We start from the raw sequence: 72,089 nt of genomic DNA on the forward strand, positions 1-72,089 counted from the left end.
AGTACGGCCGGCGGAGGAGAAATGCGACACGGCGGGCAGGGGAGGGGGCGGAGCGGGGAGAGCGGCATGAGGGTGTGAAGCAGCAGGGGCCTGAGACGAGGCCGCCTTGCCTTTGATGTGGTAATGCGAGGCAAGCGGCTGGTGGCATTGTGCACGCGCTTTCACGTGCACTGGAAGAAATCGCCTGGGAATCGCCTGATCTCGGTAAGCTCTGTTTAAGCTGCAATAGATCGAGCTCCCGCTCTCAATGCGCACATGCGCATTGAGATAGGTCGCTCGACCTAAAAAAGAGAGTATAACATTAACAAAGAAGAGTTTCTTGGAGAATGTGAGTGAATGTTCAAAATAAGATTAAAACATGGGGAATAACAGAGAGAAAAAATAGAAAACAGAAAACAAAAAATAACAGAAAAAGATTAATTGAAACAGCAAAGAAATGTAAGTAACATAGAGCCATATCATCAACATAGGCAATAAAAGTTTTGCAGCTTTTATTGGCAGAAATGTGTCGCTAAAGCTGCTTTTGCGGCAGAAAACTGCCACTAAAACTACTTTTGCACCAGTTTTCTGCCAATAAAAACAGCAATAATTTTATTGGCTGTGTTCATAATATGCCCCTTAGTGTGCTTCAACTACACAGAGAAAGCATTATGAACAAATAGTGATACAGTGATCAGTCAAAGACACTAAGAGTAATAGAGACGGAGTGAGTGAACAAGAGTGAGGAACTATGAGAAGAGAGGGACTGAGAAAAAGAGTGGAAGGAGTTGAGTAAGTAGGTAATAGAGAAAGGAATGAGGGAAGTAGCAAAGGCAGGAAACTGAGGATTAAAGAAATGAAGCAGTGGAACTAATAGTAGTTCAATGTGATAGAAATGTAACGAAAAGAGTACAAAATATTTACCTTATAATTGTCGTTAAATTACTCACTTTTTGTTTTTATACTTTCAATCTGTGAAAGAGAGAACAAACATTTGAAAAATATTAAAACATGTATTTAAAAATTACAAAAGACAAGGGCAAAGATTGAAGGACAAACAGTTTTTCAACAACTTTGACACTTACAGAAGCTTCTGCTTCTCCAGGCCCCCTACACAGTCCTAAAGATATACATTTTAAACTAACAGTATCTTGATGCAGATGAAGTGAGGCCTATCTTAAAACATGGTGCATATTTTGCATTGCTGTTGTTTCAGAAAAGTGTTGCAAGACACTCAAATTTTAAATAATTGCTTCAGGATGCCAATAAGATGTCTACTATCCAGAGTTTTGTTTCAGGTGAGGCCTACTCAGGGTTGCAGATGAAATTTCGAGTTGTTGAAGAGAATAGAGGACATAATACATGTGAAGGTCTACCAATGAAGTGAGTCATGTCCACTGCACTCTTCAACAAAGTCCAAACCTCCTATGTTTCCCTGGACAGACCTAAACTTGATCTGCACAATGTGATTCGTAATGATAGGAAACACAGGTGATGTAATTGAAATACATGCAATTTATTTTGCTCATTTCACAATCACATCACTTGTGTTTCCTTTGCTTAGGTATCTCATTGTGCAGATGTAGTCTAGCATATGAAAGAATACGCAGAAGTGCAGCACTGCATGCAACAACTTTGACACTTACAGAAGCCTCACCTTCTCCATGCCTCCTACACAGTTCTACATATACATCATAAATGCAAACAGTACAGAATTAATTATACATGTTAAATGGTTTATTTTTGCTGTTCTCAGAATGTATCAAAATTCACTAAAAACAGTGACTTGAAGGTATTCATCATGTAACAGCGGGGAAAAAAAAACACAATCAAAATGATTGTGTTTAAAAAACCCATACAACATCAGAAATCAAAATTCAGAACTCCTTAAAGTTAACTTACTTTCCATGACGTCCAAGGATGTCCTATGAACAGCTTACACTCTTTTGTGCTGTTATTACTTTCAGCCCGCCACTTTCTGAAAGAAAATCTCCATCGTTTTTAAAAACACGTTACATGCAATAAATGACTTCTTGCTCTCTACCACAATTTTCCACAAGGCCAAATCTGGTCAGAGCCATTTATAACTCTTGGATTTCTTGTAAGCCAATCCCGTCATTTGGCATTTCCGCAACTTTCAGAATTAAAATGTTGAAGATCATTTTCACAATCCTGGAATAGTAATATCTTCCCCTTCTTGCTCAGTCATGTTCTACTTTTCCTATGACACTGATACAAGCAGACTTACACTACCTCTATGACTACTACAATTATTTAATTCTCTACATCACTTTTAATCACAAAGCAATGTAAAACAGTAGACAGCATTGCAGACTTACATTCCCTCTACTCCATGTTTTGATTGGCTGCTTCAATTAGCTTATAAAAAGAAACAGTTTTTCTGAACTCATTCAAAGTGCACGTATTTCTCCATAATGTCCAGTCCTATGGTTAGAAGTTATGTCTCTGAACTACACTTATCCTCAAGGCCAAATTGTGTAGGAGCCATTAGAACTTCTTGAAATTCCACAGAGCACATCCCGAGATTATTTCCCTAAAATTTTGGTTTTAAAAACACCAGGTAAGAGTTTTTAAGGTCATACGGCAAAGTTAAATATATAAATCTTTCTGAGTCTACACTAGTAGTACTTGATACCATACAGTTCTCGCAGTCATGCTGCCATTGATAAGAAAGCCCAAACAGCTGATCTACATCTACACCTTCAGCATGTAATACATCAAGCATATACATTAAAAACTCCTGACAATCTTGCTGAATATTTTGAGAGAATTGTGTTTGGCCTGAACATCTGTCTAACAGATTTCGAATTTCAGACACACTTTCTATGTTTCTTCTATCAGTGGTACATTTCTCTAACACAGAATTTAACAAACTGCAAAATCTTTGATCAGAATTGACCACAATCTCTTCTTTTACATTTTTTAGAGAAAACAAAACATTAACCACTACATTAGCATAGCAGTTGACACCAGAACTGTTTTCAAACTGAAAACCAACAACATCTTCAACAGAATCCTTTTTGTTTCTGCTTGTAATTTTAGGTTCATTGACTTTTTGTCTTTTTGCTACAACCTCCCCAGTATTGTTCTCATTTCTTCGTTTTCGGCCTACCACACGTTTCTCAAACAAAGGATACTGAGGCAAATGTGGCGCATACTCTCTTCTTAACCTATTGTATTCCTTAACACAATCTAGATCCGCACAAATGTTTGTGACATCACACTCAATCAAGTACAATCCCGATAAAGTTCTAACTCGTGACAATGCCACATATGCCATACCCTCCTTGAACACAGAACTGCCAATATTCACCAATGCACTGTCTACACTTAAACCTTGCGATTTATGAATTGTCACCGCATATGCCAAGCAAACAGGAAACTGCTTACGGCGAACATATAAGTCTTTTACAAGCAAAAATCTAGCAGAACAACGAGCAATTAGCTGTACTTCCTCAATGCCATCAAATTTAATTTTTAAAAATTCAATTCCATCTCTATTTCTGTATTTCACAAAATCAACAACATTACCCATTGATCCATTTACCAGACCTCTTTCAACATGTAAATTCCTTCTTAAAATTATACGGCAGTTCAAGCACACATTCAGAGTCTTTTCAAAACCTGCAGTTTTAGATATACTCTTCTCTAATGAATCCAATTTTGTTTTCAGATTCTCAGACAAAATAATTGTTGATCCCATATGCTCTACTCTATCAATAGCTTCCAGTTTCACAATCTCTTGCTTTTCTAAATGCAACATTTTGTTGTTAAATTTGGCACATTCTGCAAGAGTTGGCATCAAACATATTCCAGATTTCTTCTCAGTAATTTTCTGAAAAATATTCTCAGGCACAACATCTTGTTCTGGATATAAATTTGACAGTAATCGTGCATGTAAAGCTTCTTTCCCATGCTCGGTCACTTTTCCAATTCTAACATCTTGTAGAATAGTCTTGTAAACTTCATCCTTCGCCTGACGCATATTTTCATGCAGTTCAGCATAATTGAAGTTTAACCATATATTGACGTTGCCAATGCTGCCTAGGCACTTCCTGGTATCTTCATGCGTGAGCATTTTGAACACAGGTTGCCCTTTCACTGGTGCCAGCTGCAGAAGATCTCCGAAAACAATGATGTGTTTGCCACCAAATAACACATCATACTCTGTTTTGAGAACTTCTTGCATCCTCAAATGCACAAAGGCAAGCATGACATTGGAAACCATGCTTACTTCGTCAATGATAAGAAGTTTCATTTTCCTCAAGATTCTTGAAACTTCAAAACAAGCATCTCCAGATAGCTTGTGATATTGTAATTTGTTGTCATGCTCCACTGGCAGCATCAGTAAACGATGTAAAGTAATCCCTTTAATATTATGTGCTGCCAGTCCAGTTGGAGCAGTGACAACACAAGACAGCGATGACTCTGTCCTTTCCTGCAAATAGCATGAAATTGCTTTAATGAGGAAACTTTTTCCAGTTCCCGCTTCTCCACTCACGTACAGTCGGACAGGCTTCAACGACGTACATGAGCACTCTTTCTTATCATGACTTAATCCATGATCAATTTGCATGGTACCTTCGTCATATATTTTCCTCTGCTCAACGTTGAGTTGTCTTTCCAACTCTTCTAAGTTAACCGCATCCTCTTGAGCATGTGCCATGGCTCTTTCCACTTCATTCATAGCAGTGGCAGCTTCATTTTCGATAACAGGTCCTCCTAGTGGATCCTGACTCAATGGAGCAGAACTCTGACTGCCCTGAGAACTGTCTCTGGCAATCTCGGCTGCAATCGTTGCTTCCTGCTCAATTTCCGCATTCAACATTTCTACATATTTGGGAAAAGCAGGACATTCTATGGTCTCCTTGGCGGCATTGAAAGAGTCTTCGTAACAGAGGAAATCTCCAAGCAGTTCCTCTTCTGCACGCCAAGGCTTGAAAAGTTGCAAAAGTGCTAAATAGAAAAACTCCTTTTTTTCAGGAGATTCACCACTCAATTTTCGATGGTTTACCAAGTGGCATTTTCTTTGCTTGACCAGACATCCCTCACTTCCTATTACAGCATACACTCCTTTCTCAGTATCTTCTTTGATGTTCCTCTTGAATATGTAATTTTGCAGAACCTCATACAGACAAACATTCTCGAGGTGACTGCTTCGATTTGGATAATATGTATCCAACATGTTTGTCTTCAAAATGTCGGTACTGTTTGGCTCCTTTTCCGCCAAATACTCAATTTCCCGCACAGGTTTGAGAACTCGATTACGCGTTGCTGCAAGACCAAGACTCGCCCAAACGATACTCCTGGACTTGGCATAGAGACTTGCTGAAGACAACCGGTCAGAACATTCGTACGCTCCGATTTCTCGATGCGACAACATCTTCAGACTGAAACTGTACAACTTCTTGCTGAGGCTCTTTTCATGGGAAATGTCCTCCCACATATCCTTCAATTCTGTCTTCTCTTTTTTGGTGATGTAAGACGTCACATACCGAGCCACAGCCATACAGTTATCAGCCACAAACTGTATATCCATGTTAGCATTCCACATGGACAAAATCACCGGGTTGTAGTCGTTGATGTACTTGGACTCTTGGTTCCTCTTCAAATTGTAAGTGTTTTTAGGTGATTTCTTCATGACATTGTGTCGCAGCGAAGACATCAAACTGTTTACTCTTCCTTTAGAAATCACCGGTCATGGAAAGCCGAAACGACATTTAGTGTAGAACTTGTCCTTGTTTCGGAATTTACGACGGCAGTACTTTCCACATCGATGGCTTTGGAAACGCAGAACTTTTTCTCTTAGGCTTTTCTTCTCCTTTGCGTTTGGAACAGCACACGTAGAATACTGTTGGATGAAACTCATCACTGAGTCTTCTGGATCCGTTCCAAATTTAGGTGCATCCTTGATCCACAGCAACATATGTATATGAGGAGCACCTCTTGCTTGGTACTCCTTTCTCCAGAAGAAATCCAACACCTCTCCAAGAGGTGGATTCTTCTTATTCATGATGAAAGACATCATAGCTTCAAATCTATGATTGAAGTACCTACATACATTGACTGGATCCAAAGAGCACAGTTCTCCAGGTGTCTTGAATTCGATGTTATCTACGTTAGCATTTGCCTCTCGTAGAAATTCAAGTAAGTCTTCCCAGCCATACTCGGCACAGCTCAGAGTGAGGAACCATGTGGGAGTACCTAAGTTCCTCAGCAACATTTTAAATCACCATGACGACGGTGCCAGTACTCATTAGTACCACGCTGACACGCCATGAGATTAATCAGGTGAGAATCCAAAATACTGTCTTGGACATTGACTTTATCCATAAAGTCACTTGCCGAGATGTTTTGCATGTGTATACCACTTTTCAAGATGTGGTTCACTGCATATGACAGTCCAGACAGATCGCTTTCAAACAGGAGATGAAACAAATAAGGAATGCATTGTCGAAACCTAGCATCTCCTGCATACAATCGCAAAGTCCGGTATTCAGAAGCAGGAATTTGATGAGGTCGCTCATCATATCTTCCTCCCTGACCTGTTGGAAAAAGCTGTGGGAAACACCGAGCTTCCAAACTTTCCTCCCTAACACTAATGGGACTCCCTTTGGCTTGTTTCATTTGAAACAACTCAATAGCATTCCCCATGACTTCCTTGGAATGCAAAGGATGAACACTATAATGTTCATATATTTCTTCACTTGTAGAGGGTTCTACTTTCTCAATTTGACCAGCACACAAATCGCTATCCTCTTCCTCACTTACTTCCTCTTCTGCAACATATACATTCTTATAGTATTTATTATTTTTTTTCAAATACAATGTTGCCTTTTTAACTTTCCTAACATCTACTAAATCTTGCCATATTTTCTTATTCTTTGTCGGAACCCCATTAACTAAGATAACCAGAGGTTCCTCTTCCACTTTGTGTTAATGTTTTTCTTCAAATCTAGAGGCAAATAAACAACTCTTCCCTTTAATCCTCTCTGTAAATCTGATGGAGGCAATTTCCCTGTCTTTGGCTCCATTCTTACAATAGCCTGAAAGGGATGGATACTTTGAATCAAAATAGATTCATAAGTATTTAAATCCTTCAATTCAGAAGGAATCTCAACCAATTCCAGATTATTATGAACTGCTCTAGCAGGCATCTGGTTTTGATTTAATTTGCAACAACAATAAGTACACACACGTTGATCCAATCCCAAATCAAAACAATTTTCTACCATCAAGTATGTTGCAAAATCCTTCCATTCACTATTATTTTCCCTTTCACTTTTTGCATATAAATCCACTAACTTAGTCTGATTCTTATAATAAGTGCGTCGACAACACACACAAGTGAAATTAGGCCTCTCACTTGATTTCACCTCAAACGTCGCAATTTCCCTCTGGAAATTATCTGTACTGGAAACCTGTACACTATCTTCCACATGACCCTCTTCTTCTTGCTCAATTTCAACATTCTCCTCTTTACTTCCAAAGTAACAAAACTCAATTTCTTCACATATATTCTTCACATCTATTTCAGAACCATGCAAAAGAGCAGCGCATAATTGTTTAAGCATAATTGCTGGACTCTTAGCATAATACAACATTCTAACTAATTTCCTCACTTTGTTATGATGCACTGCTAGCATCCTGAAATGATGAAAAACACTCTGGCATACTCTCCTGGAAAGACAAGCCAGTGAATGTCCATGCAAACCTGTCACTTCTCTTACTCTGCAAGGATCTAATTCTTGCAACAACATCATTTTCTGCTTCAAACTTTTCTTATTAAATGACCGTACAAAATCACAAAGCAAATTGATGGAATCCTGTCGCACACTGCAAATACTACTACACTTCCAGGTGTACACAGGACCCTTAGCACGTCTTCCTAAAACCTCATTACCTAACACCTCTTCTGCCTCTGTTGTCACAAGTTTTTCTTTTTCAACTGGACAACCATCTTTCACTTCATAAGCACGACCACTGGTGTCAACTGCATGCACCAAATCATTATCCTGGAAATAACTCTCCTCATTAAAAAATGCCTCACAGCTTGAACTATGCATCCATTCTCCAGAAAAAACTTCACAAAAATTACTACGATTAACTATTCTCTTCCATCTACTATTTCTTTTGAAATCAAAAATTGCCTTGTTTAGCTTCCTAATTCTATTGATTATCAAAATAAATAACTTACGTTTAATTTCAAATGCCTGATCAATAACTTTCTCAACTTTTTTTTTGTCTTATAAAAAACCAGTTTCTGTTGACCTTTCTTAATATTTTTTAACAAATTGCCAATTATCCTGTTCCGGAACATTCGTTTACGAATCTCCCTAAACTGTTGTTTCCTTCTACTATCATGCACAGAGTTATCTCTTGCTCTAGCAGTAACATTTTTCATTGGCCTTTCCTTTCCATTTGATTTCCTTCTCGTTTTATGGACTGAAACATTTTCTGTAGTAATATTTTTTTTACTACACATATTTCTTATAAATTGTTCTGTGCTCTTACCCGGTGCTTTCTTCGTGACTTGACAAATCTTTTTGTTAGAGGACTGCTGCGTATTTTTTTTCACCTGCTGTCTTTGACGTTTTGCAGCCTTTCTCTGTCTTTCTATTGTAGGCATGGTGAAATCTTGAAATGATCTGCAGTTGAATCTGTGGAAAAATATAATAAATAATGTTATTAACCATTATTACCAAACAGTAAATCAGTAACAGTGATCAAAAACTTAACACACTACTTGACATTTTAATTAGAAGATTTTTTAGTCGTTGGCAAATTTACAATACAGAAATACCAGAAAAGAAATGACATTTATATTTATGTTACCTATGCTATTTTATATGTGAATCTAATTTTATGAGCATATTTTAATATTTTATTGAAGACACTACACATAACCTGCTTTTGAAGGTGTCTTTATTTTTAAATTAAACGGTTTACCTTTTTACTTTTTATTAATTATAAATTTAAAAAATAAATGTTTATATTTCCAAAGGCTCAAGCAGGTCAGCTTCCCATCCTATATCATATAATTCGGACAAATCTGCATCCTCATCACGCTCTTCTTCATCCTCAGGATTTAAATCATCCAAGGGATCAACATCCACTGATGTTTCAATTACAAGTTCAATGATGAGGTCAAAATCAACTGATTGCAGATTGTCGCTCATGTTGAGGTTGTCTTTATCTTTAAAGAAAGATAACAACAATGAGATGTTGCAGAGTAAGAGACAAATCTCACAGATTATAATAGTAAAATTGTTTAACAAGAGTAACATTTTGCAGCTATTATTTAGCCATGTCCAGCGATGCTGAGCAGGTGAAGCCTATGTCTAATCTTTCACTGAACAGGACTCATCTCTTCTTAACCTTGGATAAGCCTCACCGACTCTGTGTCCCCTGCACATACTTAAATGTAAAGGGGCAGATTTATGTTAAATGGCACATCCCCAGGCATGCACCAGTTAACGTGCACCACTGCTCTGCCACCCATGGTGTGCCGCATTTACAATCAGATAGGAGAAACCTGCGTCAAAACCCTGCGCCTGCTTGAAGCAGGCATAGGTCTTGACGCAACATTGTGGAGATGGTGCACCCCTGAGCCTTGCTGGAGCTGCATCGCACTTGCGATACAACTCCAGCAATGCGCCACCTTAACGGCACAGATGCGTCAAGCATCTGTGCCGTTTTTGCCCCATGCTGTGCCGCATTGTAAATGCAGCACACCATGGGTGGCGGAACAGCGGCGCAAGATGACTGGCACATCCCTGGTGATGCGCCAGTCATCATAAATCTATCCCTAAGCTTCTTATCTTGTTAGAGATGAACTGCCATATGTATCATCAAAATATTTTGCATTTCCTAAATAGCGAATTTTAAGGAATAAATAGCGATTCTTTACCATTCCTAATTTGCGATGAGCAAATTGCTAATTGCAAGTTACCCATTCATTTCCATGGGCTAGGAGGCTCATAGGAATGAAGGTTTAATTTGCGATTAGCAATTTGCTCATCACAAATTAGGAATTTTTCCAAGGGTGCAGGGGTGTCTCAAGAACACCCTGCTGCACCCCTGAAAAAGAAATTTGGGGGCATATGGCACACATACATGCCCTAAGGGCATGTGTTGGCATCATATGGGACCTTTTGTTTTTTTTAAAAAAAAGCTTTTTGAAAAGAATTCACAAATTACCACCAATTTACCACAATAGTTTCCAAATCCTTAATGTCATTTTTTACATATTTTTTGTTTGATACATTGCATTTAAGTAGTCACAAAATTTGCAAATCCTTCAGTGCAATTGCAAAATAAGGAATAGCAAATTTTGCTACTCCTTATTTTGCATCAAACTTGTTTGATACATACCATTTGTCTAATTAACATTCGCAAAGGCCAAAATTCGTAGAATTTTGATCTTTGCGAATGCTAATTAGCTTGATACATATGGCCCCAAGTGAGGCCTGTCTTACGACATGGTGCATCTTTTGCATCACTGCTGCATCGGTTTCATGTGGTACGTTTTTTTTACACCATGACATATCTGCCTAAATGCATCAATTTGTAATGTTGTCGCCTCATAGCAAATCTTTTGCACCGCCGCTGCATCATAAAAGTGACGCACAGTGGCACAAAAGAGGCATACACCTATCATAAATCTGTCCCTAGCATTTTAAATGATTAATCCAGGATGACAATAAGGTGTGGCCTATCCAGAGGTTTGTTTAAGGTGAGGCCTACTCAGGATTGCAGATTAAAGTTACGCTTGATGAAGAATACAGAGGAGATAATACATGTAAAGGCCTACCAATGAAGTAAGTAATGTGCACTTTATTGCGCCAGTCATCATAAATGTATCCCTAAGCTTCTTATCTTGTTACAGATGAACCACCATATGTACCATCAAACTATTTTGCATTTCCTAAATAGCAAATTTTAAGGAATAAATAGCAATTCTTTACTATTCCTAATTTGCAATGAGCAAATTGCTAATTGCAAATTACCCATTCATTTCCATGGGCTAGGAGGCTCATAGGAATGAAGGTTGCAATTTGCGATTAGCAATTAGCTCATCACAAAATAGGAATTTTTTCAAGCGTGCAGGGGTATCTCAAGAACACCCTGCTGCACCCCTGAAAAATAAATTTGGGGGCATATGGCACACCTACATGCCCTAAGGGCATGTATGGGCGTCATATGGGACCTTTTGTTTTTTGGAAAAAAATGCTTTTTGAAAAGAATTCGCAATTTACCACAAACTAGAAGTTGGTGGTAGTTTCCAAATCCTTAATATCATTTTTTACATATTTTTTGTTTGATACATTGCATTTAAGGAATCGCAAATTTTGAATTAAGGACATTTTAAGTCATTTCCACATGTGCAGTGTTTTCAAATTATGATTTGAAAATCGTTTTTGGGGAAAAGTAATGGTTTGCAAATTTATGACAAGGACATAATGGTGTATGCTTCTCTATAAGGCATTTCAGTGTCTCTGATGTCATTTTTCCCATATTACATTATAAGACCTTTCCCCATGGAGCACATTCCTTGTAAATATGCTCCCACCTGTGCATGGGGAATTTAGATTTTGACTGTTTGAGTCACATAGCCATGTTAAAAGTGACCCAAAAAAATTGCAAACGTTTTAAAAAAACACATTCATGTGTCTTAAGGACATTTTAAGTCATTTCCCCATGGACAATGTTTTCTAAGTGGCGCAAAAGAGGCATACACCTATCATAAATCTGTCCCTAGCATTTTAAATGATTAATTCAGGATAACAATAAGATGTGGCCTATCCAGAGGTTTGTTTAAAGTGAGGCCTACTCAGGATTGCAGATTAAAGTTACGCTTGATGAAGAACACAGAGGAGATAATACATGTAAAGCTCTACCAATGAAGTAAGTGATTTCTACTTCATTGCGCCAGTCATCATAAATGTATCCCTAAGCTTCTTATCTTGTTAGACATCAACCGCCATATGTATCATATAACTATTTTGCATTTCCAAAAAAGCGAATTTTAAGGAATAAATAGCGATTCTTTACCATTCCAAATTTGCGATGAGAAAATTGCTAATTGCAAATTACTCATTCATTTCCATGGGCTAGGAGGCTCATATAAATGAAGGTGCAATTTGCGATTAACAATTTGCTCATCACAAATTAGGAATTTTTTCCAAAGGTGCAGGGGTGTCTCAAGAACACCCTGCTGCACCCCTGAAAAAGAAATTTGGGGGCATATGGCGTACATAAATTTTAACAACATTCCTTTACCTCAAAAACGATTTTCAAATCATAATTTCAAAACACTACACATGGGAAAATTACTTAAAATGTCCTTAAGACGCATAAAAGCGTTTTTTGATTGCCTTTCCTGCATGGTTGGGTCACTTTTAACATGGCTATGTAACACAAACATTCAAAATCTAAATTTTCCATGCACATGTGGGAGCATATTTACAAGCAATTTGCGCCACAGAGAAAGGTCTTACACTAAAATGAGAAAAATAACATCAGGGACAGTCAATTGCCTTATAAAGAAGCATACACCATTATGTCCTTGTCATGAATTTAAAAACAATTCCTTTTCCCCAAAAACGATTTTCAAATCATAATTTCAAAACACTGCACATGGGAAAATGACTTAAAATGTCATTAAGACACATGAAAGCGTTTTTTGATTGCCTTTCCAGCATGGTTGGGTCACTTTTAACATGGCTATGTAACACAAACATTTAAAATCTAAATTTCCCATGCACAGGTCGGAGCATATTTACAAGCAACTTGCGCCACAGAGAAAGGTCTTACATTAAAATGGGAAAAATAACATCAGGGACAGTCAATTGCCGTATAAAGAAGCATACACCATTATGTCCTTGTCATAAATTTAAATCAATTCCTTTTCCCCAAAAACGATTTTCAAATCATAATTTCAAAACACTGCACATGGCAAAATTACTTAAAATGTCCTTAAGACACATAAAAGCATTTTTTCATTGCCTTTCCTGCATGTTTGTATCACTTTTAACATGGCTATGTAACACAAACATTCAAAATCAAAATTTTCCATGCACATGTGGGAGCATATTTACAAGCAATTTGCGCCACATAATTCATAATTTTCTCCTTAAAGCACACTATTCTCTATCTAAATTAAAGAAATATTTTCTCACCTTAGCAAATACTTTGAGTTTGAAAACAGTCTCAGAAACACACCAATTTGTCTTCAGCAGAGCAAAAGGTATGCACTCCAGAGTCTGCAGCTATCAAAAGCACAGAAATGCTGTAATTCTTCACACATATTTCTCATGTCACCCAATCAAAACTCTTCCCTCACTTTTTTTCAAATGAAAACCCTTCCCCCCTCTGCCCTTTCTGTCTTTTCTGCATGGCAACCACCTCTTGGAAGACTTCTGGTGTTTGCAAGTTCACACAACTTTGTTGCAATTGAACTCTGAACTCTCAGTGCACCTGCATATCCAGTGCATTCTTTCATTTAATGATTTTTTATTGACCACTCAAAATACATCTTTCAAATAACTCATCCGTGCACCCTAACTTTCTGTTTTCAGCAATCAAAATCCACCAATCACTGTTACTGCTTCATGAACACAGAAACTCCACAGTTTTTTTCATTTTAAACTCTCATTTTTTCAACTGCCATTTCATTGCCACACTTCATCTGACTGCAGGAGAACCTTCTCTCACCATGTTTTCTGTCTGGATTGTTGGACATAGTTATATTCACTGGGCTCAAAGGTACGTTGAAAACAGGAAATTACCTAACCTCAATTTACAAGATGTGGAAATTAAGTGGTTTGGCCACAGAGGATTAAAATGTCACCAATTGATACCATTGGTGAAAACCTTTATGCATTTGCCCAAACCTGACCTGTTAATTGTGCACTGTGGAGGTAATGACTTGGGCACTTTGACTGGTGTAGGTCTGGAAATGCTTTTAAAGGACACCTTTGAGCAATTAATGGCACTTTTTCCTCAGACTGCCTTGGTATATTCAAATATATGCCAAAGACAGAAATGGAGGTGGTCAAACCAATTTTGTCCACAAATTGAGAAGTCGAGGAAGCATGTAAACAAATCTGTTTCAGCTTACATGAGAGACCATGGAATGGGCTCCCTGTACAACAATAACTTGCGTTACTACATGCAAGATATCTACAGAGGAGATGGAGTTCACTTCTCAGATGAGGGCAACAGAATTTTCACTCTGAATTTAAGAATGTGCATTGGTACCTACTTATAAGTACCTAAATGTACCATAAACCCAAAAGCTCTTCTCAGAGCTACCCTACATCTGATCACTCACAATTATTATTGTACTCTAACATTTTTCACTAATTTTCAACAAAGTAAGCTCCCTGGGGCGCTACCCGGTACGCGAACCGGGAGCTAACCTCGCGAAATTTTTTAAAAAAATGTTTTTTTTTCGCACATATGGGCCTCCTCAGCCACCCTCACAAAACCTAGGGGGTCAAGATAAGTCTACCGTGCCCCCTTCTACCCATTCTGAACATTATTTGCCCTCCATCTTGTATCTTAATTCGACCGAAACACAAAATGGTGGACTCCCGGAACGCTTAAGGTCCGCGAACCGAGGCGCTCAACGGTTCACGTACCGGGTAGCTCCCTGGGAAGCGCACCATCAAAAAAGGTGGGAAAGTAGTTCACAGAAAAGCCACTGGAGACAATTTCACCAAATATAGATTAGCTCATACTACATACCAATCCCTACCATTTCCACAAATTTGATTGGAATTCCATTTAGTCATTTAGCCTGTAGACCTCTCTAAATACCCTGAGGTAAATTACTTCACAAAACACATCTGAAGTGTTGGAATTGACAACCAATGAAAATGTTACTTTCATTTTCTACTTTTTTTACCTGACATTTGATTGGTTATGTACCTGAATATATATAAAGGAAGAGAGAGAAACACAGCCATTTTGACTACTACTTCCTGAACTACATTGCAAGATCATTTTCACTCACAACTTAAACTTGTTTTTAGAAGGTGAGATATTATTTTATAAATTTGAAAACATTTTCAGATAGTTATATACTATCCCTCTGTAAGAGTTAGACATTGAGAAAGGCTTCTTTATTATAATTATGGATTGATTCAGGTTTCTGTGGTATTATTATGAATTTACTTAGGCTTCTTCACAGGCACTTTTTAATAGTACTACTTCACGCCTGAAACCATACAGTGCCCATAGATTACTTCTCTGTTATAAACTCACAAGTACCTGTCTGAACTTAAACCCAACAGTGCCCTATCTCTACTGATATATTTATTTTTTATGCAAATTACAGCAAGAAAATGGAAGGTGAGCAGAATGTTTCCTTTGAAATTGTTCTGGAGAACAACACAGAAAAAGATATTGAGGACAATGATGACTCAGATTTCATGGATGAATCACGGGACCATGAATTAGTTCAATGTGTAGAATCTGTGGATCATTTACTTCATTATGATGACGGTCAAATGTGGGAACTTATGTTCACTCAACAAGAGGACATATCGGACAGTCAAATGCTAGACGTTCTATTAAATTTTGAAAAACAATCCGAAAAATAAAATTGTATGTAATATTAAAAAATTGTTTGAGTCTTTAATCATTTTTATATGTAATTAATAAACTAGTTAAATGTTAGAAATGTTATTAAATTTTCAACCACAATCACAATAATAAATAATTGCTTAAAAAAATAAAAAAATAAAAAAATAATCAACAAAACCAACAATCAATTAACATACTGCATTTGAAAAGTCTCTCATTCATTTTTCATTGCAGTACGCTGCCCAGAACGCTTCCCGGTTCGCGGACCGGGCGCTACCCACGAAAAAAAACAAATTTTTTTTTTTATTTTTTTTGCCCCGCGGGGCCCTTTTAAAGCCTCCACATTAAACCTAGGGGGTCAGGGAGGATCTACTATGCCCCCTTATGGTTATTTCCCCCTTTGTTTTGGCCTCCTCTTGTCTCTCAATCCTACCGAGAGACAAGATGGCGGCCGCTCCGGACTGTTTAGAATGTTGACAGACACCGGAGAGCCAATCAGCTTCGCTACGCGAAGTTCTGGTACGCGCCCCGGTCCGCGAACCGGGGAGCTGCCCGGTCCGCTGTTACAGATATATATCTTTTTTTAAACGTTAATTTCTCAAAATCCACTGGAGCACATATATTGAGACCTACAAAAGGCACATCGGGCTACCAGTCCCTACAATTTTGCCAAGTTTCGTGCAAATCCATTCAGCCGTTCGGGCTAAAAGTGAGGCCAACCGCCCTATGGAAAACTCAATGTTAAAAACACGTTTTGGGACCCCCCTTTTTTCTCGGCCCCCCCTGGACGAACCCCCCCCAAATTTTCAGGGGCTGCTCAGAAACAAAATGTTCCATTTTCCAGAAAATTTCATCCAATTCCGTCCACAAACGCCAAAGTTATTAGACATAGAATTTTCAAAAATCCCATAGGGAAAAAATCCTAACTATATATACCTACTGGCGACCGCCAGTAGGTAATATATATATATATATATATATATATATATATATATATATATATATATATATATATATATATATATATATATATATATATATATATTATGTATAAATGGCATCCTATAATTATATCATATTTCACAGCAAAGTCTTAAAGCTTAGGATTAGCACAGTGCTATTCTTGCCGAGCTATAAAATGGCCCAAGCTTTTTACCACTCCAGGCACAGTATTACAGCTTTGGATTGGTAAAATACCATCCAAGCTAACCTGAAATTAATAAAAGCAACCCCCAACACAGCTTTTGTTCTCATTTGAGCTCTACAGAGAGGTATAGCTTTGTTCAGACACAAGTGAGCACCCAGTATAAGTCAAAAAAATTCCCTTTCAGGCATAGAGAGACACATAAATTATGTAAAAAAAAGAAGCAGAGAACTCCGGGTAGTTCTCAAGTATATATATATATATATATATGATATAAATATAGGTTGACATTTCATCCTTACAACCCTATCTCAACTTTTTTATAGAGCATTCTGGCACCATCAAGTTGTCAATATGCTGAGCTCCTTTGTTCAGTGGGCTAGGACTATCAAAACCCAGATGCAATCTAACAGCTTATTACCAGATGCAGATGTTTCTCCCTACCCCTTTCCTTCTCATGAACTGAGTCAAGCACTGGTAATTGCTCCATTTCATGGGGGAATATTTGTTCACTCTGCTGGAGAGTAATTAACTTGGCCCATCAGGGGATGAAAAGGCCTAGAATCAGATTCCAAGCTGAGCCAGAGATGTGACAATTCTGGACAGTCCATAAGACGTATAAGGATGTTATTGAGAACTGCATAGTTGAACTCGGCATGCATGTTTCATCCAGATTTGACACCTCGCTGGACTGTGTAGGCCTAAGTGAAGCAAAACAGCACTTTAACACAGATTTCACCTATGGATATAATACAGAGATACTACTAATAACCCAGTAAACCGTAGTGATTTATCTATTAATGTCCACTAATATTGTAAGGCCACCTTCAGGTCAGCACCTACCCTGGCAAGGTCCCTCCTGCACCAACTGCCGGCACACAATTAGTCTCACTCACACAGCCTGTACACTTGTACACACACATGTACACCATATGTGCACAAGCGTTCACATGTAGCCAGCCCTATGCCCCTTACCCTAGCTGCACCTCAGCGACCTTACCTTAAAAGACAGTGTAAGAAATTGGGTAACTGGTTGAGGGGGGTATAACCCTACTCAAGTAGCAACCCCAAACCTTGTAAATGTGAAGTCACAAGCAAATAACAAAGTAACCTATGATCAAACCTCTGGTAGCATGGCAGGAGAGGTCAGGCTTAACTTAAAGGCAATGTGTAAAGTATTAATGCAGTACTTCAAACAGTTAATAAATGAACACAAGAAAAAATGTCCCACTAATATAGAAAAATAGAGTAAACTTTACTAAATAATATAAACCCAATTGAATATAATCCAATTAGTACAACCAGAGACACCAAAAAGCACAAATCACCAAGTGTGTATATACAAGTCCAGGACAACCGTGGTGGAGTTATGGCCACTGAATAACAGTGCCTTAAATCCTGTTGCAGGGTGTTGCAGAGTATTTCAGAGCCCTTGAAGCGGAACATTGTGCGACAGAAGGATATCCTATTTGTGGGAACTATCTAATGCTGCTATGCCCTGAAGAAGCCCAAAGTGTGGGCAAAACGCTTTGGCTGTACTGAATTGTTTGTGCATTGATTCAAGAAATTAATAAAAGAAGTAAAAGAATGCTAAAAGAATGAAGGCCACAGTCATCAAGATTAAGTTGCGGATTGGATTATCCCGAAAAATGTATTGAATATCTCCTTTCATGTGGCTCTCCTATCCGTGTATATATGTTACAATAGTAAGGGTCATTAATGGTGGCTGGCCCTTAAAGGTGAGCACTATATGGAGAGTCCATTTACTCCGTTTTTTCCTTACACTCATAAACATAGTGGTGCGGCACATAGCATCCCTTGCCACGAATACCTATATATTTCAAATCCCTGTGTCGAAGATGCATCTCACAGCGGCCATTACTAGGAGCAAAGGAACTTTGATGTGAGGGGCTGCATCATAATCTAGGAAGCCATTGACAGGGGGATTTTGATTCTAAGTCCTGCATTCGACTTCTGGTTCTGAAGAGGTTGTAGGGCTTGCGATGTGGAGTCCTATATTTTCATTGAGGATGCTGTTGATGAGGAAGATGCAAAGGCCTATATAAAGAATGTGTCATGCAGTAGCAGTGCTTAGAAGGCTGTGGGTGGCAATGCAAATTCCTGAACTGGAGATACACCACGCAGCAATCCCAAAGAAGAGTCTGCAGTGACAATGCATGGTTTGTAGTTGGTTCTGCAGGGACCACTGTTCATCTGGCTGAGGATCTTAATGTTCACTTCCAAGGGTTCAAGACTGGGGTGACACCACTTGAAAGGGCAGGGCTTACTGCAGACAGAGTCCAGGAGCTGAATTCAAGGTGGTTGAATCATTCTGCAATTGACAATATGGTCAGGAGGCCGGCCAACTCACCATTGGAGTCACTATGGTGATCCTGGGTAAAAAAAGCAGGTGCAGTCCTTCACTAAGGCAGCAGGCAGCAGAGCGATAGAGTAGCAGTCCTTCTTACAGAGCAGCACAGCAGTCCTTCTTCTGCGATTCCTCACCAGTCCATGTTTTTACTGAAGAGTTGGGACAAAGTGTGCCCACTTTGAAGTAGGAGAGGGCTCTGAAGGTTTTCATGACCCCTAAGGTGTCTGGATTTTCTTGCCTCTGTGCTCTGGCCCTAGCTTGTCGGGGGGTCCCAAAATACCAGTGTTAAACTCTTTGTATCTGTAAAAGTGCTCATGCATAGCCTTTGTAATGTGCATTTGTAGCAGGTGACTTCTCCTTGTAGTATAATAACTAATATGTAATTATGGGGTTTGATTCTATGTAAAATGTTGTAGGTCATAGTCCTGTATTCAAGGCTCTAGGTATAACTATGAACAGCTGAATTGTTGGGGACATTCTTGTGTTGCGAGCTGATGCTGTTGTCTGGATGTGAGGGTATTGATAATAAAGAAGACTTATACCTTGGATATTCTTTGTCCTGGAATATTGATGGAGATACTACACAAATGTGTTACTGCAATCCATTTAGATCCTGTTTGTTTTCAAATGAGGAGGAGAGTCGGCTCATGCACCTGGTTTACATTTAAAAGTGCTGCAAGCAGGCAAACGTACTGCGCTCAATCAAAGAAGCTGGCTTGTCTACCTGGTGTACATTCAAATGCACCAGTAGAGCCAGAGCTCAGCATGGTCTTTGTGCGCTTATCAGAGCCTATTCCTTGCATTCCTATGTGTCTCTTTTAGAAATTCTGCAGATTGAATTCTGGGTCTGCACATTGAATTCTGAAAGTATACTGCAATAAAAACCTTACAGTCAAAAAGGTCATGCTGCGTGACCTTTAAATGTCTCCATTTTCTTTGGGGTCGATGTGTGATCTTAATATTACATAGAATGTCATTTATCTCCCGATGTAGCAGTCACACAGATCACTCTGTTTCCCAGATCAATATTGAAGTAAGCCTGTTTATGCATGTGACTGTTGCAGGGATTCTGTACATACACAGAACTATGCGCAGGAATACGGGATCTATGCCTTCCTTTCGCCTCAGTACCCACAATTCCCAGGACCGACTAGCTATAGTGTCTTACTTGCTCTCCTCCACAATCATGAAGATGCAAATGATTAGACACCCCAGAACACAACATTCTTGGATCTGTCAGGAATCGTGGTAACACAAAACTACCACTGCCTTGTCCACCTTGTCCACGCTGGGCGTAGTTTGCGGAGCTCCACTACGCACACTACACAGAATTTTGGGAAAAATGTGTGGAAAACTAGGGCCCGTCCTGAGGGTCCATGTACCCGGGACAGGGGTCCCTCGTGAATGGGCAGACTCCCTGATCTCCCTGTGCTGGTTGGGTTGGAATGCAAGGACCGGCCCCGGGGCCTGGGTTTGAGAGCACCCTGACCGGGACAAGGGTCCCTGGTACAGAGTCCCGGCGTCCTGAATGGCTCCCGGGCAGTCCTCTCCCTGGCGGTTGGGCCCCAGGAGCGCTTGCAGGTCTACCAATGCCTGAGACTCAGCTTGGGGTTTCGGAGCCCCCTTGAGCCCTGCAGCCCCGGAGCCCTGCAGCCCCGGAGCCATGCAGCCCCGGAGCCCTGCAGCCCCCGAGACCTGCAGCCCCCGAGACCTGCAGCCCGGGAGCCCTACAAGGGCAAGCGGGGTGGGAGCCCTCGAATGAAGGCTCGGTTGGGCAGCTGGGAGTTCTTTCTGTCCCGACCATCTGGTCGCACCTTCCCCCTCGGCCATCTGGTCGCACGCAATGCTTTCCAATGGGGTGACCAGATGGCCGGTCTTCCCTGAAAGTCCCGATGAGGTGCCAATTGCCTCCTCGATCCCAGCGAGGGCTCCAGGAGGTCGGGCGCCTTCACGCCCTGGGTCCCCTCCATCACTCTGTGCGGCGGGTTCCAAGGAAGAGGGGTAGCCTTCCTCCGGATTACTAGGGGCAGGGTATGCCCGGACACCTCTCCTGGGCTGGCGGTTAACTGCCGGTGACCAGATGGGCTATGCTCAGACAACACCTCTCCTACATCCGGTGGGGCTCTGGGCCACAGCATGGCAAAGTACCCCGGATGGGCTCCATGGGTCCCGGGCAGTCCTCCCCAATGCGTCTGGGCCCAAGAGCTCTGGTGGTCCTTCCGGTGCCTGAGGCCCAGCCGGGGTCCCCGGGCCCCCGGGAAACAGAGCCCCCGAGCCCTGCCCTGTGCAGGCAGGCAGGAGCACCTTGGAGTCCTTTTGGTCCAGGCCATCTGGTCTTGCTTTCCAATGGGGTGACCAGATGGCCGGTCTTCCCTGGAAGTCCCGATGAGGTGCCGTTTGCCTCCCTGATCCCAGGGAGGGCTCCAGGAGGTCGGGCACCTCCGCGGCCTGGGTCCCCTCCGTGACTCTGTGCGCTCAGGTTCCCAGAAAGCGGGTAGCCTTCCTCCGGATTACTAGGGTCAGAGTGTGCCTGGACGCTCCTTCCGGGCTGGCGGTTCTCTGCCGGGGACCAGATGACTTATGCCTGGGAAACACCTCCCTAGACATCCGGGGCTCCCTCCTCTGGCGTCCGGCCCACGGCAGAGCAAAGTACCCGGGACAGGCTGCATGGTTCCCGGGCAGTCCTCCCCTTGGCATTCGGGGCTCCCTCCTCCAGGCCAACGGCGTGGCAAAGTGCCCGGGATGGGCTCCATGGGTCCTGTGCAGTCCTCCCCCGGGAGTCCGGGGATCTCTCCTCCAGGCCAACAGCGTGGCAAAGTGTCCAGGACGGGCTCCATGGGTCCTGGGCAGTCCTCCCCCGGGCATCCGGGGCTCCCACTTCTGGGCCAATGGCGTGGCAAAGTCTCCGGGATGGGCTCCATGGGTCCCCGGCAGTCCTCCCCCCTGCATCTGGACCCCAGAACTCGGGTGGTCTTCCCCGTGCCTGAGGCGCAGCTGTGGTCCCAAACCCCAGGGAAGCGGAGCCACCGAGCTATGCCCTGCATTGGCAGGCAGGAGCAGCTGGGAATCCTTTCGGTCCCGGCCATCTGGTCGCACCTTTCCCCTCAGCCATCTGGTCACACGCAATGCTTTCCAATTGGGCGACCAGATGGCTGGTTATTTCCTGGTTGTCCCGATGAGGTGTCATTTGCCTCCCCGATCCCAGGGAGGGCTCCAGGAGATCGGGTGCCTCCAGGGCCTCGGTCCCATACATCACTCTGTGCACGCGGGTTCCCAGAAAGTGAGTTAGCCTTCCTATGGCTACTAGGGGCAGGGTATGCCCGGACACCCCTCCTGGGCTGACGGTTCTCTGCCAGGGATAAGATGGGCTATGCCCGGGCAACACCTCCCTAGACATCCGGGACTCCTTCTTGCGGCCCACGGCATGGCAAAGAGCACGGGACAGGCTACATGGTTCCCGGGAAGTCCTCCCCCGGGCATCTGGGGCTCCCTCCTCCAGGCCAACGGCGTGGTAAAGTGCCCGGGACAGGCTCCATGGGTCCCGGGCAGGCCTTTCCCGGGAGTCCGGGGCTCCGTCCTCCAGGCCAACGGCGCGGCAAAGTGCTTTGGACAGGCTCCATGGGTCCCTGGCATTCCTCTCCTGGGCATCTGGGGCTCCCTCCTCCGGGCCAACGGTGGGAGAAAGTGCCTGGGACGGGCTCCATGGGTCTCGAGCAGTTGTCCCCCAGGCATCTGGGCCCGAGAGCTCCGGTGGACCTCCCCATGCCTGAGGCCCAGCCGGGGTCCCAGAGCCCCCGGGAAGCAGAGCCCCTGAGCCCTGCCCTGAGTAGGCAGGCGGGAGAAGCTGGGAGTCCTTTGGTCCTGGCAATCTGGTCACACCTTTCCCATCGGCCATCTGGTCGCACGCAATGCTTTCCAATGGGTCGACCAGATGCCCGGTCTTCCCTGGAAGTGACAATGAGGTAACGTTTGCCTCCCTGATCCCAGAGAGGGCTCCAGGAGGCCTTGCACATTCACGCCTAGAGTCCCCTCTGTCACTCTGTGTGTGCGGGTTCCCAGAAAGAGGGGTAGCCTTCCTCCAGATTACTAGGGAAAAATTACTCTGGGACCCATCTCAGTCTAGCAGTCCTCAGCCAGCAGCTGGACGAGCCAGGATGCTACCCCAGCCCTGGGTCCTTCCCTGAACCTGCCACATGGGGATTCAGCGGGCCTGGGAGACTCCCTCTGATGGGCTGGGTAGAGGGGCCCCGGGGAGGGTGGCCTCCCCACCCCGGGCTCTGTCCTTAGTCCAGCTGCGTGGCAGGGAGCCCGGGACGAGGTCCTGAGGGCCCGCAAGGCTTCCCTTGTGTCTCTGGGCTTGGGAGCCCTGGCTTGGTCCAGAGGCCCCGGCCAGGTGCTCCGACCCTGGGCCCAGTCGCCTGGCCTGCTGCACTAGCAAAGGCCCAGGATGGGGTTCCGTTGTGCCCGGGAGCCTCCCCTTGCTTGGCTAGGTTCAGGAGCTCCATCCGGGGCCCCTGAGGGCCCCATGGAATGTAGCCAACCCCACCACGGGCTCCCTACTTGGTCCTGCTGCATGGCAGGGTGCCCAGGATCATGTCCATTAGGCCCAGGGAGGCTCTTCCGGCCCCTCTGGGCTTGGGAGCCCCGGCTGAGTCCAAGGGACCGGTGTTAGGTGCTGCGGCCCTGGGCCCTGTGCCCAGCCTGCTGCACTGCCAAAGGCACAGGATGGGGTTCCATTGTGCTTAGGGAGCCTCCCCTTACTTGGCTGGGTTACGGAGCTCCATCTGGGTTGCCTCCCCACCCCGGGCTCCGTCCTCGGTCCTGCCATGTGGCAGGGTGCCCAGGATGGTGTCCGGCAGGCCCGTGGAGGCTTCCCCTGCGCCTCTGTGCCTATGATCCCCAGCTAGGTCCAGGGGCCTGGCCGGTCACCGTGTCGGGTGCTCTGGGCCCAGTTCCCCAGGCTGCTGCTATACCAAGGGCCCAGAACAGGGGTCTGTCTGTCCCGTGCAGGCCTTACCTGCTTGTCAAGGTATCCGTGGGCTCCGGGTCGGAGGGCCTGTCGGGTCCCCCATTCAGCCTCCATGGTTGGGGCCCAGCCGGGGCCCTGGGCCTCCTGTCCATCCATCACCACCCCCTTTTGTACCGCTTTTGGACGCCATAAGTGTGGCAGGGTATGCTCAGACGTGAGTCCCTTGCTCACTTTGCCACTGGATTCAAGCAAGCTGGGCTGAAGACGGCTGGAATGCCAGAAACCGGTCCTCAGAAGCTTGTTTCCGGTCCGGGGAAGACATGGCTTGGCAGTTCGGGCTGGACTGTTCCCATGAGGCACAGGGTCAGACTGATTTGCATATAGCCATGTCTGAACTGGGGTGGCAGAGTGGGCTAAAGAACGGTGATGGATTAAACCCAGATCTTTTGACTGGGTGTGAGTGATTGATTGATTCAGATGCTCCGTCCATCACCACCCCCTTTTGTACCGCTTTTGGCAGCCATAAGTGTGGCAGGGTATGCTCAGACGTGAGTCCCTTGCTCACTTTGCCACTGGATTCAAGCAAGCCAGGCGGAAGACGGCTGGAATGCCAGAAACCGGTCCTCGGAAGCTTGTTTCCGGTCCAGGAATGACATGGCTTGGCAGTTCGGGCTGGAATGTTCCCATGAGGCACAGGGTCAGACTGATTTGCATATAGCCATGTCTGAACTGGGGTGGCAGAGTGGGCTAAAGAACGGTGATGGATTAAACCCAGATCTTTTGACTGGGTGTGAGTGTTTGATTGATTCAGATGCTCCGTCCATCACCACCCCCTTTTGTACCACTTTTGGCCGCCATAAGTGTGGCAGGGTATGCTCAGACGTGAGTCCCTTGCTCACTTTGCCACTGGATTCAAGCAAGCCGGGCTGAAGACGGCTGGAATGCCGGAAACCGGTCCTCAGAAGCTTGTTTCTGGTCCAGGGAAGACATGGCTTGGCAGTTCGGGCTGGACTGTTCCCATGAGGCACAGGGTCAGACTGATTTGCACATAGCCATGTCTGAACTGGGGTGGCAGAGTGGGCTAAAGAACGGTGATGGATTAAACCCAGATGTTTTGACTGGGTGTGAGTGTTTGATTGATTCAGATGCTCCGTCCATCACCACCCCCTTTTGTACCGCTTTTGGCTGCCATAAGTGTGGCAGGGTATGCTCAGACGTGAGTCCCTTGCTCACTTTGCCACTGGATTCAAGCAAGCCGGGCTGAAGACGGCTGGAATGCCAGAAACCGGTCCTCGGAAGCTTGTTTCCGGTCCAGGGAAGACATGGCTTGGCAGTTCGGGCTGGACTGTTCCCATGAGGCACAGTGTCAGACTGATTTGCATATAGCCATGTCTGAACTGGGGTGGCAGAGTGGGCTAAAGAACGGTGATGGATTAAACCCAGATCTTTTGACTGGATGTGAGTGTTTGATTGATTCAGATGCTCCGTCCATCACCACCCCCTTTTGTACCCCTCCTGTCCCCCATGCCCCGGCCCCCGCTCACTCTTTCGTTGGGGCACAGGGTGAACAGATGGCTTCCCTTTCATGCCCGGCCATCTGATCGCCTGGATCCCCTCGGCCATCTGGTCGCACCTATCCATTCGGCCATCTGGTCGCACCCAATGCTTTCCTATGGGGTGATCAGATGGCCGTGCTTCCCTGGAAGTTCCAATGAGGTGCCATTTGCCAACCTGATCGAAGCGAGGACTCCAGGAGGTCTCTTACGTTCGCGCCTTGGGTCCCCTCTGTCACCTCGAGTGCACAGATTACAAGAAAGGGTGGTAATTTTCCTCCGGAATACGAGGGAGAGGGCCAGTCATACCTCCGTGAGGTCCGGCGATTCTGAGACGGGGGAAGGCAGCACCTGGGCCCGCCCACCGGGGCCCCCAGGGACCCGGGTACGCTCCTGCCTCTCAACCCCTTGCCGATGGTCTTTTTTCTCTGAGTTTTGCTCAGGCAGACCTCCGTGAGGTCCGAGGAAGCTGAGATGGGGAAGGTGGCACCTGGACCAGCCCGCTGGGGCCCCCAGGGGCCGGGTTTGCACCTGCCTCTCAGCCCCTTCCTGATGGTCTTTTTTCTCTGAGTTTGTTCAGGCAGACCTCTTTGAGGTCGGACGAAGCTGAGACGGGTGAAGGTGGTACCCGGGCCTGCCCGCCCCGGTACGCACCTGCCTATCAGCCCCTTCCCGATGGTCCTTTTTCTCCGAGTTTGCTCAGGCATACCTACGTGCGGTCCGGCGATGCCGAGATGGGGGAAGGCCTGGATACGCACCAGCCTCTCAGTCCCCTTTCATATGGTCCTTTTTCTCCAATTCTGCTTGCCCCGGCAGGTAGGCAGGGGATGCTAAGCCAGCATACCCCCTGTGCAGGGTGGCCTGCCGGTGGACGCCCCGGCTGTAGTCTGATTGATTGGGCACTCTCAGTCTGTTTAGGGATGGAATGCTTGGCCAGCCTCAGCTGTTGTTTCAAGCAAAGATCTTAAGACCCCGCATGACCGTCCGACTCGAGGAATGGCCTGCCACATAGGGGTAGGTCGTTCACCCTACTCAGCAAAGCGAAGGCCGAGCAGCCCTGGCAGCTCATGCTCTCCAGTGGTCTGACCCAAGCGGAAGGGGTCAGTGGCACCAGGCCCTCGGATGCTGCCTGGCCCGCAGGTCTGTGGGCCCTGTGCACCATGCCATCACCCCTCTCTGCCCAGCATGTTTCCACAGCAGCTCGGAACAATTGTTCTGAGAGGTTCTGCCGCCTCTTGCTCAGGCTGCGCCTCGGCCCACCTCTCACTCCCGGGGATGACGGCTGGGCCTTCTGGTGCCCATGCTACCGCTCCACTCCACCCCCCTCCAGTGAACCCTCTCGCCCAGGCGGGTAGGCTCCTTCCCCTGGCAGGCTCCCGAGAGATGGAGCGTTGCGCGAAGGTTGCCAGTCGGGGAGATGGGAATCAAGAACAAAAGTCAGAAGTTCGAAGACGATAAGATACTGTCGTAGTTCTGACGAGATGGACCAGATGGCCTTGCAGGCAGGGTGACCAGATGGCCCTGCGGGCTGGGTGACCAGATGGCTCTGCGGGCTGGGTGACCAGATGGCCCTGCAGGCTGGTGGCCGGGCTAACTCAATTTTTTGTCCTTCCCGAAAATTATATAAGCCCCCACTTTGCGATTTGCACTGGAGTGCTTTTTATTGGCTAATCCAGTAAGTGCTACCTCGTTGGGTAAATGTATAGTGCTTTTCTACACTACAGCTGCCTAAAGTGCCAGAAGAGTTGTCTCCAGTGACCATGTGTGTGTTACTATGCCATCGCGCCATAGGGCGCAGCGGTCCCTTGAGTGAGCTGTCCATCATAGTGGGTAAATGGCGAGAAGACGGTGCACACCACTAGTGTGTGGGCGGGGCCAAACAGGGCCGGCTTCTATGCGAGTTCACATGCCTCTTGTGTGTATAAAAGGTCAGAGACTGATCAGAGCAGCAGACGAGGAGAAAGAAGCTCCTGGTCACAGGAACTGCACAGGGATTGCGCTCGTGCAAGTGAAGGATGCAAAGTGCATCCTTCACTTTCACAATGTGTTGGCAGAAGTGAACCTGTTTCAGGTTTCCTACTGTCAAAATGGGGGAAGGAGGCTGGCTCCTCTACAAATTAAGGGGAGGTAAAATGTACGTTGCTCTCTCTTTTTCTCAATTCTTTTTTAGCCTGTCTAAGCTATTTGTGAAATAGCAATGAGACATTTAATAGGCTTTTCAGTAATACTTTTTTAAACATGGTTAGCATTAATAAAATGAATAAATATATATGTTATGTTACTGCCCTTCCTGTTTGATGAAATTATGACAGGATCAGTAGTCTAGATTGCTGTTCCCTTATTTTGATCTTTAAGGGGAACTAGATGTGGGTAGTCTTTGTTCTACAAGTCTTAGGTGATAACACAATTATTGTAAATTATTCTCATGCTACATAGTTTTCCAAGGACATTGCTAGTTTTTATTAGCTAGTCTGTGTAAATAAACTGAAGCTCTGGAAGAGATTCTAGGGGCTTTTGGGACCTAGTCAGAGCTAAGAATAAGCCCACTGATTCCCTCATAACATGCAATATCCCCGAGGCGTCGTGGTTGGATCTCTTCTCCCGACTATATACTTCAGCAACGGGTGATGGGTGGGGATCCTTTGAAATACTACCACTGGACCACCCTGGGCTGAGTGAGGATCTACTGTTTACCGGTGAAGAAGTAGAGAATGCGATCAAGTCTCTTGTTCCCAACAAGGCTGCCGGGCCTGATGGGTTACCAGGGGACTTGCTTCGCATTAATTCATTGGAATGGGGGAACCGTATTGCCTCGCTGCTAAATGCAAGTTACCATGATGCTGCTCTCCCTGAATCTTGGATGGGTGTAGGGACGACCCAGCAAACTATTGACCTATAAGCTTGATAGACTCATCACAGAAAGTTGCAGGGAAGGTGGTTTTGGGGACGGTGCTCCAGTGGGTAGAGGACAACAGGATCCTCTCTGACTTCCAGGCGTGCTTCAGATCAGGCACCGGGACCACTGAACAGTCTTTTTGACTGCTGTTGCTCTATTGGAAGGTGGTTGTACTGGGCAAAGGCAGTCTGTACCTTGGTTTCATTGATCTGCGCACTGCATTCGACCTAGTGCCCCGTGATTGCCTATGGAGGGTACTGTCTGATTCGGGAATGCCCCCGTATCTGCTGTCACTATTAATAAGGCTCCATACTGAGAACTTTGCACAGGTGCAGTGGGGTAAACAAGGCCAAAAGACCGCCCGAATAACAGTAAATAGGGGTGTCCGCCAGGGGTGCGTCCTTGCCCCCAATCTGTTTTCATTGTATGTCAACGGAGTGGTGGAGCATCTCCTAAAACAACCTTCAGATGCTCCTACCCTGGTGGGCAGGAGAATACCTACCCTACTATTTGCAGACGATACCCTTTTGATTTCTAAAACCCCGGTTGGGCTACAGAGTCTTCTTGATAGCATTCAATCCTTCTGCGATTCTCGGGGTTTGAAAATGAACACTGAAAAGACCAAATATTTGGTCTTGAATCCGCCGAGAAAGCACGGCCGGCCACCCTTACTGAATATGGTGTCTCTGGAAAGGGTCAAGTTCTTCGATTACCTAGGGATTCGTCTGTCTGATACCATGAAGTGGAATTGCCATCTCCAAAAGATGCTATTGATCCATAAAAGGGTGGTGGGGGCCCTACTTAAAGAACAGCGGCTATCTACTCTGAAACCTATCGCCCCGGTGTTAGATATCTATAAGGCGAGAGGTGTTAGCGCTGCGCTTTACGGAGCAGAGCTTTGGGGAGCCCAGAATATGGATCAGTTATCCTGCTCAGAGAACAAGTTTCTGAAGGACTTAATGGGTCTCGTATAACACCCCCACTTTACCCTTGCTCTTAGACATGGGCTGTCTCCCTATTAAAGACCAGGCCAGATTACGACCCCTTCTTCTTTGGGCTCGCCTATGGAGAGTCCCTGAACTCACCAGCCACGCGGAAGGGCTAAAGGAGGTTTTATTGCTGTCAGGCTGGTGTAAAATAGTATGGCAAAGGGATGTTAAGCATCTCCTTGGAGAATTGGGATTTGGCGAGGCTTGGCACTCTATGTCCGCACCCCCTAAGGCTGTCCTAAAAAAAGCCTATTGGCAGTGGGTATCGAACAAAAGAAATACTAACCCTAATCTGTGTAGAACCACCAGAGAATTTTTAATAGTAAAGGAAGTAACCCTATGTGAACCTTATCTCGATGCAATTTCAAAAACTAGAGATAGAGCTTTATACTTTAAATTTAGAATAGGAGTGCTTCCTTTGGGTGAATTGACCGCTCGCTGGAAGATCCCGGCGCAGACCAGTACGTTTTGTCCTTTCTGTGCCTCTAGGATTGAGTCGATCCCCCATTTTTTATTTGAATGCCTTGCCTATAAAGCTCCTCACCATAGGTGGCTTAAACCCTTCTGTTCAGAGCTGGGCACCAGACATTATAGTGAAGCTCTGCGAATATTTGTCTATGGTATGGCGAAGTTTTTAAGCTGGGCATGGCTAATCAGATCAAAAAGGCTTATGTATATTGTTTAATTAATTTTTAATCTCTATGCTGACTATTTTATGTAATTTATTGATGCCATTCGTATTCCATCTTGTATGATTGTATTTTATGTGGATTGGCTCTTTTATCCTTTTTACTATGTTTGTATATTGCTTTTAAAGATATGCCTTATATCGAAATAAAGCCAGATTTGACTGACTGACTGACTGACAGTCCTTATTAGAGCTTATGTTGCATAGTTTGGATCATGAAAAGTAGAGCGCAGGGAAGATGCCCATGTGATCCTTTGCAAAAAAATGTTTTGAAGGAAATATTGTTTTATAGATACGAACCTGAGAACATGGTCCTAAGTGTACAATGTAGGTGCTTTTATAAAGAAGAATAATTTTAGAAGTGTCTGCAGTCCCTTACAAGTAGTTTAAAATCTATGAGCAAAAGTGTAGAACATTTCTTTTCTTCTTGAGGGTTTTCAGATTATTTCACAGGTATACACCAATGTAAGGATTTAGGTTATGTCTGTGTTGTTTTTCTCTTTTCCTCTGTGTTTAGTAAATTAATACAGATTTCCTCGGCTGCTTGGAATTGGGTGATGTATTACTCTTGTCAATTCACCAAAGAGTTCCTTTTATACTTGCCAATAGGTCCAGGATGTTGTTTCTTTTACTTTTACATAGATAAATGAAGTGGTTCTTGGGTGCCGTTCCAATATATGGGGCGTCCCAAGACTAGGAAGTATTCTGAGACTATCCTCTCTGTTGATAGACTGTTTCTGGGCCTTGTCTAACAACCTTTTGTTCTGTCCACCAATAGATATTTGCTGCCTTACAACCATTGCCAGAGGGGCCCGGACATCAGATTCAGCTTGGGGAGTCAGCGTCAGCACCAGTCCAGCTTGAAGCCAAAGTGAAGATAACCAGCACAGGCATTGCTGGCAACTAGGACCTCAGTGAAGGCGGAAGCCCTGAGATGAAGTGTGTACCCCTGCCACTGTCTTGGGTGAAAGACGGGGTCACAAACCAGAAAGGAGAAATTGTGGATCAAGTTTTTCATGCCCAGCTGAGAGTCAGAGACCAACCAGAATGGCGAGGAGGCTTTGCTTGAGGTGACCCCTTTTGAAACAAGGGTGGCTTCAGAGATCCTTGTATCAGGCCTCTGAATCCTGGTCCCGAAGTGAATGCAAGTTTGCTCCTTTGTTTGTTGATCAATAGGTGCCTGAGCACACTGGATGCAATGTGTGGCCCCAATGAATGAGCAGTGCACGAGCAGAGCAACACAGGAGTTAGGGATGGACTTGAGTTCAGGGTACAGGTGCTGTGTCTCTGGTGCCTGTTAGATTGAAGTAAAGAAAACTGGTGCACTGCCTGGGACACTGGACAGGATCGCTGAGAGCATTTGCCCTGGTGGGTGACTACACTATCCTGAAAGAAGAGAATTTTTCCTTGAAACTGGGCTGTGATCCTTGAGTTCCGAGTTGTGCAGCTCCACTGTGGAAACAACAAGAGCCTGCCGGTTTGGCTCAAATGGACACAGGGAGAAAACTCCCCTCTGGTTGGTTGGACAGTGGCTTCAATTTCTCCAAGGACTTCTTCTTTTTCTTGCTAATTATGTACCCCTTTAGTCGTCCTATTTTTGAGAAGGAGTAGACCTTTGCAGCTCTTCGTCCTAATTCTTATGGCCCTGTGTGGTCCTCCTGGTCCCAAATATAACTGATGTTCTAGCCCTCACAAAAGGAAAATGGAAAAATCTACTAAAAATCTTTTTATTAGATATGTGCTGTTGGCTATTCTGAAACTGAAATGAATGGTCACTGGAATGTATAGGAGACCTGAAAATGTTTTTACTAGATGGTTTTAGGATTTGCTTAGGACTAGAAAAATTATAATTGTGTTTGTGATAATGGTCATTACTCTCTCCTGCTATCTGTATGTTAATTATGACCCAATCCTCTGTTCTCTTTGTATTCCTGCTTATACCTCATATATACCCACTTAATCAAATGTTTAGAATGGAAAACGCCCACCTAGCAATGAATTAGGATATTGATAAATTAATGTGCAAATATTTTCTGTGTTCCTACTGGATCATATGAATGTCTAAAAGGACCATCTGTTAAATATTGCAGGGATTTGTTAGCATGAGCTGAAAGCCATTTTGTATTTGGCAGTCATTTTAGTTAGCCATGTGCTCACCATGTGCTGTTTCCCTCTTCAGAGCCTTGCACAAGCTCAGAACGGCCTAGCTAGTAGAATGCACCCGCTCCTAGTATAGAACTGTCAGGCCCCCGAGCTCTACAGACCTGGAGTCCTGCAGCCCCAGAGCCCTGCCTCCCTGGAGCACTATGAGGGAAGGTGGATTGGTATCCCTCCCGTGAAGGCTCGGGTGGGCAGCTGGGAGTTCTTATGGTCCCGGCCATCTGGTCGAACCTTTCCCCTCTGCAATCTGGTTGCATGCAATGCTTTCCAATTGGGCGACCAGATGGCCAGTCTTCCCTGGAAGTCCCGGTGAGTTTCCATTTGCCTCCCCGATCCCAGCGAGGGCCTCAGGAGGTCAGGCGTCTGCGCGCCCTCGGTCCCCTCCGTCACTCTGTGCACACGGGTTCCCAGAAAGCGGGGTAGCCTTCTTCCGGATTACTAGGGGCAGTATATGCCCAGACATCCCTCGTGGGCTGGTGGTTCTCTGCCGGGGACCAGATGCAACACCTCCCTAGGTATCCGGGGCTCCCTCCTCTGGCCTCCGGCCCACTGCATGGCAAAGTGCCCGGGAGAGGCTCCATGGTTCCTGGGCATTCCTCTCCTGGGCATCCAGGGCTCCCTACTCCAGGACAACGGTGTGGCAAAGTGCCCGGGTCAGGCTCCATGGGTCCCGGGTAGTCCTCCCCCAGGAGTCCGGGGCTCCCTCCTCCAGGTCAACGGCGTGGCAAAGTCCCCGGGATGGGCTTCATGGGTCCCGGGCAGTCCTCCCCAAGGCGTATGGGCCCGAGAGCTCCGGTGGTACTGCCTGTGCCTGAGGCCCAGTCGGGGTCCCCAAGCCCCCGGGAAGCAGAGCCCCCAAGCTCAGCCCTGCGTAGGTAGACAGGAGCAGCTAGGAGTCCTTTCGGTCCTGGCCAACTGGTCGCACCTTTCCCCTCAGCCATCTGGTCGCACGCAATGCTTTCCAATGGGGTGACCAGATTTCCGGTCTTCCCAGGGAGGGCTCCAGGAGGTCAGGCGCCTCCACGGCCTGGGTCCCCTCCATTGCTCCGTACCCGCGGGTTCCCAGAAAGCGGAATAGCCTTCTTCCGGATTACTTGGGGAAGGGTATTCCCGGACACCCCTCCTGGGCTGGCGTTTCTCTGCCAGGGACTAGATGGGCTATGCCGAGCAACACCTCTCTAGGCATCCGGGGCTCCCTCCTCCGGCCAACGGCATGTCAAAGTGCCCAGGACGGGCTCCATGGGTCCTGGGTAGTCCTCCCATGGGCGTCTGGGCCCGAGAGCTCCAGTGCACCTCCCTGTGCCTGAGGCCCAGTTGGGGTCCCCGAGCCCCCAGGAAGTGGAGCCCCGAGCCCTGCCCTGCATAGGCAGGTGGGCGTAGCTGTCCATCTGGTCACACGCAATGCTTTCCAATGGGGTGACCAGATTGCCGGTCTTCCCTGGAAGTCCTGATGAGTTGCCAGGGAGGGCTCCAGGAGGTCGAGCCTGGGTCTCCTCCGTCACTCTGTGCACGCGGGTTCCCAGAAAGTGGGGTAGCCTATCTCCGGATTACTAGGGGCAAGGTATGCCCAGACACCCCTCCCGGTTCTCTGCCGCGGACCAGATGAGCTAGGCAGGGCATCACCTCCCTAGGCATCTGGGGCTCCCTCCTCCGGTCCACAGCATGGCAAAGTGCCCAGGACAGGCTCCATGGTTCACGGGCAATCCTCCCCTGGGCGTCCGGGGCTCCCTTCTCAAGGCCAATGGCATGGCAAAGTACTCGGGACGGGCACCATGGGTCCCGGACAGTCCTCCCCCGGGTGTCCGCAGCTCCCTCCTCCAGGCCAACGGCATGGCAAAGTGCCTGGGATGCCCATGGGAGGACTGCTCGGGACCCAAGGAGTCCATTCTGGGACTTTGCCCGGCCTTGGCCCGGAGGAGGGAGCTTCGGACGCCCAGGGGAGGACTGCCCAGGACCCATGGAGCCGGTCCCGGGCACTTTGCAATGCCGTTGGCCTGGAGAAGGGAGCACCGGACGCCCAGGGGAGGACTGTGTAGGCAGGCGGTAGCAGCTGGGAGTCCTTTCGGTCCCGGCCATCGCACCTTTCCATTTGGACATCTGGTCGCATGCAATGCTTTCCAATGGGTCGACCAGGTCTTCCCTGGAAGTCCAGATGAGGTAACATTTGCCTCCCCAATCCCAGGGAGGGATCCAGTAGGCTGAGCACGTTCACGCCTAGGGTCCCCTCTGTCACTCTGTGTGTGCGGGTTCCCAGAAAGAGGGGTAGCCTTCCTCTGGATTACTAGGGACAAGGTACTCTGGGATCCCTCTCGGCCTAGCAGTCCTCAGCCAGCAGCTGGATGGGCCAGGATGCTGCCCCAGCCCTGTCTCCTTCCCTGGACCTGCCGCGTGATGAGGTAAGCATGGTATCAAACTTAATGTTTGCTTTTGTGCATTTAAGAATGCAGCAAATTCTTAAAACAGAGTATGACGTTTTATTCTGAGGAAAACGCGTCATAGTTTTTGGAGATCTTCTACAACTTACTCCTGTAAAAGGACAAGCAGTGTTTAAAACACTGGCGCATGAAGATACCAGAAAGTCTTTGGGGAGCATTGGAAATGTAAACATTTGGTCCTATTTTGAGTATAAGGAACTTATTACAAATATGCGACAGGCAAATGATGCTGATTATGGAACTTTTCTTCAAGATATAAGAATTGGAAAAATGACTGAACATGGCAAACAAGCTAAAATATTGTCACAGAGAAAATATACATGAGAATTGCAGAAAACAAATCTGTAATCTGCTTAATGCCAACACTACGTGAATGTTCTATATTCAATGAAGAAATGTTAAAGTTGGAAAATTAAGAAATTATGAAATTGGAAGCTATTGATAAAAGAGAACATGAAGGAATCACTATTATTTTGACTGAAAAGTTGAAGAGAAAATTGGATTCTTTAGAGAAATTGACAAGTAACACTGCTGGTTTAGAAAAGAATTTGTATGCTTGTGTAAACTGTAGGGTAATTTTACGACGTAATTTGAATGTGGAAAAAGGTTTAGTAAATGGAGCAATGGGTAAAATTGTTGATTTTCTCAATTATGTAAATAGAGATGGGATTGAATTTTTGAAAATCAAATTTGATGACATTGCTGAAGTACAACAATTTAGTCGTTGTTCATCTCGGTTTTTGCAGGTAAAAGATGTGTATGTACGCAGAAAACAGTTTCCTATTTGTTTGGCATTTGCGGTGACCATTCATTAATCTCAAGGTTTAAGTGTAGATAGTGCTTTAGTGAATATTGGAAGTACGGTGTTTAAAGATGGTATGGCATATGATGCTTTGTCTCGAGTCAGAACTTTATCTGGATTGTACTTGATTGATTTTGATGAGACAAAGATTAGTGCAGATGCAAATTGTGTGAAAGAGTATAATAGGTTAAAAAGAGAATATGCACCCAATTTAGGTCAATATCCAGTATTTGAAAAGCGTGTGGTAGGTAGAAAAAGAAGATTTGTGAATATCAGTAGTGAAACTGTAGCGAAAGAAAGAAAACAAGATGAAGCTGCGCCTGCAAGCAAAAAGAAAAAGGACAGTGTTGAAGAGAATGTTGGTTATCGGTTTGAAAATAGTTGTGGTGTCAACTGCTATGCTAATGTAGTTGTTAATGTTGTTTTTGTTCTTGAAAGTTTGCAACAGCAAATTGTTGAAAATCAGGATGAAAGATTCTGTTCATTGTTGTATTATGTTTATGAGAAATGTAGTAGTAATGAAAGTAAAATACAAAGTGTTTCTGATATTCGAAATGTTTTGGACAAATGTTCTGGTTCTAGTCAATTTACGCAGAATATTCAGCAAGATTGTCGGGAATTTTTAATATTTATGCTTGGTGTACTGGAAGATAAAGGTATAGATATTGAAAACCTTTTTGGCCTTTCTTATAAATGGCAACATGACTGTCAAAATTGTTTGTTTACATGTAGCACTAACATTGACACTGAAAGATTCATATATTTGACTTTACCTGACTGTGAATCTAATTAGAGGAGAAAGTCAAAACATGGAGTGTAGCCAATGTAAATCAGAAATGTCATCAGCATTGTTTATACAAAGATATGGACAGTATGCAATTGTAATGCTGCAAAGTTGTAGAGCTGATGGAAGAATCTTGGAAACTTTGATTAAAAATGTTGTAGCTGGTCCAGTTTCAATATCAGGAGGAACTTTTGTAGCTGTTGTAATTATTTTTCATAATGGACCTTCTACAACATCTGGACATTACACTGTCTATTTAAAATGTCTGAAAGGTTGGATACATTGTAATGATAGTCAATTGGTTTTTAAACCACGTTTGCCTAAAGAGATACCAAATTCTTACCTAATATTTTTAAAGCCAAAATTTTAAGTTCAGAATTTGGTCTTTTAGGATTAGTGCTGTTAAGTTCGATTAGTCTGGTGTTGTAGAGTATTTTGTAAGTGAGGGTAAGGAGCTTGAATGTTATCCTCTTGTTGATATTGAGGAAGTGCAGGTGTATCAGGTGGTGAGTGATGTGGCTGCAGCAGGGAACATTCATAATCACTCAGGTGGAGATCCTTTGGATTTGTTGTAGTTGTTGTAGGCGTTTGGCTGCAACTCATGTGTAGAGTGTTTTTCCACAGTGTAGTCTCCTGCTGATGAAGGACTGTGTCACTGTTCTTCTTCTTTTGGTAAGGATCCACTTGTAAATGTTGCTGAGAATGTGGAGGGTGTTATGGCAGTACGAGGAGACGGTGTAGACCTGCTTACAAATGGAGAGGGAGGAGTTTAGGATGAATCCTAGGTTGCACACATGGTTGGTAGGTGTTGGTACTGTCCACAGTGTAGTCAGCTAGCAGGAGTCGTCCAAGGCTGAGGGGGTGTGTCTGAGAATGAGTACTTTCCTTTTGTGCGAGTTCATGTTTATAGAGGATCACTGAAATAATATCGACTGAAAGAATATCGACTACCCAAAATATCGTTGAGAAAATATCGAGTACAAAATATCGAGTTTCTATCTACAAACAGGTAAGTACAAAAATATCGAGTACAAAATATCGTTTACAAAAATATCGTTGTTAAAAATATCGACTTTACTAAAAACAATGTTTAATTACATTAATATAAAAAATTAATTACTAAAATATAATTAACAATACTTAAAATAACTTTAAATAATTAAATAATTAATGAAAGTAAAAAAATATTTTTTTTCATCATATTTCTTAAAACATATATATATAGTAACAAAATTTAATTAAATAATAGGCAATATTGTATATGTACCCCAAAAACCCCAAACTGACCCTGAACCCTAAAAATACCCCTTTACCCAAAAACTGAAAACTGACCCTGAACCCTAAAAATACCCCTTTACCCAAAAACTGAAAACTGACCCTGAACCCTAAAAATACCCCTTTACCCAAAAACTGAAAACTGACCCTGAACCCTAAAAATACCCCTTTGCCCAAAAACTGAAAACTGACCCTGAACCCTAAAAATACCCCTTTACCCAAAAACTGAAAACTGAACCTGAACCCTAAAAATACCCCTTTACCCAAAAACTGAAAACTGACCCTGAACCCTAAAAATACCCCTTTACCCAAAAACTGAAAACTGACCCTGAACCCTAAAAATACCGCTTTGCCCAAAAACTGAAAACTGACCCTGAACTCTAAAAATACCCCTTTACCCAAAAACTGAAAACTGACCCTGAACCCTAAAAATACCGCTTTGCCCAAAAACTAAAAACTGACCCTGAACCCTAAAAATACCCCTTTACCCAAAAACTGAAAACTGACCCTGAACCCTAAAAATACCCCTTTGCCCAAAAACTGAAAACTGACCCTGAACCCTAAAAATACCCCTTTGCCCAAAAACTGAAAACTGACCCTGAACCCTAAAAATACCCCTTTACCCAAAAACTGAAAACTGACCCTGAACCCTAAAAATACCCCTTTACCCAAAAACTGAAAACTGACCCTGAACCCTAAAAATACCCCTTTGCCCAAAAACTGAAAACTGACCCTGAACCCTAAAAATACCCCTTTAATTTAACATAATTAGCAATTAATCAATTAAATTAAATTAATTACCAATTAAATTGTAAATAATTAACATATATTATTTAATTACCAATTAATTAATTATTACTACCAATTAATAAATTTACATATTTAATTTATTATAATTAAATTACTTCCCACCCTATTCCCCTATAAACCCACAACCCGCTACAGAAAATACATTATTTTAATTTACATAATTAGCAATTAATCAATTAAATTAAATTAATTACCAATTAAATTGTAAATAATTAACATATATTATTTAATTACCAATTAATTAATCATTACTACCAATTAATAAATTTACATATTTAATTTATTATAATTAAATTACTTCCCACCCTATTCCCCTATAAACCCACAACCCGCTACAGAATAAAATTACACAATAATTAAAAAAAATTATTAATTAAAAATAATTATTAAAAAAAATGACACTTTTCACATATATTATAACATAAAAACACTATAAATAATTAAATATTATTGAAAAAACTATATTTTTTACTATCTAGATTATATACTTGGATATTTTCACTGTCTATATTATTTACAGTCGATATTACTTCACTTACCTTAAAAACGATATTTTGACTGTCGATATTCTGTCTAGTCGATATTTTCTCCAAACGATATTTAAAACTCGATATTCTTTCCAGTCGATATTTTGGAGTCGATATTATGTCTGTGCACCGTTTATAGAGCTGCTCTTTATGTGGTTGGTGATGTCCTTCATTGTGTCGTGGAGGTTGCTTTTGGTGGTTTGTAGATTCTTGGTGAGGAAGAGGATGAGCTCGGTATTGTTGATGTAGGGGATGATGTTGAGGTTGTGATGGTGGGCTACTTGTGTGAGGGTGACCATGTAGATGTTGAATAGTGTTGGGTTGAGGGATGAGCACTGGGAGACGGAGCAAATGATGTCGGTGGTTTTGGATCAGAAGGCTGGAGGCAGACGCTCAGGATTACTATTGAACAATTTCCAAACTAAGAATTTGACGCATACTATTTGGCCGTGTGGAAAAGTACATGAAACCATAAAGAACTCTCTGTTGTATATTTTGTCAGCATATATTTGTAAGTAAAATTATGTACAGTGTATGAAAATGAATCATAATGTTTTGTTATGTTATGATTGTTTGAGATTTATCATATTTACGTATGAAATTGCTCTTAGAAAAAAACATTAAAGATATGTTTTATTTCTATTTTTTAGATTGTTATTGAGAATTGTGAATGTTTTTTTTAATATAATCTTATTCATTGTCTTTTTTTGCCTGCTGTTATGTGATGAGCACTATTGAACTCACTGTTTCTAGTGAAATTCAATATATTCTGAGAACAGCAAAAAAGGCAAATGTAATACTTTACTAATTATTTTGTGTTGTAAAAGATATATTGTAACCATATTTTTTTGTGTCTTCCACAGATGGTAATTTTATAATATATCATTTTTTTATTATTTAATATGCTTAAGGTAAGTACAAGTAACTGTTAAAAATGGTCGATGGAATGTGCTTCAACCGAGCTGACAAAACATGGACGAATAAGATAAGTGTGTAAAGATGGTTTGTATCTTTTAAAGATATTTCAAAAAATTATAGACTGAGTGTACCTGTCAGAACCCGTCATCAATTAGTGGATACGATAATGACTTATGTAAACCCTAGCTGCCGCAGGAGAGATGCAGAATCCGCAAGCAAATATACTTGGAGTGCTTTAGTGGAACAGAGGAATTCTAAGATGGCCGCCTCGAGGAAAGACATGGTGGTGGTGTAGTGATATACCACACACCTGCGGGGAATCTTTGTGAGGCACGCGCTCCCTAATGAGTGCGCACTTCACCTAATTTGTTCCTGAGTTCAGAACCGTTTCCAATTGCTTCATAGATATTCCTGAAGAGAAAGCACAAATATTTGTGAGAGAGTTAAGGAAGGTTCCCGGTTAAACTTACCTTAGTTATCGTGCCCGCATGTAGAATTTAGCTTCCGAGTTGGAAGAAGCTCACACATTGCACAGCGGTTGATTTTCCAGCCGCGGCTCCTTCAGGGCAGACAGATTCAGTCGTGTTCAGCACCTGAAGAGCAGAGAGAACAAGAACCCATACAAGAAACCTTAGTGATACCTTATAGTTGACAAAGGTATATTCTTGGAAAATAATCGTATGACAAGTTACTGAGCGACTAAACTTACCTGACATTATAGAGAATATTGAATGTACTCACGCAATGTATTTTCTTTAACCTAAAAGAAGAAACGATAAAATTCATGATAAGCAAGGTCTTAAGGGAAAATAAAACATTGAGTAAGGAATACCAGAAAGGATTTTGAATTAAGAAGGGACATAAGAGAAAAACACAAGATATTCAAGGATTGACAGAATAGATAACAAGCAACTGTATAAAGAAAGGTTAGTAGAAAACACAAGGTAAGGTATAATATAAAAATTAGACAAAAAACTGAGAGGCCTAGGTTAATGAATGTTACGTAAATATATAAGATATAAGCAGTGAGAAAAATAAAGAACCGCAAGCTACAAGGTTGCATATAAATACTAGAGGAGAGGCTAGTTCGAAAGTCCAAGGGGTAGGTAATTAGTAGGGTTAGACTAAGTTGTAGATGAGGAATAGAGATAGAGTAGGGTAGGTTATTAAATAATTGTTCTTTGTTAGTTTCCGTTATGTATCCATGTTAAGGGATTGTCTGTGAATGAAACAAGACTACCAGAGAAAAGGTGCCAAGGAGGAAATGCAGAGGTTGCAAGCCAGTCTCTTCTTCTTTATTATTTTTTCCTATCACCCTTCTCTGTGTTTTTTTTTAGAGATTAGATTAAAAAGTTTGGTCTCTGGAGGATTCTGGATGGGGATTTGGGAACTAGCGTCATCTGTTCCTGTATTCGGTAAGAGTTTATGGGCTTAGTGTTCCTGACAGTAGCAGTGTTCTATACCTGTTGTTGTGAGTATTTTCGACTTATATAAGGAATTACTACTTTCTAATTATGTTAAAAGGTAAGTAATGGATAGGCCTTTAACAGTTTATTTGTGTGAAAACACATGAAGTATTCAAAAAGTAGTGTGATAATGATGTCTAAATATATACAGATACACAGTGTTATTCTGGACAATCAATAGTATCTTTTGCATTTTACTAAAACACATTTACTATTTTGTGATGGGTAAGGTGAATAGACATATTCTACATTTTTTAGTAGTGTATTTTACTATAACAGCCTGAGTCTTTTCCTATAGTCATAAGGAGTGACTGGTTTCAAAATTTAAGAAAAGCTAAGAACAGGATATCCTTATAAGTAATTATATTTGTATCACTCTGCAAAGGACTAAAACTATTTATATGGCATTTTTTGTAGGCCAAAATAGGTGAAAACGGTAGTTTTGCATTATATATCACAAAAAGTTATAACATTAACTGTTTATATTTTTAAACAAGGAGCAAGAACATAAAGGAAAAATTATGGAAAGAGAACAGCCTCATACTGAGGAGATTTTGGCTATTACCTTGAGTGTAATTGAAGAACTAATCGTATCTGTCACAGGCAATGAGAGTGAAGAAGGGGAAATTAGTGCTGCAGACATGAGCTATGATTTCGAAGACGAAAGCTTTGATGCAGATTTTCTGGAAGCATTAAATGATATTGAAATTTTAGAACAAATTAATTCAGAAACTGCTAACGAGGGAATTGATCTGTATGACATATCTGATGAACTTGTACTGGAAGGTCTGTTAAATTATCAGAAGTTTCAAGAATGCATTTATTGTTTAAAAATAATAAAGGTTTGAGCAGTATCTACTAATGTATTCATTGTACTAAAAGTGAAACACTTATAGATTCAGTTATATATTCTTTAAATGTTTGTATTGATTTAAAATATGCAAAGTGAGTCTGAGGGTATGGATTTCTTAAAATCCGTATGGAGTATACATGCAGTCTTGTATGCACCTGCAAACTTGTATTTTATACCTTCAATTCCCCAGTCTGTATCCTTAGACTTCCACCAAACACTCTGACACTGCTGCTTTAGTATTGTAGTGAGCCAGTCAGCAGAATGTTCTTTTCCATTGTACCGTGGTAAAACTGAACCTGTAATAAATGTATTTATTTATTTAAGATTTATAATGCGCATAGCTGCCTCAGCGACGAGGCGTCCCAGCGCAACCAGAAACCCCGTGAACCCGAGACCAAACAGTGAGACAGCAACCATTAAACTGTCTGCGAGGGAAAGAGCCAGGTTTTTAAGGCTTTACGAAATGCTAAATGATTTGGCATTACTCTCATAGTGAGAGGGAGTGAGTTCCAGAGTTTCGCGGCCAGATAGCCAAAGGAGCGGCCACCCGCCCTCGCTCTCCAAACGCGTGGAACACGGGCCAGCGCAAGGTCAGCACATCGAAGCACGCGCCCGGGCACATAGTACTCCAACAAGTGGAGTAACCCTGGTGGGGCCTGTAGTGTCAAGATCTTATATGAGTAGCAGAGTGCCTTAAACTCAATGCGCCGGGCCACTGGCAGCCAATGGAGCCATGACAGAACGTGTGCAACCGAGTGAGATCTAGGCAATGGCACCAAAAGCCACGCCGCCGCATTCTGAACCCTCTGAAGGCGTTTGATACTTGCCTTGTTGGCACCCAAGTAGAGACAGTTAGGGTAATCCAATCTGGAAATGATGGACGCCTGGATAATAGTCTGATGCACCTTGGGGGGAAAGAAACCGAGCAGTGGTCTGAGGCCTTGCAAAAGCCCTAAACAGGTCCCAGCAACAGCTTTCGTCTGTTTGTCAAACGTCAAATTGCTGTCGAACCACACGCCCAGATTTTTTACCACCTCTTTAGGGGGGAGGGGGCGGGCTTGAGACAGTCCGGCCAGCACTGTTCAGACCAAAGCTCACTGTCCTTGCCAAAGAGGAGAATCTTGGATTTACTAGCGTTCAACTGTAGACAGTTAGCCTCCATCCAGTCGGAGATAGCCAGGAGGTCGTCATTGAACTCACCCAAATTGGTGTTACATTTCTTTGAGAAAGCAAACACCAGTTCGGTATTGTCGGTGTAAGAGACCAAGGACAACACCCTGCTCTTAGCCACCTCCGCCACGGGTCTAACATATAGGTTGAACAAAAGAGGGCTCAACACAGAGCCCTGTGGGACTCCCCGCTCCAGAGCAGGCTCCCGAGAATGTTATGGAGGAACAGAGACCTGAAAGGACCTGTCCTCCAGGAAAGAACAAAACCAAGCCAATGCCACATCTCTTACCCCCACTTCCTTGAGGCGTTACAGGAGAATTTCATGGGAGACAGTATCGAAGACGGCACTTAGGTCCAGAAGGACCAGTGCCGCCGAGTCCCCAACATCCAGACTACCCCGGATGGTTTCTAGCACAGCCAGTAGAGCAGACTCAATGTTGTGCTGGGGGCGAAAACCGTGCTGAGTTGTAGCAAGAATAGCGTTCTGTTCAAGGAACTTAGCCAACGTGAAATTCACATGGGATTCCACCAACTTGGCCAGGAAGGGAAGCTGAGAAATAGGTCGATAATTCCCTGGATCACCCGGGTTCAATGAGGGCTTTTTTAGTAATGGAACCACTTTAGCATGCTTCCAAGTCCGAGGAGCAGAAGCTGAGCTCAAAGACAGATTGGCCAGATCAAAACTTACTGGAGAAATTAAAGAATGTAGTTGGCGGAAAAGGCTGGTGGCATAGGGTCCGCCGGGGAACCAGATCTTATTTTAGAGCACCGAGCCTCATAACCTGGGAGGGTCATAGTATGGAAAGAGGACAGGCAAACTGCCTCCGACTTATCTTTCCTGTTGGGCACCCCACCTTCCGGCAGGGGAGTCAACGTTGGTAGACCCCTGTAGATCCGGTCCACTTTATTCAGAAAGTGCTCCGCATGCTCATCACATTGAAGGTTGGAGCCCATGGAAGACGCTCTCTTGGATCCTGCACTCTTCATGTCATTAAGCAAAGAAAAAATGGTCTTCGCCGGGTTGGAACCAGCTAAGATTGTACTAGCCACATAGTCAGAGCGGGCTCTGCGAATGCACTTGTGATAGTGTTTGATAGCTGCACGGTACTCTATCATTGCAGATGTCTCATATGAGCGACGCCAAGCTCATTCTAGCTGCTTACAGCCCTTTTTAGCCAGCGTGAGTGACTCCGAGAACCAAGGGTTAGAGGGCCCTCGCCCTTTGCCACACGTTTAGCTGGAATACAACTGTCCAAACCAGCTGTCAGCCATTCCTGAAAGCACAAATTAGCTGCCTCCGCATCATATGGAAGCTAAGGCCAATGCTCAGTTAGCCAACTCGAGAACAGTTCCAGGTTCAATGTGTGCCAGGGACGTTTAAGCTCTCGAACTAAACGAGGCTCTTCCGATTTGCCCTGCCGATTCAGTGCAAATGGGACCAGAAAGTGGTCGGTCCAAACCTGCGGAACCGGTGAGTGGACAGTTAGAGAACTTAAGTTTGAGAAGACAGGGTCCAAAAAGTGGCCCGCCACATGAGTGCCTCCAACGACGTGCTTCATTAGCGGAAAGGCCTCTAAATCTGCCAGAAAGCAGGCATTCTCAGATTTTCCCCCGTTCTCTGAGTGGAGTTTAAGGTCCCCCAGGATGATGAAATTCTCAGATTTGCTCGACAATGGCCCAACCACATTTAGTAAGTTGTCCATGAACAAGCTGGACGGTCCTGGGGGCCTATAGATTAGCAGGCCGGATAAAGTGGAATTGTGATTAAGCTGGATTTTAAATACTTGATTCAAAAAAGGGGGTGGTGATGAACAGAGTGCCACCCCCTTTTCTGTATTGGATTTTAAATACAGCACTTTTACAGCCAGCAATGTTTTCCTTGCATAAGCTGAGATAATAGGCTTCCTTGGAGATCACTGCAATGCCTCCCTCTCTACCCCCCTCTCTATTGATTACCGCTAGCATATACCCCTGCAGTAGTGCTGCTAGGACTCTACCACCGAGTCTTGTGGAAGCCAGGTCTCGGTGAGAAAAAGGGCGTCAGGGGACTCATCGACCAAAAGATCAAACACCTCAGCATGATGTTTAGCCAGCGAACGACAATTCAAACTCAAGAACCTGTATGCAGAGTGGCCATCTGGACGGGCGGGGTTCTCCGAAGAGGACAGCTAAAAGGAGCTGAATTGACAATGGAAGGAGGGCTTGTTGAAAACTCAAGGTGGAGAAGGACAGTTAAAACTAAAAGAGACAAGTTCTTCCCGTGAATACCTGGTAAGGGAACAGATGCAGGGGTCCTGGCGGCTGGCGGCGGCCCTGCACGGACGGGCGCAGACGGGCACAGACGGGCTTGTTTTTAGCATGCCTTCAGCGCGCCGGCAGCGCAGCTGTGCCTGCATTAATAGTCTCAGGGCCAGAACAACTACCCCGCTAACCTCCGAACTTCCCCCAAGATGGCGGAACTCACAGCCACCCCGGGAGAGCTACAGAGATGCCCACCCCGCCACCTGTGACACCAACGTGCCTCCCACGGCCCCTGCGATTCCCACAGTACAAGTAACAATTAAAATAGTGAAGCAGCTATTTTTTTAAAAACAGCGATAAAGCTACATCTAAAGTAGAGCGTGAAAGGCAGCGTCTACACTCCCGGCTCAAGCCTCAGGAGTCTGGTTACCTCGCAAGCGCAGCTCTGCCTGCATTAGTATTCGCGGGCAAGAACAACTACCCCGCTAACCTCCGAACTCCCCCCAAGATGGCGGAACTCACAGTCACCCCGGGAGAGCTGCAAAAGAGTCTGGTCCTCTGTAATAAATTTAGTGAGGAACTTTCTTTGCAAAATTGTAATGATCCACTCACTATCTAGATACTCATGGATTAAAACAGGCCTTAGTCCATAGACTGTTTCAAACCACTATAGACTGTGCATGCACTGTTCTATCCGCCAGCAAACTTATGTTTTATACCTTCAGTTCCTCAATGTGTATCTTTACACTTCCAGCAAACACTCTCAAATTACTGTTTCAATATTGTAGTGAGCCATTCAGCAGTATCGACCCGATTCACAGAATGAACTTAAGACTAAATCCTAAACTTACTACTATTTGGTATTCACAGAATGCACTTACTACTTTCGGGATTCACAGAGTGAACTTACTACTTTCGGGATTCTGTGGTAAATAAATAATTAATTACCGGTACTATTTTTCTATACATTAACTAAAACAGATAGCTCAATAAATAAGAGGCAGGATCCGTGATATCTGAGTCAGAATGGCTTTAATCGGATGGCTCGAGCCTAAAGACCATGAAGTGGCATGCAATGGAATGGAATGGCAGCTGCAACGTCTCATTAACATTATACAGTATATATAGTAAAACAGGATAATTGCATTGCATACAGTAGGCGTAACAAGTGACAAACGAAAGATAAGAACATATGGGCGTACAAGGAAGGCGTGCACAGGGCGTGCACGTAGACATGTGATGAAAACGTCACAGAAGTGTCATAAATGGGTGGATACATGGAGGGGGCTACCTGGGCAGCTGGAACCTTTAACCTACTGGTGCGCGCAAACGGGCCATGACGTGTAACTAGGGAGAGCTGGGGGCTCTGACTTCTGCACTAGAAGAGGAGACTAAAGTCTGGGATGTCAGGATGACATGTACCTATAGCATACCTGATATCTCGTGTTTGGAGAACATGTTGATAGAATCTAAAAGTCATCAGGGTAAAGGCTGCTTGACACTAGGGCTGGTGCATGCATATATTCTACATGTATTGCGTGTGCGATGAATCTTCTATGGATATTAATTCAGTAATTCTCTTGCATGGAGACAGAAAGACTAGACTATAGCTGAAGATGTTTATGCGGTTCATTAGCTTAGGAATGTGAAGCCGGGGAACTGAACTGATAACTAGAGGCATAATATATTCTTGGCAGACAGGCAGGCAGGCCGGGCACCGCGCTGCTTGACAGAGAGTAAGCGAAGGGTCAGGGATGCAGGAGGGGCTGTATCGCTCCTCGGAGTGGTTCAGGAGACTGGAGCTTGAATCTGGTGTCCGGGCCCTTTGAGGCCTAGAAACGGGGACAACTCGATGAATTTACGTGCACAATGTAAAACGTGGCAACATAGGCCTTATACTCGTTGCGTTCACGAGGACTGGAAACTGGCATACTAACGTTGGACATACCTATAATTGCGTCTTTATTCGGTCAAGGGGGAATATATGCATATCGATCATGCACATATAACATATAATGGGGAACACGTAGGGACACATGACAAGGCAAAATTCAATTTTCCTCATTCCCTCCTTGTGCCCTACGTTTCCTTCAGGAAACATCAATATTCATGATACCATCTATCTGTTCATATAGCATCATTTGCTCGTCTCGAATCTTCTTGGAACGGGACTTAGGACTAGGAATACAAGAGGTAGCGCACAAGCCGCAAATCGCAGGGCCACATTGTAAACATTGGCAACAACTGAATATGATCATTACTACTATTCCTAGGAATGACAATACTTTCCATCCCCAGGCAGATATTATACTCCAGAGCCAACTGGACCATGTCCAGGTGCCTGGATTCTGGTGTAACTGATGGGCTATTTTGTGAAGTCTGGTTATAGCTGAATAAACAGACGGTGCGTTATTAGGAATGAAAATGCAGCAACTAGATCCGATGACTCTACAAGCTCCGCCCCTATCGGCCAGTATGACGTCAAGGACAAGGCGATTTTGAAGGACAACAAATCTCATAGCAGATTGTTCCTCAGTTAAGTTACCTAGAGCGGAAGTAGTCTCATTCACTACTGCTTCAAGGGTTCTGGTTAGCCTACAAATACGGCTGAGGTTGGACCATCTGTAATGACCTTTAATGGCACACATGCACCACCAAAACGCAGCACGTCTGCCACCCCACAAACTGGCTCATTAATCAAAAGGAAACGCACACATACTTCTACATATTCAAGAAAGAAGGCCAAAATTGCGAATGCACAGTTAGCAACCAAGCTACCCTTCCACCTATTCGCAGACCCCTCCTTAGCAAACAGCAAGCAATCTGTAGAAACAAGTACAGAAAATATCTCTCCACAACTGGTAGTCACACATGAATACGAAAAAGATAATTTCTTAAAAGAAAGTGACACTACTAGTATACCACTTTGTACCATAAAAGGTAAGGACGTTGAGTTTCTATCAATTGTGTGGGAAACACTTAAAAAATTGCTCTCCCCTCTTGAGGAGAGACTCTCACACATTGAAACTCAGCTCCTGGAAACCGAAAAAAGCATCTTGAATCTGGCTACCATTAGTATGCAGAGCAATAAGCCAACTTGCTCGCATGAAACCCACTCAATTACACCACTACCGGATCCTATAATTCCAACGGCTACCACTCTGGCAGCTCCTTCGAATGCCACCCCCCTGTCACCCACTAAAGTGAATCCTTCCCCTTCTGTTGTCCCTCCTGCACTTCCTATCACCATCACTATTCCAAAAACGGTACTGATCCCTAAACCACGGCATAGGGCCAACATACATGCTACAATTAATAGGGCACCAGCAAACGCCAATCACTCGGTGCCTGATAACTCTCCATCAATTCCAATTCCAGTTAGGGCAGGCCAATCAATTCCACCTTTGACGGACCAGTCTAACTCGAGGTATAATGGTAGTAATTTGAGCCTTCCCTCAATTCAGAGAGCAAACATCTTTAACACCAGCCCTAGGGGCTATGTTGATCTTCCCCCAGAGGTGAGATCTTACGTAGTGGTCCTGACAGAAGTCACTGCACTGACATTCAATCAGTATGAGGATTTTGACTCATTAAAGAACAAGGTGACTCACTGGCTTAGTGCAAATAGGCCAATACCTAACTACCTTAGGAGCAAAATCCTCATGGTGCGTAGGGTGCCATGGGTAGGCACCACGCAAAAGTCCGTTAGTGGCGACTGCGTGATTGTCTCCTTTGAGGACCCTAACACCGCCTACGCAATACATTCCTGGAACTATAATAACACAAGCTCACCAATAACTGCTAGACCCCTCACCTATTTTTACCCACCCCATTCCTATCCAAACTTGGGAGGGAATTGGAGAAGGATTCCGGAGAGGAAGGGTGCCTGGGGAAGGCCACTTAACCATTGGTTGGATCCATCTGGTGGTTGGAACGGGGTTCCGACTTTCAATAGATACGGGTGTCTTGAGGATGTGGATTGACGCCCACATCTGACCTCAATCATAGCCCCAACACCCTTTCCAACTGGTTGCACGATTTGTCCTATGGGCCCATTAGATTCAATTACACCGAACCTAAACCTGGGCCAATCGGCTTCCACTTTATCTCAAAATCAGATGGCAGACTTTATATCTAATGAAGAAGTAGGGATTGACATACGTGATGCTACAACACCTATGTCAACTAAAATAATAACCCACAAACTACCCATGAGTGACCTGATGGCGGATACTTCCTCAATCCCGGCCCGCTTAAAACCAAAATCTCTACCAATAGACGTGCCTTCTCCCACCCACTCAGATGAGTCAACTCTATATGAATGTCCCCAGCCACTAGTCACCACTGATAGATCAGAGGCACCAGGAGTAATTTCTATACTCTCCTGGAACCTAGCCGGACTTGATAACAAGGTGGACTCACCAGAATGGGGGGAATTCATCGATAGGCACGACATATGCCTATTCCAAGAGACGTGGGCTAGGGAACAACACCTTCGGCCGGGCTTTGCCACCTTTGAGATCCTGGCCAAATGGGGAGGGAAGGGTCGACCATCAGGGGCCTCCTGATCTGGATTGGCTGCCATTTGGGCTGCAGGGCCACGCACTTGGAAACCAACTCATTGGATTTCCAGTGCCTATCACTGGAATGGCCAAGTGGCGCTAGAGTAATACTGGTCAATGTGTACTCAAGACCGGTCGGGGTAGCAGCCACCTCGGGAACAGTTGAGGAACTAGCATTGTTCCTTGACTCGCTTACGCCCTGTTCACCGTTAATTGTAGGTGGCGATTTTAACCACCAGTATGAGCCTCTTCCCGACCATCTGGCGGGCATATTAAGCGAAGAGGACGAACTATGGAACATCCCCATTTTGACCGACACACCGATCAAGGCCTGGTCCCCTCTTACAACTCAAATAACATCTTTCACGCTTAGTCACTCGTTAAGGGCCTGCAATGGTCGAACAAAAGGGGACATTCCGCCGAAATATACCTTCAATAGATCTGGCAACGAGTCACGCATTGACTACATTTTGGTGTCGGTCAGGGACTGGGAGAAAGTGAAAGATTTTGGAGTAACCCTCAGATCAGACAGTGACCATAATGCCCTCACATTAAGATTCGAGTTACAGGGGTCATATACAACGAAGACAGATGTAAATCCTACATATATGGCGAATCTTGAACTAACAAACAATAGGCGCAGAATCAAATGGGCTAAATTGATGGAAACCCCGGCCAACATTGGTAGACTGTACGCGCATGTTGTCCCCGCTCTCGAAAAGGCTGAGTGTTATACGTCCCATTTAGTTAATAGTCACGAAACCCTTCCCCCAGCTAACTTTGAAGTAACCAACTTACCTCTCTGCAAACATCCAGGACAAATCGAGCTTGGGATTATCCATTCCGAGTTGTGCACCAATCTCGCAGAGGTGCTGAATCCGGTAGTCAGACCCAAAAAGTATAAACAGAAAAGAGCCACTTGGTTCAGCGCCCCCTGCAGGATAGCGAAAGCCGCACTTCTGGAGTCACTTAAAGCGCGACACACCCCAAGTAAAATCAGGGAGAAAAGACTAGTTTACAAACTAGCCCTTCGCGCGGCCAAAGTGGACTGGGATGAGGGAAACTGGACCAAAATGTCAGCTGCCCTTGCATCGCGAGATGCCCGGACTTTCTGGCAGATCGTGAAGCACGGCTCAACTGAACCACCCGCAGCACTAGAGGCCAATATAGCACCCTTCGTTTGGGAGGAACACTTTAAAAATCTTTATAAAACACATAGTAGTGACCCCCAAACGATTATTCACGAAGATGCACTGCACACATCCTCTGTAAGTGTAGCTAGTATGGAGGCATTCAGCGTGGCGGAGGTCACCACTGCAATCATGGCCTTGGCTGCTGGCAAGGCGCCGGGCCTCGACAGGTTGCCAGGTGACCTCTACAAACACGAACCCAAGATCTGGGCCCCTTACCTTAGGGTGTTATTTAATTCAATTCTGACTGGCATGCCAATCCCTTCGACTTGGCCGGGGGCAGAGATAGTCCCCATCTTTAAGAGGGGGTCCCCTCTGCTACCGGCCAACTACAGGCCAATTAGCCTGATTGACGTGTCACAAAAACTTTTTGCCAAACTGCTGCTAAACCGCTTGACCGAGTGGATTAGTGATTGTAACATCTTGAGCCCGCTCCAAGCAGGTTTTAGGGAAAAGGTCTCAACTATAGACCAGGTCTTTCTGCTTGTCCTCATTTATTGGAAAACAGTGCAGTTGGAGGGTGGCAGCCTCTACACTGTATTTGTGGACCTGAGGGCGGCGTTTGACCTGGTTCCCCGGTCCAAGCTGTGGGAGGTGCTCGCTAATCTGGGTGTTCCTGAGGGGCTGCTGAAAATGATGATCCGCCTTCACAGCGCCAACTTCGCACAGGTGAGATGTGGCAGGATGGGTGAACTATCCAAGAGGTTTCCCGTTGGCAGGGGGGTGAGACAGGGCTGTGTGCTCGCACCGACCCTGTTTTGCCTCTATGTCAACGGGGTCATCTCTCACCTGGAGGGGATCCCCGACTCTGATGCTCCTAAGTTGGCAGCTGTGAAGGTGCCAGCAATCATGTTTGCCGACGACACCCTGCTGCTCTCCAAGTCCGCAACAGGCATCCAGCGTATCTTGGACGGCTTTGCGGGCTTTTGTGAGAGCCACGGCTTGGAAACTAACACGCTCAAAACCAAATTTATGGTCTTGAATCCCCCACCGAAATTCCATTTTAGCCCCAGAATCGCGCAAAGTAGGCTTGAGAGGGTGAAAACCTTTGAATACTTGGGCATCGTGCTAAACGACAAACTATCTTGGCACACACACCTCGAGAAAGCCTCTCTCAAACTTACCCAACACTCGGGGGGCATCATGAGCCTCTTGGCGAATAACAAATCCTCGATTAGGCCTCTTGGTCCTCCTGTGCAGATTTACAAAACACAGGCTAAGGGGGCTGCTATGTACGGGGCCGAATTATGGGGGCATACAGGAACATCAGACCTCTTGAAGGTCGAGAACAAATTCATCCGCAGGCTTGTAGGACTCCCTTCTAGCACACCTCTAGTCCCCCTTAGGTTGGATTTGGGTTTGCGCCCGCTAAATGATGAACTGGCCTTTCGCCCGCTGGCCTATTGGCGCAGACTGTGGGCAACCCCGGAACTAACCAGCTACAGACAGGGACTACAGGAGGTGCTTTCTATGCCGAAGGCGAGAGGAATCCACTGGCTTAAATTTATTAAATTGGAATTAGAGGGTTTGGGACTCTCTAAAATGTGGTCCGACCCTCTGGCGACGTGTCAACTTATTTCCAAAAAAGCACTGGCCCAGGCACATCGCGACAGCAGACTACTGTCGCTCACCAACAAACTAAAACCTGGGTCACTGACAGATTCCTTCTTGTCTTTTAAAGCAACCTACAATTTTGAACCAACTTTGGATAAAGTTCAGCCTCCATTACTCAGGAAATTATATTTGCAGTGGAGACACGGGTCTCTCCCCATTCGATCATTCACAAGCAAATGGAGCAAGGATGCAATTAGTATATGCCCAGCGTGCAGATCTTGTGATTAGTTTACTATTCTGGACAGGACCTATGAAGAAAAAGAAACCTTTATTGAAGTCTGTATACTGTTCTAAGGCAGTTTCAGTTTGATCGACAATTGGGGACTCGGTCTCCCTTCTATGTCTGACGTGTACTAGATGTGTATTCCTGTGATAATCGGATGGGGCTAGGAAAACTGGTGGCAGTAGGAAGGCAATGTAACATGTTCCATCCCAATCGAGGGGCAGACGAACATATGCGGTCTGACCACACACAAAATACGAATGACGTGAGGCTTTGAAAGCAGATTTCCCACTGTCACTATACTCGACCACAGTAGTACAATCACTATGTCCTAGATGTACTGAACCATTCTTTCTGACACATAATTCGCCTTTCAATGGTAGGACTGTAATAGCAGGCAAATCTGGAGTAGTCTCGGACTGAACATTCAAAACCATGAAATTCGAGGAATAATTACCTAAATCATATACTTCATTTTCTAGGTCTAACCCTGTTCTGTGGGAAAGTCCTTCTTTATCTGGGAAACATGTTCTATTCAAAAGGGACTTATCATCTGAGGATGATGTTATCGTAAACCATGCTCCACACGAACCATTGTGTGAAAACGGATAGGGAAAGAGTGGCAGAACTCCCTTCGGTGTCTGGAAAGGGGGGAGTCGACCACACACCCAACAATTAGTGGCATTGCTGGTCTGGTGTGAATAGTGTAGCATACGGATAAAAGTATTGTTGCGCATGGCAAGTCTGTAGGATAACTCGTGAGGAGGTAGTTCACTAAAAGTGTGCTCTACTGTATCATTAGAAAACAAATGTGCATGTGAATCAATAGGAGGAAAATATACATGTAAAACATAACTTATGCATGTAACCGTAAGACTCAGAAATAACATAAACAGTAACGTGATTACGCATCGGCTGCGCAAATTTTTACAATAACGTATTTTCTTGGAGTTTCGACTAACTCTCTCACTATGGGGGTCTGTCTCATACATGTCAGGAACCTGTCTAACCGCTTCACCCGAGAGGGACTTAAACAATTAAACTGTCTGACTTGCTAGACCTCAGTTTCATTTTATACTCCTGCTGCGGAGTTTTCTCTAACAGGGGGAGTTTAGAGTCAGTATCTGGGCAGTCCTTGAGAACGGGGCAGTCCTTGAAAAAAGTCTTTGGACGGAGTCCATGAAAACGTTTAACGTGACTGGAGTGGAGCCAGCCCTTGCGGCCCTCCACTTTGACTGCTGTCCTTGTGGTCATCAAAACGAGCTTCGGCTCCTTCCAGCGGGGCTCCAGCGGGCTTGAACGATCAAAATTCTGGATCAACACCAAATCACCTGGAACGACCTTGTGCGGTTTCACCTGGGTGTTGTCTGGAAAAGCAGCAGCGACCTGTGAACGACAAGAGAGTAGTGCAGACATCAAGGAAGCCAGGTAATCTGTCAGCATATTACTGTCAACATCAGTTATTTTACGTGGCATTGGGGTACCCCACATGTTCGGGGGACGACCGAAAACAACCTCGAAAGGTGACAGACCTGAACGGGAGTGAGCGACCATTCTCATGTAAAAAAGGGCGACTGGCAGAGCTACCATCCAATCTACGCCTTTTTCTGCGCAAACCTTTGCAATGCGGATTTTCAGAGTCTGATTATGTCTTTCGACGAGGCCAGCTGCCTCGGGGTGTCGTACACAATGGAACTTCCACTGGTACCCTAACAGAAAAGATACTTGGGTCCAAGGGAGGACAGTCGATGCGGCTGCCTCCTGTGTCGTTAACTGTATCAGTGGTTTGGCTAGATATGCATACTGAGGAATCCATTGTCTACAGAAGTGAGGCCGATAAAAGCTCGCACCTCCTTCTGTGTCTTGGGCTGTGGAAGATGTGCTATTAACTGGATACGGTCAGGTGTCAACTGTCTACCCCTCTTGGACAGTAAGTGTCCAAGGTATACCACTTGCTGGACACAGAATTGCAGTTTCGAAGGGGACACCTTGTGCCCCATCTCTGCCAGAAAATACAAGACTGTCAGTGACGCACGTTCGCAGTCACGCTCTGTACGGGCTGTGATCAATAGATCATCGACATACTGGAGCAGGGCAGTGTCAGTTGGCATGTGAATACTGTCTAGTTGTCTCTTAAGTGCTTGACTGTAAATACTAGGACTTTCTGTGAAACCTTGAGGAGCTTGTGTGAATTTATAGCTTCTTCCATTTAAACAGAATCCGAAAAGGAACTGGCTGTCTGGATGAATGGGGACACTAAAGAATGCGTTCTTGAGATCAATAACAGTAAAGAACTCTGCTTCAGAATCAATGGCAGTCAATAGGGAAGAGATATCTGGAACTACAGGGTACTGGGGTATGATACATTGATTAAGTTCTCGAAGGTCAATCACTAATCGATAAACTGGAGGTGCATTTGGATCAGTACGTTTAAGAATCGGAATGATAGGAGAATTACATACATTGGAGTCAGTTTCTACAACCACTCCTTGAGCAATAAGCTCGTCAATAATTTTCGATAAGGCTGCTACAGCCTCGGGTGGCAATTTGTACTGTCTGATTCGTGGTAATACAACACCTTGTTTCAGAGTGACACGATAGGGTGTAATGTGCATACAACCTACATCAGTTGGACCTTGCGCCCATAAATGCTGTGGTACATTCAGTAATCTTGGATCAAAATCACGTAACACATAATGACCTTTAAAATCACGTAAAAACAATCTCACTCCTTCTGGGGAACAGCATATGACTGCTCCTAATTCTTTCAATGTTTTAATACCCAGTAAATTTTCAGGACATGATTTCGTGAGTAACAAGTCTGTCGTTCGGGACAATGGACCAACTTCTAGGGAACCTGGTTTCGATATTTCATTAACAATAGGCTTTCCTGAAAATCCCAGGGAAACGTTTCTTGAGCCTGAGAGTGGAGCCCCTGGAACCTCGTCATGACTGATGGTAGTCCTACTTGCCCCTGTATCAATCAGAAACTTTCTGTCTTTCCCTAATACTTGACTGTGTACATAGGGACCCTCTTGATCTACAGGAACCTCGATGAGAGGCAAGCCAACCTCCCTCTCTAGGCTGTTTCATGAATACTGCTGATATTCTGGATAATCTGACTGTGCGTACTGATACATCTGTTGTGTAACGTGTTGTGTGGCAGCTATAGGCTGCGGTACTGTAACTGTCTGTTGTGCGTTCTGCGGCGGTTGCGAATTCTGCGGAACATGTTCTTGTCTAGGAGGCCGCGGTCTCTCTTTCGTCTTACCTGTAGCTATGTTGTGTTTCAGAACTGCACATTCGTTTATGTAATGACCTGGCTGTTTACAGTAATTGCATGTCCCTTTAACAGGAGCTGCAGAATGACTAGTCTGATTCGTACCCCTCTTCTGACTATCTTGTGGAACGGACTGTGCAACTAGTACTTTCATTTTCGTGTCTTTCATACGTCTCCTTTCGTGTTCTTGCTCTTCCCTGATTCTATTCTGGTGATACTGTAGCATCTGGAGCATCTGTGACGGGGTATTAGCTTGCCATGTACTCTCGACTTTCAATACTCGATTTTTAACTTGTGGTAAAGAATTCTCAACTAGTTTGGTAACAAAAAGATGTGGATACGACTCACTACTTGTTTTCAGGCCGCTATTAATAATAAAACATTTCTCGAATCTGGAATAAAAGTCACTAGTGTCTTCGTCTTGTTTCTGTTTACAGGCTGAGATGGCATCCCAATCTTCCTTTTTCGTGGCTAGTAATCTTGGCAAGACTTGTATTAACAGTTCGGGCAACTCTTTGGCTTTATCCCCAAGACCAGTACCTGGGACTCGTGCATTATCTTCAGTCTCTAATGCGGTCCAATCTATCTTTTTCTCTCCCACCTCCCATTCTTTTTCCTTCAGTTTTTCATATATGCCCGCAGGCAACAAGACCTTTAACATTTTGATGATATCAGGATACGTGTATTCTCCCATACGGAGCATGTCTTTTAATTCTCGGTGGAACCCTGCTGGATCTTTATCGTGACAGGGTATTAACTTTTTCATTTCTAGTAGTTCTATTTTCGTGATAGGGGTGTAAACAAATACTCGTTCGAGATTACCCCCCGCTCCCTTAACTGGATGCACTTCTCGCAACGGATTCTGTCTGTCTATGTAGAACGGAGGGGAAACAGGAACAAAATGCGGAGTCAAGAACGTTCTGTATTTGTGGCGCTGTTCTAAAATGACACTAAATAAATCGGTACCTAGACCTTTCCATCTGTTTAGGAGTAACTCGTTCAATACAGTATATAAGGGACCTGGATCAGAATGCTGACTCCCGTACAGTGTGATAAGGCGCTGGATCATGTACATACCCACCAGTCGCTGCTCGGCTGGGGGCAGTTTCAGAAACATTTGGGCCACTACTTCGTCTGGAAACGTGGCAGAATCACTAACCCACCGGACTGCTGATCGGGCTAGTTCTTGTTCATGCATGGTACTAAGCTCACTGTAACCTATTCGTAGTTTCAGAACTTTATCGGTAGCCTGGAATATTTGTTCAAGAGAACACTGTTCTGGTACAGGAGGAGAAAAAACTTTCTTGTAATCTGGACGTGTGTGTCTATCTGACGGTCTCGCTCTACCTACATACGCTATTCTGCTGGGATTCTCGGTGTCTACATCTTCGTCTGAAGAATCATTCTCTTTGTCTGCTACTATTCTTGCTTTCTCTCTCTCGTGTATACCTATAATTTCTTTCCGGATCTTTCTGTACATGGTTTCTATACAATTTTGTGTCTTGTGTTTTCCGTCTGCTATATTGTCACTCCATTTTGTCAGGACTTTCATCTCTTCTGGACTTTTATCAGGACGATCCTGTTCTCTTATTAAACAATTTATTAAAAATTGCAAAATCATGCCTTGAGTCTCGACTTTCCTGTGTGCCATAGCTTCATGAATACTTTCTGGATTGTCCCCTGTTCGGATAAAATGATATATTCTGTCTAAATGTTCTTTCATATCTGATATGGTGATCAAGAAGTTTGCAACTCGTCGTAAACGTACGGAGTATAATATCATGTGATCTTCGCCTGGCACTGGGTCATATCTACAATCAGTAAGGAACTTTTTGAGGGCTTCGTACGTAGCCACTTTTGGCGTACGTTGTAACGCTGCATCTCTCAGCGTCAGTCGTTTTGTTTGAGGCAGGGTGGTTGGAGCACCTCCCCCTGCTCCTCCGGAACTGGAATCGTCTGTTAATACTGAATGTGTGGGTGCTGGTAACGTGACTGGTACAGTAGGAGTACGTAATGTGGGTTGATCCTGGGGAACTGGCACATGGACAGGACCAACGACTGGAGGCACAGTAATTATATTAACAGGGTGCTGGACTTGAACTTGGACTGGCGGGGTAGGATCTGTATTAGCATATTCGGGGACAGTGTCGTCTAAATAGGAAGAAAGGAAAATTTCAGCTGCAGTCGGTTTATGACGCAGCTTAGTCGGGACCAATGGTGGCGGTAAATTACAGGGTATTTCCGGGGTCGCCTTCGGCAAACCCTCGGCGAGAAGAGGATACATACCTTTAATAAGGGCATTTCTCTGTCTGTCTGACTGTTCTGCTCTAACTCGTTCACCTTCTTCGATTAATTCCCTTTCTTGGGCTTTTTCTGAGGATTCCCTACTTAATTCTGCTTTTCTGAATTCTTTCTCGGTTCTTTTATGGGATTCTTTACGCCATAACTCTATGGCATCTTTCTGGGATTGTCTGGCTTTCTTTTTCCATAATGCTTCTTCTACTCTCATGATGCACTCAGCATCCCAAGTTCCTGAAACAGGCCATCTATATTTCTCTTCGAGATTTTTTGTGTATTCAACCCATAAATCTAGATACAGTATGGCATCTAAGCCATGCTAGTGATACATGAAATGTCCAGGACTGTCCCTGGGAGGGACAGGAACTGATTCTTCGAGTAGCCCTTTTCTGGTTTTTATCTGACGTAACTTTGAAAACAGAGGCATATTTGAATCGTACTTGAACTCGAACACAATACACAATGAACACAGTAATGAATAGCAAAACAATCATTCATACCACGACATCAAGAACACATTAATAACAGTTCGAACAGAATACTACCTGATACATTGAAAAACACAATACTTGAATTTCTCGAGAACGGACTTACTAGAATTACTGGATGCACTGCTAAAACAGTACAGAACATACCGGTCTCCTAAAGAGACACGTCATACCGTATCCACCTAGGTGAACACATCGGACCGGATCTGTGTACCCAAACCCGTCGGACCGGGCACAAATTAATGAACACCCGTCTAGATACCCCCAGCAACGGTACTCACCGGGAAGCAAACTGAAGGCCTCGGACTGGACTGGACTGCTACGACGTCTGGTTACTGCTACGTACTACGCATGCGCTTCGGGCTTTGGGCTTCGGTTACAGGTGGGCCTCCGGATACCTCGGACCTTGCTCTCTCGGCTTGGGCTCTGGTCAGAACGACCCGCCTTCCTCACCGCCTCGTCTGGATGCCGGACCGCAGTCTCCGTCTCCTCCGTGGGCCTGAGGGAGACTTGAGCAGAAATATCTGCCGGTGCGCAGTAGAGGTCCGTCACGGCTGTAGAAGGGTCAGGGGGCCTGCGTTACATCGCCGGCGCGTGGGGAAGGGGCTCGTGCCTGTTCGGGCGCCATTTTATGTGGTAAATAAATAATTAATTACCGGTACTATTTTTCTATACATTAACTAAAACAGATAGCTCAATAAATAAGAGGCAGGATCCGTGATATCTGAGTCAGAATGGCTTTAATCGGATGGCTTGAGCCTAAAGACCATGAAGTGGCATGCAATGGAATGGAATGGCAGCTGCAACGTCTCATTAACATTATACAGTATATTTAGTAAAACAGGATAATTGCATTGCATACAGTAGGCGTAACAAGTGACAAACGAAAGATAAGAACATATGGGCGTACAAGGAAGGCGTGCACAGGGCGTGCACGTAGACATGTGATGAAAACGTCACAGAAGTGTCATAAATGGGTGGATACATGGAGGGGGCTACCTGGGCAGCTGGAACCTTTAACCTACTGGTGTGTGCAAACGGGCCATGACGTGTAACTAGGGAGAGCTGGGGGCTCTGACTTCTGCACTAGAAGAGGAGACTAAAGTCTGGGATGTCAGGACGACATGTACCTATAGCATATCTGATATCTCGTGTTTGGAGAACATGTTGATAGAATCTAAAAGTCATCAGGGTAAAGGCTGCTTGACACTAGGGCTGGTGCATGCATATATTCTACATGTATTGCGTGTGCGATGAATCTTCTATGGATATTAATTCAGTAATTCTCTTGCATGGAGACAGAAAGACTAGACTATAGCTGAAGATGTTTATGCGGTTCATTAGCTTAGGAATGTGAAGCCGGGGAACTGAACTGATAACTAGAGGCATAATATATTCTTGGCAGACAGGCAGGCAGGCCAGGCCGGGCACCGCGCTGCTTGGCAGAGAGTAAGCGAAGGGTCAGGGATGCGGGAGGGGCTGTATCGCTCCTCGGAGTGGTTCAGGAGACTGGAGCTTGAATCTGGTGTCCGGGCCCTTTGAGGCCTAGAAACGGGGACAATTCGATGAATTTACGTGCACAATGTAAAACGTGGCAACATAGGCCTTATACTAGTTGCGTTCACGAGGACTGGAAACTGGCATACTAACGTTGGACATAACTATAATTGCGTCTTTATTCGGTCAAGGGGGGAATATATGCATATCGATCATGCACATATAACATATAATGGGGAACACGTAGGGACACATGACAAGGCAAAATTCAATTTTCCTCAATTCACAGAATAAACTTACTACTTTCGGTATTCACAGAATAGATTTAAGACTACTAACTCTAAGTCCGAAATTCGGGGAGTATATTCCGGCCCGGAGGCGGAGCTTCCGGCTTGGGGGCAGAGCTTGTGGCCCGGAGGCGGAGCTTGCGGCTTGGAGGCGTAGCTTCCGGCTCTGAGGTGGGGATTTTTGCCATGCTGAAATCTCCAACTCTGGGCCGCAAGCTCCGCCTCCGGGCCGCAAGCTCCGCCCCCAAGGTGGAAGCTCCGCCTGCGGGCTGGAATTTACTCCCCGATTTCAGACTTAGAGTTAGTAGTCTTAAATCTATTCTGTGAATACCGAAAGTAGTACGTTTATTCTGTGAATCCCGAAAGTAGTAAGTTAACTCTGTGAATCCCGAAAGTAGTAAGTGCATTCTGTGAATACCAAATAGTAGTAAGTTTAGGATTTAGTCTTAAGTTCATTCTGTGAATCGGGCCCACAGTGTTTATCTGTATACTGTGGTAAAGCTGAGGCTGATATAAATTCAATCAGGCTCTTTCCTTGCAGAACTGTTATCATCCACTCACTACCTAAGTACTCATGCATTAAAATAGGCCTTAGGCCATAGACTGCTTCAAACCCTTTTGGGCTATGTATGCAGTCTTCTATGTACTTGCAAAATTGTCTTTTATACCTTCAATTTACCAGTTTGTATCCTTTCACTTCCACCAATCACTCTGTCACTGTTGTTTTAGTTTTGTAGTGACTCATTCATCGGCATGTAGCAATCCATTCACTACAATAAAACACTAATGGGCACATATACAATAACTGGCATATCCCCAGGAATATGCCAGTTATTGTGCACCGTGACACCACCATCATGGAAGCGCCGTATTTACGATGCGGTGTACCGTGGGGCAGAAATGGCACCTCCCAGATACGTCACATTCTAAATACCACATACCATGGCGCATGTTTTGCACCAGCGCTTCATCCGAAAAGTGATGCAACGGCCGTATAATAGAGGCACAAGGGTATTGTAAATCTGCCCCTAACAAACACTTACAAATTCACCCAGGCAGTTTCACTAGCAGTGCATTCTTTTTTAATTTACTTTTGTTATTATTTTACATAAAAAATATGAAATGTAACTTTAAAAATAAAATAGATATAAGTATTTATAATATTATAATAAAAATTTAGGAAATTACTATAAAAATTAATACATTTTAAAATGATCATTTACAAAACTTATGAAATTCACTGAAAAAAACATAGGTTCCAGGCATGTTATAATTAGGAATAAGCATTTTAAAAAACCTTAGAAATTCACTGAAAAAACCATAAGTTTCACACATGTTATAGTTAGCTGGACATTTCACCCATACAAAACCATTGAAATTCCCCTGTTATAGTTAGTTAAGCTACTCGCATGCCCGCAATGCACTGCTGATGACGTCACATATTACATCACTCATGACATGGTCAGTGACATCACTCATGACAAATGTCCCAAGAGGTTTGTATATGTGGTACACATTGTTTTACTTTGATTTTCCATCTATGTTGTAGTACATTCAGAGAAAATATAAGTTATTGTGCAGCTAGTACTTTTCAACCCTGATGTCAAACATTTTACTATAGTATTTCAAATTATAAATATTTTTGTTATTGTCTGTCCCCCCCACTCAATAAAACAAGTATATAGTTTTTTTTATTAACTTTTATTAAAACAACAATAACTATAAACGTAACTTAAAGATAATTTAATAAACAACTATAAAAAATCTTTAATAAAACAGTATTAAAAACAAATTGTGATGTGGACTCCAAAAGACGTTGGGCAGGTAATCTGCAAAAGAAAATAGAAAAAAAGAGGTTAAAGTTATGTAGATGTGACTAAATAAGGTGAAGCATTACAAGTGAAGGTAACACTATGATTTTACGTGTGCAGTCTGTCTAGTACATTTCACTTCTATTATAGTCCTGCGTTCAAGTGGTGTCTATATGAAAGTGCCCACAGGGTTACTGACACAAAAGTGTCACAACGGGTTTGTAAATACGCCGACTTATTTCTAATGCATTGCAATGGAGGCATTGTATATCTAGGCCGCTATGCTTACCTGGTATATTTAGTGTGGCCAAATACTGCATCCACCGGAGTTCACAACTTCAAGACACCTTTGCTTCTACTCGTCAAAGTAGACAGCAGTGTCTATATCTTTAAAAGCGAAAGAGAAATTATGTCACAGAGAGTGAGAAAGAGAGAGAAAACAACATTAAAACTTTCTCGCAGAGTCTGGAGTTCAGATTTTTTCTTGAAAAGTCAGACGCAGATTTACTAACTCCCTGTGGGGGGGGGGGCTTAACTTCAAGGAAAAATAAGCGTGGTGGACATCAAAGCATCATTAACAAGCAAAATGTCTTTAAAAGACCTGTGAAGTGCGACTGTGTGTGGGCCCAGGAAGCTATCTGATCCTAGCTGAAGCCCCGTTAGCCCAATGTGTGTTTTGCGCGCCGGCTGCATACTACACATTCTCTCCTTTCACAGATAACTTGTCGTTATTTCGGAAACAAGCTTCTTTTCTCACCTTGTGCCATTGCTGTCGTACTTCTTACATAATCCATCATGAAGCTCTACATCTAAACGATATTAAAAGAAAGATGTTAGGATTGGTAATTGTTACCATATTAATTTGGAATTAGATAACATTGCGGTTTTATACACGTTGCTTTTCACATTTCTATCAACTGTTTGTATTGGTAATATTCCAGACGTTTCAGCGATTATAAAAACGTTCCTGCAATTGGGAATAAAATGTATACTTGTAATTTAATACACTATATAGGAGTGCGTTCGTCTAAAATACTAAGTCGCATTTTTGTATCTAGTCTGTTATAACCCTGACTCCCTCTGATGCATACACAGGCCTCAATGCTCACCTTTTCGTGGATAAGACACCTTCTGCATGATGTAGTCCCGATCTCCAACCAAGAGGTTTCATACGTTGTGCCGAGTCTTGATATCGTTGTGCCGAGTCAACGACATACTCCTGCTCCCATCATCATCATCGCAGGTTCTTCATTCGGTCAGTGCTTCGGGTACCACTAACTCAGTGACCAAAGAGGCCAAGTATGTAGTAGGGGGCCCCCTTGTTCGGTACTTTGGGAACAACTCTAAAATGGCATACAACACATGCGCTCCGTCTTTTTTATACATAGGGTCACGTGCGTAGTGACGTATGCGCGGAATGGGTGTGGTGTGGGTGTGCACCAGCCATGAGGGAGTTTGTGTGTCGATCTGACAACTAGACCTGCAACTAAGAATTCACTACCATGGAAATTTGGCCCTTATACTGTTGTTGGGTTTTCCTGGTAGCGTAAGAGTGGCGTGTACTAACGTATTTAGTATTAATTTACCATCTCCCCCAGGGGCTTTTGAATGTTGGGAGAGGAGTCATGCAGCTCCGGGACACTGCAGGAGCTGGCCATGGGGCGTGGCAGTCTCTAGAACCTTCGAGGGCTCTGGGCATAGGGTCACGGACTCTACTTCATACAATACACTAAAAAAGAAGACAACGTGATAAGAGATGATTTGTGACGTGTTTAAGTTGAAAGCCTGGATAATCATTAAATGGGGTCTGGCAGTGAAGTGCGTACTTTTTTTTGGAACAAGCCTTTTGGGGTCTTACGAAAGTAAGTCATCTTTGACCCCTTCCATGCGCATGACGAGCTGAGCTCGTCATGAGTTGCACCGCTCGGATGCTCATGACGAGCTCAGCTCGTCATGTAACGCAGCTTTTCGCAAAAAGCCGCACAGCGCAAAAATAGCGGCCGCACGCATGCGGTTAATAATTCCCTCTCGGTTCATGTTCATGCCAAAATATCTGATTTACTAGTATGTTAAAAACAAAAACTTCTTTACACCTGTACATACGTCACTACACACGTGACTCTATCTACAAAAAAGACGGAGCGTACAATGCCTCACGGTCCCGCCGACTCCTCGTGACCGTTATGTTCGGATAGAGCATGCGCAAATGAAATGAAAAACATTAGGAGTATACAGACTGATAGTGGGCATGGTGAGGCATTTTGTGCGCATCTGCACCATTAATACACATGTACTGAGTGAAAAGAGTACACAGGTCAATGGACTACACTCCTCTAACACCGGCATTGCTTTTACACATGTGGAGATGCTAAGTTGCATGTTTGGATTTTGAAAGTGAGAACAGATTTCACTGTTGTGTCTTTCAAAGTTCAAACTAAGTTTTCTATGGGAGGGCGGGAGCCGCAAGACTTTTCATATCAAACAGGAGTATCCCGGGGGTAGGCACCCCGGGACACTGCAGGAACCGGCTCTGGGCATGGATGTCTCCAGGGCTCTCGAGGGCACCAGGCGGAGTGCCACCGAGCTCGTGTCACACAATACAGAAATCTCCGGGGGTGGTTGTTCCCGGGGTTTGAGGTGCACACACTTTTATTTTTTTAGAGGGGGGGCGGGAACGCGCAAGTGGCACAAGGGGGTTGTAAATGTGGTACAGTGTTTTGTTTTACTTTGCTTTCCTGATCCAGGGTAAATATAACAGTTTTTGTACAGCCAGTACCTTTCTGCCTGTTACCATAGTAACAGTTCATGGAACAGGTGCGTGAGCACAGAGGTTAGACGTTCACCACAATATGTTGCTAATTGAAATAGTTACTGTGCTGGAGATTTATATTGTGTTCATAGGAACCGTTAGTCGTACAAGAAGTCAGTGGAAAAGTTTTGTTAGAGATTCCCTCCTGTTCGGGGAGTATTAGGGTAACGTGCTCCAAGCGGGAATTTATGAAGCTTAATGTTCATTGGCTGTAAAGTATTAAAACTAGAAGGTTTGGCAGTTATTCCTTGCTCATCTGTGGAACAACATGGGCATTTTATTGGCTAAAGTGTTCCGAGGACAAGTTTGTTCCTTATTGGGTGGGAACGGTACACTGTTGTCAGTGATATTGTGATGCATTTTCCAAAAGAGTATGGGGAAAGAAAGAAGTAGTGGGCAGGTTAGGGACACTATTAACTCTGTACAATGCCCGTAAGGTGGTGGAGAGGGATTATGAGGGAAATATTTTTTTTATATGTTTCAAGCGTCATTTATATAATTGTCATGTTGTGTATAAATCACGGCGGAAAAATGACAGTAACCTGCGCTTTTGTTATTTATCAAGTTTGCGTGTGACATACTTCTTAAGAGTACTATTTACTTATAATGTGGTGTTTACTTTCCTGATGGGGAGGTGTGGTTGCGCAGGAAAAAATGCAGTCTAGGTTTGAAACAGTTTTTATTAAGCAAATAAGCGTGGCTATATACATCTTTTTTGTGTTAAACTTTGTAAAAGTGTTGCCCCACATTCTTGATGATGTAAGAGGGCATTCGTTACTTTTAGATGAAGTAGAATAGAAGTGCTACAACAAACACTTCCGCACTACATTATCTGAGATCCAGAGAACAAGTAAAAAACAGTGAAATACAATTATTTCATATTACATAGAAATGCATGCATTATTATTTTTCAAATTTGTATTCTGTACAATTCAAGAACGTGCTGTCGTAGTGCTTAGAGGTTAAAGACTTTTCACATAAATCACATACTCACTAAAGAATCTATAGGATGGTACTGTTATGATATAAAGTACAGGTCCTATATATTATTTAGGGAGAAGGTGAATAGGAACCGTAAATAAGAATAGACATTATAAAATAACATTCAGAAATGTAGGGTTTATTAAATATTTAAAGTAACAAAGTATGCATGATAGCTATTTTGTTGTGTTCTGTTGTATCGTAGAATATCTGATCAAGTACTTTTTAATATTTAAAAGTTATATTATAGATGGCGCTGACAAATGTCCCATTCCTCTTCAGTAGCAATAGGACAATCCATTATAATATTACGATTGATACCATTGTTACAGTAAAAAGAAAAGGAAAATAAAGTTATGTATGTAACAGAACATCCATAATGAAATACTTTTGAGTGGTAATTATTTACTTAACTTCTTTTCTGCGGGAGGTGAAAATTGTTGATCTTCGTGGTGACATGACAGTGAGAATAATAATATGTATATATCCTCACAGCACATGATCACAAGGGGAACATTTATGGAAAACCGCAAGCCGGTAACGTTGCTTACTTATCGTTAATCTTTGTGACGCCGGATTGTGAACTCCACTAAGATCACCAAGACTGTTAGTGTTATAATATACATATTAACAGTGTGTGATCTCTAGGGGAAAACACATAAACAACTGGAAGATGGTGACGTTGATTGTATATGTTTAGGGTTTGCGTTGACGGGTCACCAAAACCTCTCAAGCGAAGTACAGTGTTAATATTATAATATAAAAAGTCACTATATATAAGGTGAAAGGAGCCAGAAAAGGAGCAATGTTTGTTATAAGCTATCTGTTTCTGAAAACAAGCTGCTGACGTTACAGAGAAAAAGCGAAAAACATGCAATAACATTTTTTTCTAGATATAAATGTTTAAATATTGACAAATAGCTGCAAATTATAACTAAGTACTATGCCTATGCCATATTGAAACAACTTACAACTCCGGAATATGTTTGTTGACGCAAAAAGAGAAACCAATGCTAGAAAACGGAACCTGCAACATAGATTGGCGACTCAGAAATAACTCGCGAAAAGGAAACTAATTGCACAGTAAGGGGCTCATTAGGATGGCAGACGGAAGAGCAACCGCGGCCCTGGAGTACGCGGAAAATGCCTTTTCCGTGTCCGCCTGCCGCGGACACTCCGTCCGCCAAATTAGGATAGGAAAACGTGTCAAAATTCCGTCCGCGACGGTAAAGCACGCACCGCCGGCCAACTACACACGACCACGCGGCGGACGTAACACATCCGGAGGCTCCGCCGTACGTACTGACGCCTAAGACCGTCCCCCAAATCAAGATGGCGGAAAATACACATAAAACCGCAGCGGAAAAACAACCTTTCTGAACACGGCGGATTCCCCACAGCGAAGAAAACATACATAGCAGAGAGACCCACCACAAGCTGCTCGCCACCATGGACCCAGCGCTACACGCTTTCCCGATACTCTTCGCGATCCACCACGTCCTAGTCTTGGCCCACCATCGACGCCGGCGCAGGTAAGGCACACACCATTGGCTGCATGGAGGGGAATACCTGCAAGGGTCGTGACGTAGGGAGGGGGAGTGTCATGTTACCGAAACCACTGATGAGAAGCAAATAGAAATACACATTTGTAGTACGCAAACATGAATGACAACGACAAACCACGAGACATGATAGACTACCTTTATTCCACATAATAGGGGTATAATCACAGTGTATGCGTGAGCATGGGCAAAGTGGGCACCAGAGCATGAACATCACAGTCAGCACATCACAGGGCAGAATGCTGTATCACAACATCAACAGGGCATTGTGGAGTACAGAGCAGGTACATCAGAGGCAGCACATCAGAAGGCAGAATGCAGTATCACAACATCAACAGGGCATTGTGCCCAACAGAGCAGGTACATCAGAGGCAGCACGTGAGAGGGGCCAAGTGCATCAACAGTCCATAGCACTGAACATGTCCATCAGAGGCAGCACGTGAGAGGGGCCAAGTGCATCAACAGTCCATATCACTGAACATGTCCATCAGAGGCAGAACATGAGAGGGGCCAAGTGCATCAACAGTCCATAGCACTGAACATGTCCATCAGAGGCAGAACGTGAGAGGGGCCAAGTGCATCAACAGTCCATAGCACTGAACATGTCCATCAGAGGCAGAACGTGAGAGGGGCCAAGTGCATCAACAGTCCATAGCACTGAACATGACCATCAGAGGCAGCACGTGAGAGGGGCCAAGTGCATCAACAGTCCATAGCACTGAACATGTCCATCAGAGGCAGCACGTGAGAGGGGCCAAGTGCATCAACAGTCCAAAGCACTGAACATGTCCATCAGAGGCAGCACATCAGAGGGCAGAATGCAGTATCAGAACAGCAACAGGGCATTGTGGAGTACAGAGCATGTACATCAGAGGCAGCCCATCAGAGGGCAGAATGCTGTATCAGAACTCCAACAGGGCATTGTGGAGTACAGAGCAGGTACATCACAGTCAGCACATCACAGGGCAGAATGATTTTTCAGAACAGCAACAGGTCATTGTGGAGTACAGAGCAGGTACATCAGAGGCAGCACATCAGAGGGCAGAATGCAGTATCAGAACTCCAAAAGGGCATTGTGGAGTACAGAGCAGGTACATCAGAGTCAGCACATCACAGGGCAGAATGCTTTTTCAGAACAGCAACAGGGCATTGTGGAGTACAGAGCAGGTACATCAGAGGCAGCACATCAGAGGGCAGAATGCAGTATCAGAACTCCAACAGGGCATTGTGGAGTACAGAGCAGGTACATCACAGTCAGCACATCACAGGGCAGAATGCTTTTTCAGAACAGCAACAGGGCATTGTGGAGTACAGAGCAGGTACATCAGAGGCAGCACATCAGAGGGCTGAATTCAGTATCAGAACTCCAACAGGGCATTGTGGAGTACAGAGCAGGTGCATCACAGTCAGCACATCACAGGGCAGAATGCTTTTTTCAGAACAGCAACAGGGCATTGTGGAGTACAGAGCAGGTACATCAGAGGCAGCACAAGTACGTGTCCCAACCAACCCGTCCCAGGGACCACAAGAGTGCAACGCAGTTCTCAATGGACAATGGACACACCATGTGAAATAACATGTGAGTGAAGTGATCTGCACCTCACATCACAGAATCAGGTGGACTGCGTGAACTACCTGCCTCGGACACGCTGCCAGCACCAGCAACAGGAGTGTGAGACACAGCCACAGCCCGAGTGACACACACATGGGCCACAGACCCAGACACACTGCCAGCACCAGCAACAGGAATGTGAGACACAGCCACAGCCCGAGTGACAGACACAAGGGCCATGGACCCAGACACACTGCCAGCACCAGCAACAGGAGTGTGAGACACAGCCACAGCCCGAGTGACAGACACATGGGCCACAGACCCAGACACACTGCCAGCACCAGCAACAGGAATGTGAGACACAGCCACAGATGTAGTCACTGACACGTGAGCCACTGACCCAGACAGACTGCCAGCACCAGAAACAGGAGTGTGCAACACAGCCACAGATCTACTCACTGACACGTGAGCCATAGACCCACATACACTGCCAGGACCTGCAACAGGAGAGGGCACAACTGAGACAGTGCCACTACATGATGTATGACAGCAAACAACAGACACAGTGCCACTATCTGATACATGAGAGTCAACTGCACCTGCGCCACTGGGACCACTGAAATGATGAGCCAAAGGGCTGTATGGGCCAGGAGGCAGGGTGGCCTTGGGAGCCGGGGATAGCTGACCTTGAGCGATATCGACGTGGGCAGGTGTCAATGGTGTGTGTCTGCGTTTCTTAGGGATATGTGAGTGCACCCTGGACAGGACAGGAGTGGCAAGTGGTGGGGACTCTAAACAAATATCACCCACCATAGGTGGAGCATCTGCAGGCGGGGATCGGGTTTCTGGGGACGTGCTGGAGCCATCTTGTCGTTTGCTGTGTGCCTGCCGTCTGGACTCAGAATCATGTGTAATGGGGGATGCAACAACAGGGGACTCCCTCCTCTGCTTCTGACTGGCCTGGATGGGAGTGGAGGTATGGGGAGACTCCGCCGCGGAGACTTCTGTTTGGCGTTCAGTCGAAAACATCAGCCTCAGTGCAGCCAGGGGTGAAGTATGCCTGTCCTTGATTGCGCCATTGTCCATGGTAGAAGCCTCGTCCGTAGGATGTGCCTTATCCTTAGGTGGTGTGTTGTCTCTGGATTTTGCCTGTGCCCTGGTCGGCGCCCTGTTCCTGCCAGCAGACTTGTTGTCTGTGGTGTACATGTCTCCAGTAGACACCTGCTCTCTGTGTGTGTCCCTGGCCTTGGGAGATGGACCTTGCTCTGTTGTGTGCCTGTCCTTGTGAGTCTCCCTGCTCTTAGGAGGTGCCTTTGTCTTTTGACTGTCCTTGTCCGTGTCCTTGGGAGTGGGCCTTTCCTCTGTAGTGGGCCTGCCCTTGGGAGTCTCCCTGCTCTTAGGAGGTGCCTTTGTCTCTTGACTGTCCTTGTCCGTGTCCTTGGGAGTGGGCCTTTCCTCTGTTGTGGGCCTGCCCTTGGGAGTCTCCCTGCTCTTAGGAGGTGCCTTTGTCTTTTGACTGTCCTTGTCCGTGTCCTTGGGAGTGGGCCTTTCCTCTGTTGTGGGCCTGCCCTTGGGAGTCTCCCTGCTCTTAGGAGGTGCCTTTGTCTTTTGACTGTCTTTGTCCGTGTCCTTGGGAGTGGGCCTTTCCTCTGTTGTGGGCCTGCCCTTGGGAGTCTCCCTGCTCTTAGGATGTGCCTTTGTCTTTTGACTGTCCTTGTCCGTGTCCTTGGGAGTGGGCCTTTCCTCTGTTGTGGGCCTGCCCTTGGGAGTCTCCCTACTCTTAGGAGGTGCCTTTGTCTTTTGACTGTCCTTGTCCGTGTCCTTGGGAGTGGGCCTTTCCTCTGTTGTGGGCCTGCCCTTGGGAGTCTCCCTGCTCTTTTGAGGTGCCTTTGTCTTATGAGTGGCCTTGTCCAAGGGACTGTCCATGGACTTGTGAGTATCCCTTGCCTTGGGAGTACCTTTTGTGTTGAATGCCTGTGTAGCTCCTGAAGGCATGTCCCCCAAGAACACTTGTGGATCCTGTGTGTGTACTCCAGTGTATCTGACGTTGTCTTCATGAACAGATTTTGCTGACCTAGGGGTCATGGTCTTGGAAAGCATTTGTCATATTGGTCTGCCCCACACACAGCTGTCGCAGCAGATCTACGGCCTCAGCACACAGCGCATTTTGGCTCACCATGGCAGGGGCAGCGGTGCCTGCACCGAACGCCACTCTGCTCCCCCTACTCCTGCGGGCACGAACAGTACATGGTGCAGTTGGCGGAAGTGTGGGCCCTGTGTGCTGTGTTCCGAC

The sequence above is a fragment of the Lissotriton helveticus genome, chromosome 7, assembly GCF_964261635.1.
Source record: "Lissotriton helveticus chromosome 7, aLisHel1.1, whole genome shotgun sequence".
NCBI lineage: Eukaryota > Metazoa > Chordata > Amphibia > Caudata > Salamandridae > Lissotriton > Lissotriton helveticus.